At 41.2% G+C, this 72,089-nt stretch overlaps 1 protein-coding gene and 2 pseudogenes across 6 annotated transcripts; 2 read left to right on the plus strand and 1 right to left on the minus strand.

Annotated features, from left to right (window-relative positions):
- The first annotated feature begins 12,720 nt into the window (after positions 1 to 12,720).
- PABIR2 (PABIR family member 2) lies at positions 12,721 to 43,763 on the plus strand. 6 transcript variants are annotated; one of them, XM_028133216.2, is made up of 10 exons: positions 12,721 to 13,168; positions 15,319 to 15,409; positions 19,377 to 19,433; positions 19,721 to 19,764; positions 19,849 to 19,903; positions 20,445 to 20,546; positions 21,832 to 21,914; positions 23,447 to 23,511; positions 27,252 to 27,348; positions 43,622 to 43,763. In XM_028133216.2, exons 1-10 carry the CDS (start codon positions 13,071 to 13,073, stop codon positions 43,689 to 43,691), a joined length of 762 nt encoding a protein of 253 aa, XP_027989017.1. In that variant the 5' UTR covers positions 12,721 to 13,070; the 3' UTR covers positions 43,692 to 43,763. The 6 variants fall into 6 exon arrangements, with proteins under 6 accessions (XP_027989017.1, XP_008155166.2, XP_008155164.1 ...); XM_008156944.3 differs by having other exon boundaries at positions 15,319 to 15,397; XM_008156942.3 differs by having other exon boundaries at positions 15,319 to 15,397; positions 23,450 to 23,511.
- LOC114228196 (small nucleolar RNA U109) lies at positions 37,234 to 37,360 on the plus strand (annotated as a pseudogene).
- Positions 43,764 to 64,756: 20,993 nt separating the features above from the next.
- LOC103300085 (gamma-aminobutyric acid receptor-associated protein-like) lies at positions 64,757 to 65,277 on the minus strand (annotated as a pseudogene).
- Between the last annotated feature and the right edge of the window lie 6,812 nt (positions 65,278 to 72,089).

The raw sequence follows: 72,089 nt of genomic DNA on the forward strand, positions 1-72,089 counted from the left end.
GTCCCTTAGTTGTACACTTTAAAATAGTTCACTATGTTATATGAATTTCACTTCAATAAATAGATTCATATAGTGAATCATTTACTCACTTTGTTTTACTAATCTACTAGCATTTTTCCTATGTCTACAGGATAATTAGTAGATAAGAGTTATAATTTAGAGATTGCATTATAACATCATGAAAGACAAACTTTATTTTCAATTCAAGATAAATTCAACTTAAAAGTCAAACCAAAAGCCTGAAAACTACTCTTAGGAGAGCCTGCAAAATTTTCTTCTCAAAATTAGAATATTCTTTTAAAAATTGGAAGCCAGATGTTTTTATACATGAAAACAAATCTCAATGTTAAATCCATATGACATTTAAAAGTAAAAACAAACAAACAACCACCTTGCCCAGCCAGTGTGGCTCAGTGGTTGAGCATTGACCCAGGAAACAAGAGGGCACTGGTTTGATTCCGGGACAGGACACATGCTTGGGTTTCTGGCTTGATCCCTGGTGGGGGGCATGCAGGAAGCAGCTAATCAATGATTCTCTCTCATCAATGATGTTTCTATTTCTCCCTTCCTCTCTCTCTAAAAAAAAAAAAAATCAATAAAAACTTATTTTTAAAAAAACAACCCTTAATTCTGCTGCAGTTTCAGCAAAACAATTGTGACTGTAGTCAACATGCTTATTTGCCCTTCTGGTTTGTGGGAACTTGTCGGAAATGCAAATTCTCAGACCTCACTCCAGACTTTCTGAATCAGAAACTCTGGGTTTGAGGGCCAGGAGACTATTTGTTTGTTTGTTTGTTTGTTTGTTTTACATTTCTATTGGATTGAGGAATTCTTATAGAGTAATAGACTCTGAGTATCAGTTAAATTTATCTTCAGCAGTCTGTTTTAATAAGCTTTCCAGGTGCACACTCAAGTTTGAGAACCACTAGTTAAGGCCAAGAGTACAATCTTGGCCAGTGAGCATGCTATAAGCATTTTCTTACCAGACAGTGTGGTGTCATAAATGTTGTACTGTTTCTTCTAGTTCTTAATCCGTCAGCTTGGAACACCAGTGAATTATCACTAAGAAGAAAAAGAGATCATTTGTCATTTAAAATCCATTATAATTTTTTTTAAGGAAATAAGATTTCAAAAGAAAGAAAAAAAGAAATAAGATTTCAATACTCACACAGCAATGCCATTCATCTAAATGGCTTCTTTTTGGAGATGCTGTGCAGATGTAGAAATTAAAACACGCACACACACATACACAAAGCCTTAGTTGGCTGAGCCAAACAAGTGTCCATGTAAGGTAAGGAATTCTCAAGCATAGCCACTTTACCTCTAGTCATGCTACCAAGAATAAATATAATTTATTGTGGCCTTGGAAATACATCATTTTCTTTTTCAACTTGATTTAAACTTATGATTGGAGCTACAATGTGCCAGTATCAAGTCCCTCTCAATTCCCAAACTGTCCCAGGAATAGGAGGTATAACCAATAGCAGGAGTCCATAGAACTGAAATTTCTTTTCTTTCTTTTTTCTTTCTTTCTTTCTTTCTTTCTTTCTTTCTTTCTTTCTTTCTTTCTTTCTTTCTTTCTTAAACATAATCCTTATGGATTTGAAAGCAATTCCTATCTTGTATGTTGCAAGTCAATAAGCTCCACTACATTAGTGAAGATGTACACAACTCTGTTCGAGGCAGGAGGTAGAAAAACAGAGGACAGGAAAGAGCAAGATATTTTCTTTAAATTTTTTAAATTTAATTGTTTTTTATTTTTCAATTATAGTTGACATACGATATTATATTAATTTCAGGTGTACACACAGTGATTAGACATTATACAACTTACTACGTGATCATCCCAATAAACCTCATACCCATCTGACACTATACATAGTTATTAGAATATTATTGACTATCTTCCCCATGCTGTACTTTACATGCCCATCCATGACTATTCTGTAACTACCAATTTGTATGTCTAAATCCCTTCCTTTTTCATCCAGCCACCCCCCCTCCCCAACCTCCCTCCCCTCTGGCAAATGTAAAAATGTCCTCTGTATCTTTGAATCTGTTTCTTTACTTCCTCGTTTTGGCTGCTTCCCTATGTTTGTCTCTATGCTACATCTCCTGGATTGGTAGAGTGGCCTTGTGTAATAGTTGTTCTGTGGGGTCCAGTGATGCAGCCTCCCCAGTCACCCGAGCTGGGTGCTCCAGGTGTGCCACTTTGTGAGCTGTGTGCATTTCCTGTTATAGTTGAGCCTTGACTGCTGTTGGCATCACTGGGAGGGGCTGACCCCCAGGCTGATCAGCTGCAAGGACTGGCTAAGACTACAGCAGGGGAGCTGCTGTGTAGTCCATCCTACAGAGCAGGAAATGCTTCAATGGGGCTTTGGTGCTCACTGAGTCTGCTCCTTGAATGTATTGTGCGTGGGCCACATTCTCACATTGCAACAATGGACTGAAGCCCACTGAAGATGGTGCTTGTGTTCTCAGCTTTGACAGGCCCACCCTGCTGGCCTCAGCCCTATTTTGGACACTGAAAAAGTAATTTTTTTCCTTGTTCTGTCTTTTTTTTTTGTTATAACTTTTAATTTTCAAACACTTCAAAACTCACAAGAAGTTGCAAAAAGAGTACAGAAGGTTCGTGTGTACCTCTCATCCACCCTAATGATCATAAGAAATCATCTTTTTCATTTCCTTTTTGGTCCTTTAAAGCCAATCATGTGCCAGGTCTTTTAGGTTTCATGTCTATGACCTCACTTATATCCATCTTACTCTTTTCAGTATCCAGCCTCAAACCAATTCAAAGCCATTTTACTTTTCTACAGGCTCTGCAATAGTCTAATTGGTCACCTCACCTCTGCTCTTTCCCCACTGCCATATCTGTAACAGACTACCAGATCACCTTCCTAAAGAACAGCTTGCTCTCCTGCTCACAACTTTCAGTGATTCTCTGCATCACCTGCCAAATTCAGTTACCTTTTTACTATAACATTCAAAGCCTTCCATAATTTAGCTTGAGACTTTGGGATTTCATGGACTAGTAAAATTTCATAACAAAATCACACAGTAGCTATCATTTTCTTCTGTCAAGTAAGATTATTAAAAAACAAACAAAAAAACAACAAAACAACCTCACCAACTACCAGCACCATTGTTTCATTTATAAAAGGACGTCTTGGTGGTTTAAAATAAAAGCTAGCACTAACAATCTCTGAGTAAAATATAATCCTGCCCAGGAAAGGACAATTGGAAACTACATAACAACATATTTAATTATGCTGTACTTATTTAAAAACAAAAACAAAAACATGAATTGGTGAAAACATCACCTAGGATCAGCAATAATCAGCAGATGAACATTTGGGAGACAGTGATACAGGCAGAGTTGGCCAGCTATCTGGAATACACCTATGTTTTTCTGCCTCCAAGCCTGTTCCATATAGGAATGTTGACACAGTTGTCCAACCCCCTCTCTTCCAGTCTGCATCTTATCAATCCATTAGGATTCATCTAAAATGCTACTTCTCCAAGACCCTTTTTCTTTTCCCTCACCAATTCCACCAATTTCTCATTCCCTTCTTTGAATTTCTCTGGCACTTTCTTTCCCTCCCTAAGCACAGGTCTAACACTAATACATTTAAGTCATTGGTGTATTTATTTTTCCTATTAAATTAAAAGCCTATTGAGCCTTGAGATATATTTTTTCAACATGGTAATTTGCATATAACAGGCAGTAACTTAATATTTTATGAGAGGATATATATATATATATATATATATATATATATATATCTAATTTTTGCTTCTTTCCCTAATCATGTTCCCTATAAAAACAGGAATATATTCCAGCAGTCACTTATAAAGATGTTGGGGGACACTAATGGGTTACATATTTCAACTATATTTTGTGTCAGTGTGGAGGTAATTCTTATGGCTGGCACTTATATTCTCCCCTATATTTGCTAATTTTATTTAATAAAAACTATAAATGAAATAAATCAAGGTAGCATATACTCAATTGGTACAAGTCACTCAACATGAATTTATAGAATCCTAGGTGATATTTACAACTGAGTTAAGTGCTACACTACTTACAATTTGGAAAAAGTGAAGGTAATATAACTAGATAGATGTTTAATGCTCCACATCAAACAATCAGTAAGCAGCTCTGTCTAAACTACAATATATGTCAGTTATAGTCCCCAATCATTCCTCATGACCACTATTCTTCTTCTAGATTTGTAAGATTTACTAAACCAGATGTTGACAAACTTTTCCTACAAAGAGCCAGATAGTAAAAACATTGGGCTTTGTGAACTATACAATCTCTGTTGCAACTACTCAACTCTGCTATTGCAGTGGGAAAGTGGCCATGAACTAGTAAACATATGGGCATGGATATGTTCCAATAAAACTTTATTTACAAAACCAAGTGGCAGGCTAGATTTGGCCCAAGGGCAATAGTTGGACTTTCAAACAGAATTGATGCAGTGACAGTTTAAATGCAGGGGTTGGGCTAAAGGTATTTAAAGTGGGAAGGTACTGGCAGAAATCCAAGAACTTAATTTCTAATTCCAATAAAAGCTAGAGAAATAAAAGAAAAAAAAAACTACTCCCTTTAAATACAGCTATTGACAACAGTAGTGAACTACCGGGTAAGCCAACTAGAGGGCTAAAGAGTATAAAGAACCAAGAGGTTCAAAATTGTAGACATTGGTATTTCTATTAATGCAAGATATACTCAAAATAGTGAAGGGACTTCTTAAACACAGTAACACATGTATTAAAGAACTGACCTTTAAGGAACAAATTCTGCAAATGCTGGTGCAAGAGAGACTGATTCTTTATGTACAGGAAGTATCAAGCAAAAGTGGAAAATTACTTAAAAGAAGTTCAACAATATTTAGTAACCTGTAAAAGCAGCAAGGCAACAAGTATTAGAGGCCCAACTAAGAGAAGGTGAGAAAAGTGAGCAGTGCACATGTGCAACTGAAAAGAACTGAGGTAAAAATAAATTCAACTAAGGTTTAAAGTAATTCTACTCTAATTTCCCTTCCTTCAGTGTAACCTCTCTGACCACACCCTAAACTTGCCAAAACAGCACAAAACATGCCCATAGATCATTTGGACAAGTTTCCTGACCTCAGGCATGCCATATTCCATTCCTATGTTATTTCTTTTTCATAAACAAGAGGCTTTGGGCTTGGTCCACTTTGAGGTTTCTTTATCTTTAACTCCTTCTAGATAAAGATTCAATTGCCCCACAACACTTCTATACAAATTTCTCTTCATGCATCAGGATCTTAAGCTATGGAATTTGACACTGTAACTATACTGTCATGATAAAATAAAAAATTCAAATCCTTTTCAGAACAAAGCAAAGTATGAAGGGATAACTAAGATCACTTTCTTTGTTTCCAGGACTTTGGGGGTTTGGGAAGGGTCCTGACATCTCTGCCCTGCTCCAGCACTTAATATATTAAACAGGATCCACATGTTCCTTCAAGTATATATCCTCTATCATCAATATGCAACTTGTTTTTTTCATTTCATAAGGCTTCCAGGAAAACCAACATTCCCCCTAAGTGCTTTCTTCTATTAGCAGAGTGGGTCCATAACAATTTATCCACACAACAAGATTAGAGTAAAATTCTCAACACAACATGCAGAATTGCTCTGTTTAGTCTTAGTTTGCTTTTCATTTTAGAACACTATATTCTCCCTTACCTCAAATGACCAGAAAGCTGCATTTGTTTAGAATTAATCAGCTTAGATGTTGATTAGTAGCAGACAAAGCAGTAACTTAGGTGTCAGGAGACACAGGTTCCTAGTACTGGCTCTACTGCTTTGTCATTTTGGAGATTTATGGGCCTCAGTTTCCTTATAGGTTAAGCAAGGAAGGTAGATCTGCTCTTTGAGTTCACTTCTAATAGTTGCTATTTACAACTCCGGATTAGTTTAATGCCAGTAAAAGGTGAGGAGCAAAGTTAATAACATATGTAGTAAATACATTTTTGACATTTTTACAATATTGAGAAAACTTTATGATATTTGGATGTGAAATGCAAGATTTCACTTTAAAATTCTATTTTAAGAAAAAATAAGCGTGACTCATGCCAGACCTTTGGATATGTGCAGAAAATACAGTTAACTATCAGTTAGAGCAGTGTTTTTAAAGCATATTTGTTTCATTATCAGCCCTCTAAGGAGCCTTTATATAAAGTTCTCCTCCAATTGCACTCCCTTGAAAATCCCCATGAAATTTATATATATATATATATATATATATATATATATATATATATATGATCTGCTTTACACATAAAAAGAGTTGTGTTTTTCCCCCACACACCCAAGAACCAAGTTGGGGGCAATATTAGCCACTGAGAATACAAAATGCAAACTTTAGATCAACTTTCTATAGTACTTAAAATTTTTGGTGCCAATAAAAACTATATATATATGGCCCAAGCTTATTTGCTTGCCAACCATTTCCATTTGCTGGAGGTGAAGGTCAGAGGTGACAAAGCAGCTGAGAGAATGACAAAAATTCTTAATCACAGAAAATATGGAGGAAAGTATTCAGTTTCTTCAAAGGAATGGATAAGAGATGGTGTAAAGTTAGAAAAAGTCAAGCTCCACATCAATTGGTCGCTGCTCTTGGGTGCTGGTGGACTTTCAGAAGAGAAGATTCAAGTTCAAATCAACCTCTGGGTGGGTGTGCGCTTTCCCTCTGGCCAGCCCCTCCCACTCCCTTCTAGGCTGAGGGTGGGATATTTGGACGTCAAGACCAACAGAGATACCTGCAGAACCTTGATGAATAAAGGGATGGGAATATTTTTGGAAGTCACTTTCTCCAACTCTTGCCACGTCCCCCGCCCCTTGTTTCCAGTATTTCAATCCTGCTCACCCAAGCTCACTGATCAAAGGGGTGCTGTTGGATCTTCTCAGGATGTTGCCGGCTGTGATGGTTGAACTTGGCAGCAACTCCACGCCTAGTTCCATTTTCTCCTGTGCCAAGTCCGTGTTGAGGCAGAAGCTACTGCTTACCTCTATGATCTCAAGGTTTTCTGGCATACAGACAGGTCAACTTGGTGAGGAGATGATGTAGGGAGAAAGGGGGGAGAAGAGAAGAGAGGAGGAAGCTATTAGACGACGGAAGTGCTCACCTTTGCTGCCTTACCAGCCCTAACACTACCAGGCACAAAGTGGGGCAGTGCTGGCTCCAAACCGATAATACTCCCTTCCCCCGCCTTCAAGCTGGGGGTCACAAACGCTGAGATCTTCCGCCTCCAAACCTATAATGAAAATGAATTTGTCTTAGTTTACGTCCGCAAATCCTTCTCTTTAATTTTGCTGAGCCAAGGCAAAAACCAGATAAGCCTTTCGGGCTGAAGCAAAGACTACAACCAGTGATCTTGGTGTCTAAGTTGGGCGTCGCCCTTCTGCGCCTGTGCCCAGTGCCTGGCTGGTTGGAGTGTGCTTACTGCGCAAGCAATGAGCATTATTGCTGTCGCCTCTTGTCAGCCAGGCCAAGGACGCAGGCGCAGTCAGGGAGCTGCCGAGTTTTTGTTTTTGTTTGTTTGTTTGGCCAAGCTCGATCTTCCCTTCTCCTTCTAGTGCAGATTCACAGAAATCATTCCTCTGCTCCTATGTTAACCCTGGAATGATTTCCTTAACCACTATTTAGGAAATAATGGGTGGGGAGGAGTACGGTGTATGGGAGAGCCATCCTTTTCGCCCTATATCTAATACTCAATTTTCTCAGTTTTGGTTAAGCCATTAACCCTGTATGACTGAGGCCAACAAACTGGTAACCTCCCATGACAAATTTTTCCATCTTGTTACAGGAGACACACTACATCTTTGTAATTTTTAAAAAGCTGAAGGCTGGGGTGGGGGCTGGGGGACCAAAACCACTCCTATGTGTTTAGAGGCCACTTATTCCCAAAGGGTCCTGGTAAGACGCTAACACAAATGAATCAATTGTGCAGACGAATCATTGTTTTCCATGTAGTTTCATTATTTTTTAACATAATCATATAATGTATATTTTTTACACTGAATAAAATCTAGCTCTTTAAAGCTGTTCATCTAAGAAAAAGATTAGAGATAAAGCAGAGAGGCTTATTTTTCTTAAATATCGCAGAACTTAGTATCCATCCAAATCAGTATTTCCATTTAACAATGCTGTGATGGCTCAAAACATTTTAAAAACTGCTCTTTTCAAATTTTGAGTGCTGAAATTCCATGCTAATAATTTTGTAGAACCACAAATTTTAGGAATTATAGATAACTGGCAGAGAAGACAAGTGCAACTAGTGGCAAGGGAGTTCTTAAAATAGTAATAACATGGCATAGCACTTTACTGTTTTAAAAAAGATTTCACATACTTGTCTCAATTGGTTCAATTATTAACCCTGCTCATCTAATCAATCAGTGGTCGTCTTCTTCCTCGTTAGTATAGTGGTGAGTATCCCCGCCTGTCAATCAGTGGTGAACTTAAAATAATGGGATTATCTTGAAACCGTTCAAGACAAGTTATGATATGAAAGATCGTAATCATTCTTCATTCATTCTGAGAATAGAAAAAGAAAAGCTTAATTATATTAGGCAGGATTAAGTTACCTAAATCCCAGACATGAGGGTGATTTGGAGTCATCATTCCTGATGTAAGACATGTTAACAATAGTGACCATTTTTTGAGCACTTACTCTGTCCCAGGTACTATCTGTCCTAAGCACTTTAAGTATGTGATTGCATTTAAGGCTTACAATAACTCTGAGGTAGGTACCATCACAATAGCCATTTTTCAAAGGAGGAAACCGAAGTCCAGAGGGGTTACTAAAATTACAACTAATAAGGGGCAAAGTCCAGATTCTTCTGTCCTATTTAAGTCAAGGGTGGGGATTGTCCGGCCGGCCCATGGGCTGTATAAGGACCAAGAAATCATTTGGTCTGGCCCTGCCAAGGCATAAGGGGTGAGTTAATTAAATGTTTGACCAAATATAGCAGGCTAATTTTTAAGTTGATAATTTTGTATGGCTCATGAATGATGTTATAAATATCCAAATGGCCCTTGGCAGAAAAAAGTTTCCTCACCCCTTAAAGTGAAAACGAGATGCCTCTGGATATTTCTCTGGCTACTGTTTTTGTACTCATAAGCACTTGATGACTACTTATTAAATTATTTCATTAATAAATGCAGGTTTAAATAATCTCTTTCACAGTTATCTTGTAAGGTAGGTAAATCATTTCTATTTTACAGTTGATACAATTCCAGAGCGATTCATGTCACATAATTAGGTAGCAGTAGAATCTCAGCTAGTACCAAGATCTCCTGAAAGCCAATGTCAGTTCCCAAGACACTTGTAAAGTTTATGAAAAATGGCAGCTAGATGTGCGTAAAGTCGGTGTATGCAGGAGGCAGTAGTTAAATACAGAACAGAGATTCAAAAACAAACTAAATAGCAGGAAAATATGGAGTACACCAGAGAACAATACAATATCTTACCTCCACTCTACTGCTCATTATAGTTTTTAAAGAGTTTGTTAATATTCTTGGCAGGTAAGAATTTTTAGTGGATATATTTTGAATGAATAGACAAAATTTCTTCATGCCTAAGCATAATAGATATCTAATTTAAAAAATTCTAAATACCATAACATTAAGATAATAGGTGTAATAAAACAAGGAAAGAGCAACTAAGAGACTGTTTTTAAAAGGGGGGTAGTACATGAGATGGAGATAAGTTTCCACCTATTACAAACAGGAGACATTCTCTTTAACTAAAGTGCAGCTACATGTCAAGGACCCAAAACCTCTAAAGATATAGCCGGGATTCAATACATACACAAGTTGGAATGTCAAAAGGAACAAGTATTACAAAAACAAAGAATTCTGTATACTATAGTGGCAAACACAACATTTAAAGAACTTATTTTTACTACTTCCCATTTCCACCCACACTTTATTATACCAACTTAGCCATGTTTCATGATCAACTAACTCTTGCTGTTCCATAGTACTATGCCATGATCTCAGATTGCTGGTTTGTTTAGGCAAACCTTGACACTTATGCTGCTCCTGTTTCTATGACCCCATCTGCTGCCATTTGTCCCTTATAAAAGATGTCCCACAAACATGTCATAATTAGCTCTTTATTTCACCAGTTGTCATGGCAACTTGCTAACTCACAAGAGCAAGCCCACAAATTACAAACATCCCAAGCCTCCCATAAGTTTACATGAAGAGTAAAAGAAGCTAGGTAGGCAAGAGTGATGTGAATAAAATCTGGAAATGATGGCCAAGGTAGCATCCATCTCCTTACATATCCTTGAGTTTCTCCTAATTCTTAAGCTCCTGAAAATTAGGGATTCTACGAAATTGTTTGACTTCTCAGAGTTAGGGACTGTGCATGTGGTCAACAAATGATTGTATAGTTGCTATTGTGAACAATAGAATGCACTATAATTTTTTGAGCAGATGGAGTGGGAGGTTTGCTAAGACCATGAGATAAAGAGATACATACATTGGTCAAAAACAGAGTTTGCATTTCTAATCTAGCAGGAAATATATAGGCAATTTAAAGGAAACTTTTCAAAAGTTTTTAAAAACTCTCATACTACAAGTAGAAAACATAAACATTGAGGAATAAAATGATGACTGGGCTTGGCAAGTTTAATATGAATCAACTGAATTAAGGGCCAAGTAAAATTAGTTTTGCTAAATTTTGAAACCAACTTCATAATGATTAAATTTCTTGTACTTTCTAGATATGTATGATTAACACAATACAATGATCATCTTTCTCTCAGGGTCATTCAATTGGTGAGGATTAAATGTGTGGACAAAAGGGGCCACATGCTGACCTGACAAGCTCAAGGGAGGCCTGCATGGCAGTCTTGCAAACTCAGAGACCTAAAGTAACCACAAAGGATGGTCTGAAATTAAACTTTAACTAAAAGCAGTTATGGTGGGCAGTTACGTTCTAGGCCGGTATCTTCACTGACAAGGTCAACCTTTACCTTAACTGAGCCTATCTGTCTTTTTGCATCTATAATAACATATTAGTACCCTTGAAATGTCTGGATAACTTGTAACTTCCCTTTTTCTGGACCCCCTGGGGCACAACCAAATGTGCTGGGTGCCAGGACAGATGCCACAAATTCCTTCATTATCATGTTAATTGTTCCTGCACCCACCTAAGTTATGTGTCTATCATTTTACTTTTTATCCAATCCCAGGGGTTTCCCCTCTTTGCTTTATCCCACCTCCTTAATCTATCACCAATGGATTTCATGTAACCCACCTAAGTCCCTCCTTTGATGGCAATGTATAAATACAGACCCGCCATTTCTCCGGAGCATTATCTCAATTCGTGGAGGTTCTGCTTTCCTGCATATGTCGACAGTTTGGCTCAAATAAACTCACAAAAATTCTTTACAGGTTTCAATGTTTGTTTGTTTTTTACGTTAACAAATGACTTAATATTTCAAAAGTTCTTAGAATAGTGCCAAGCACAGTAATGGCTGTGTAGATGTTTGTAAAATACAATAATTTCAGGTCTCACACATGCCAAGTAATTATTTCCAGGGTCTCCATAAATCCTATAAAGTAAAAACACTTCTGCTACTTGTTCTTCAGGGCTTTTCCTGATATCTTTGAAGTTAACAGCGCTTGTAAAATGGAGATGAGTGCTTCTCACTATGAACGCTCGTAAGATTGTTTTTACACCATTGCTTTTGTTTTTTCACTTCCCTTTAGTCTAGTGCATCCAAATAGATCATCTGAAAACGAAATCGGCCACTCCTGACGAAGACCAACAAAATAGAAGGGTTTAAAAAATGAGCGGAGATCGCAGAAATCAGAGCACACAAATTGGGATGACATAACGCAGAACCCGCATGTTTCTGTTTCCCTTGAATACCGGCTCAAACTCTTCCAGAAAGATGATGCTCCGGTGTCTCTAAGTTATTGGTTCTATTCAAAATCGGGCGCTAGGTTTCCCTGGCCAATACCAACTTGGAAAGCGCCGGGGACCCCCAGGAAACGCTCCTCCCCTTTGGGGGAGGTTTGCGCGGGCGGGGCTCCCACGCATGCTCTGTGCCCGTGGGACCATGGGCGCGGTTGCCGGGCGCGTGCGCAGGACCCGATGGGTGCCCGAATGCGGAAGACCTGGCTCCGCGGAGGTTCCCGCTTCCGAAGCGTGGGAGGAGCAAAAGAAGGCAGGTTGTAGTTTTTGGTCTTGGCACCCAGGGGTTCCCCGAGCCATTAGAAACAAAGAGAGGAAGATGAGGCACCGTGGTGGCGGCTGAGGGGCTGAACCCCCCACCTGTTCTCCAGGTGGGAGGGGGGTAGGGAGAGGAGAAGTACCGAAAACAGGGCTGAGGAGCCTCTGGGACAGGGTCCCAGAGCATGGAGGGCTGGACCCGGTCCCTAAGCATGGGGAGCTGGAGCCGCCAAGGCCGCCCGACTGGGTCCTGTCCAACTATCAGCTCCTCGGTGATAGCGCCACCGGGGCAGCTGCAGAGGCTGTAGCCTGGCCCCCGCTTGAGGTCCTTGGCCAAAAGATAGCATGAGTTCCGCTGCTGCCTAGTTTCCTCTCCCTCCTACTCTTCTCCCCTGCCCTCTTTCCTTCTCTCTCCCCCATACATTGTCCTTCTTTTCCTCCCCCCCTGCTCCTCTTCCCTCCCCACGACCCTGCCCCCCCTCCTCCCCCCTATCTTTCAATTCCTTCTTTCCTCCGCCTTTTACACTGTTTTCAATCTGCCCTTTTCCCTCCCGTTTTCTCTTTTCCATCCTCCTTCCACCCCTTTCTTCTTTCTCCCTTTATACTGTCACCCTCCATTACAACCTTTCCATTCTCCTTCCCTCGCTGGATATCATCCCTCCTCATCCTCATCCTCCTTCCCTCCTGCTTTTCTCCGCCCCTTAGCCCCCGCCCCCGCCCCCAAGCCTCCGCCCCTTAGCCCCCGCCCCCAGCTGCCAGTCCCCAGCAGCTCAGTCCTGCCGTGAGTCCATAGCTAAGCACCAGGAGCTGAACACTGTTCGCTGTGCCTGGCTGCAAGTCTCCAGCATGGCCCAGGAGAAAATGGAGCTGGACTTTGAGCATGGCACATCAAATGGGGGCACCCTGAGAAGATCCAGCAGCGCTCCCCTGATTCATGGGCTCAGGTGAGCAGGGTTGGGGAGGATGGATATAGGGTTCAGGGGCTCCTGGAGCCCCTGCAAGCAGTCTTCCTTCCCTAAAGTGAGAGTTGGAGCTCCTTGGGGCACTCCAAACTGAGGGGGTGATGACTTGTGTGCTTGACAGTGGGGTCCCGTGGTGGAGTGAAAGTTTGACCCCAAACTCTGGGCTGTGTGGGAACAACGGGGCCCTCTCTACCTGAGGCTCTGTTAGCTCACTCTAAAAGTAACGACAAGAAGCTTCTGGCTCTTCTAACAGGTTGCCTGCCCTGCCTAATTTACACCACTGAATGTCAGACTGAAGCCCCTGGAACCAGACTTGCAATTTGACACCTGTCTCTAAGAGCTGCTATTTCTAAGCCTAGTTTAGGAACCCTGGTATTAACAGTAGTTTACTTTAAAAAATCACAGTTTATCTAATAACTTGAAATGAAATCATGTGTTCATGTCCTATTAAGTGATTCAGATTTGTCATAATGTTTTCAGTTTCTAAAACTGCCTGAAATGCATTCCAGTGAATAAGAAGGAAGGATAGCATGTAGCTTCGGTTAGAGAAAACACGGGTTTTAGAAAACGATGGAAAGAGTCCACCGTTGAATTTTAGTGGTAGGGTCTTTTGTTTTCATGTGAATAAGTCATCAGTGGGTCTATTTTAAGGTAGAATATTGTGATAGTGAAGGTTAGGTTGGCAGACCTCCTGAGCCTATTACATTTCACTTTTATAAGTAGACAATTCATCTTAGGAAGAGAGCCATTTTTGAGACCCTGTAGAAATGGAATTAGTCAAAAAAAGGAGATAGGAGTAGAGTTAGCCAAAAACATTAATCAAGTGCAGGGAAGGCAAAGATTAATGTTTATCAAACTGATTATAATATCCTCATTTTTTGGGGAAAATGGGTTTACTTTTTTCTTTTATTAAATTTTGAAACTACAGATGATAGAATGACCCTTCTCTAATGCTGTCCTCGGTTTTGCATTTATTTTTGCCACTATAGGAATAAAGTGGTCTTTTTTGGTTGTCTTTTAAAATCTAGTAGGCAAGCACTTGCTAGAGACCAGGGTAATCCTGTTGACCTGAATTTAGTCTACTGTAGAAATAACATACTGTTTTTTGAATCACAATTTAAGTAATTACTTGAAAGGTAGCATAATGACAGAAGAGTGAGTGAGGAGACCAGGCCTAGTCCCAATTTTCTCCCTGACTGGCTATGATTATGAATGAGTCACTTAGCCTTTTTGAATCTCTGTTTTCTCACTTAAAACGTAGGAGAGCTGGATTGGGTGATATCTATATCACCAGTCCTGGAAATCCTTCTTGGCCTCTTAACAATGGCATGACACTCTGCTGGGCACTGCAGGATAGTGTATAAGGATGACCAAAACACCTCCACCAAGGATTTAAAACACATGCATAGTTTTCATTTATAAAAGGTAAAGATGGTGTTCGAGGAAGCATCTACTTTCCCATTATGCTCTTTGAGTTCAAAGGAGGGAAAGATTGCATTAGATTTGTGGAATAAATAGGCTTCATGGAGGGCATGGCATTTGAAATGAGTGTTGAAGGAAAGGAAGGATTTTGACAGATGGTAGTGGGAAGGAGGGCATTCAACTCAGAAAGGGCAACACGAGCAAAACTCCAGGTATGATTATTTAGTTGGACAGTGTGGTTCAAAAGTAGAACATGTGTTTAGGGCAATAATGGGAGTTGCTGATTGGGCTCACATTGTAGAACACGGCTCAATTCTTGTCATGTCATAGCACACACAGAAAGCAGTACTGATTGTAGGTCCTCTAGGATAAACAGATGAGGCTGCTAGTTTGAATCTGGTGGTAACGGGTTTTGAGTGGGGGGGGGAGGGGGGAGTTCTGAGCAGAAGCAGCTGGAGGCAACCAGTTTGGAGCTCCGCCCCATACCTCTCCTAGCTGCCCCCCAACACCCCTAGGAGATCAGTATCTCCGCCAACCTGTAATCACCAGCACACCACTGAGGAAGCTCTGAAGAGGACGGTGAGGAGTTTATTCATTGTGTGATATGAGGAGCCACTGAAGATTTCATTGTTAATTACAGAATTGACATCAAATATAGTTGAAGGATATCTTAAATGAGAAGACATTAATAATTTTATTTTTATTTTTAGTCACCTTTCACAGGTTTTTCAGCCTTACACATTTAGAACTCGGTGGAATAGTACAACGATTATGAGCAGTCATAGCCTGGTGAGTATAGAAGTAAGTATCCTTAGTGGTTTTGGTTGCAGGAAACACTTTCAGATGTAGTTCTTTCTTAAAATTATGTGCTATGCACAATTATTTACAAAAGAAAAATTTTCTTACCTATCTTGTTTGCTGCTTAAGGCTGTGGCCAATTTCAGCTTTCAATGCACAAGAGAAGACCTGGTTAGAAATACTTCTTGGCTGTGGAACTTTGTACTTTTAAACATTGCTCTTTGTTTTGTACCACTACTTGTATCATGATTGTGAGGTAAGTCAGGATTAATTTCTAATTATAACTGAGAGCTGTGGTCTTAGTTTGTCCTAGGATGCAAAAATCACAAAAATGGTGGCAGAGTGTTTATTTCTGTTGGTGAATGCTATTTATCCAAAGAAAGACCCCTTTAAAATGTGTGTATTTGTATTCTCAGTAGAGTTGCTGATCGTGACTGTTCTATATTGGTAGAGCTGTTGGGGATCACCTTATTAGTTGGTTGTGTTGGGAGAAATTATGATGAGGTTTTTATATAGCAGCACTTCACATGTGGAGCCCACTTATGCTGTAGCTGCAGTGCTCTGGAAGACATCTGAGATGTAAGCAAACAGACCTCTAAATGGCTGAACTAGATTTCCATAGTCTGTGCACAAATGTTCATCAGTTTATTTATAGGAGAGCCTTTCTGACCTCTGAATCATCTAAAATTTATGCACAATTATAATAAGCTTCCAATCCAGTAGTGTGTGAGAAGCAGCAAATCAGAAGAGGTACATTTGTGTTAAAGGTATACTGACAGCTGCTAGCAAAGGAAGAGAGGAGAAAACTAAAAAGCAGACAGAGGTTTTCTTTAAAAAAAAAAAAAAGTATATGGCTGAGTATAAGAGCTAAGAACCTGGTAATGGATCCTGAAGTGTTAATGGCATAGAACCGTAAAATAATATGTTTTTAAGGATACCTGGGTCTTCACCTTTTCTTAAATTATAGTAATACCTACTCTTGTATGACATTTTACATGTTACAAAGTACTTTCACACATTTAATCTCATAGCAACCCCAGTGAAGTAGGCAGGGTAGAAAATGTTTTTCCCAATTAAAAGAGGCAGCAGCTAAGACTCAGCCGATATAAGTGACTTGCTCAGAATCACACAATTAATAAGTGGCAGAGCTGGGATTAGAATAGAGATCTTCCTGTGCCATTCTGCTTGGTATAATCTGTTTAACAAGGGGGAAAATATCACACTTTTAAGGAAGATTTCCATATGAAGTGCTAAAAATACTTAAAGGGGAAAATGTTAGCTATCTGGAGGTTTGATTCTCCTCACCACCTTCCCCAAGGATACTGGAAAATACAAGTACTTATTTTTGCTGTATATATGAAAAATGTTCCTGTATCAATAGCATAGCAAAGAAGGGAAAATGAATGTGCCTCTCTACACTTCACTTTTCTCTTTTCTAAGATATAAAGATTCTTATCAGCTCTATCTAGGCTCAGTTCTCACTGTTCCCTGACAAATACCCACCCTAGGCTCTGGCTGCACTGGTTCATGGGTCGATGCTCAACCATGGAGCCACACCAGCCTGGATAGATCTTCATGATTGACAACTGATTAGATATAAAGGCGGACTCACAAGTCACTGCAATTTTATTTCTTGATGACCAAGGGGAAAGTATTACCTTAGGAAAATTGAGTGGAATTGGTCATTTGAAGGAACAGAAGATAAATTCTTTCTGGGCATGTTGGGTTCAAGGTGCTCTTTTTCCAAAGCAATATTCTAAATCTTTTTTTTAGAACTACAAGCTTCCTATCTCACCACCTTTCACTTTCAGCAGATGATGCTTTTCACTTCACAGAGAAGGCAGACACCTATCTTGTATTCATGTCAGCTTTCTTCTCCTTAAAACGTCTTTACCTTCACATGCGGTGTTTTCTCCTAATGGTTCGTATATTTTATGACTCTCCTGTCACTGTGCTTGGTCTGTCATCTTCTCTCTGTCTTGTGTCTTCAGTCTCTTCCTCACTGGCCCTTTTCTTCCACCTTCTCCCGACTCACACCTCTAATATCTGAAAAACAAACTGTTATCTATTTTCTCCTTCCCTTTTTCTTCTTCTCCTCTGGGAGCTTTTCAAAGCTTAATCTACACTCCACTGCCTCTAATTCCTTGTCTCCTAATTTCTTGTTAACTATTGGGTCAGTTTGTAATCTCATCATTCCTACCACAACTCCATAAAATATCTGTTCTTGAAAAAGTCATCAACGCCCACTTATTGCCAAAGTCAGGGGCCTCTTATCCCACTTGAGCTCTTTGCTTGACTTAACATCATTAACCAGTACCTCCTTGAAGTTCTTGGCTTTTTTTCTCAGCTTATACTTCACTCTTATTTCTGGGACTAGACATGGCTTTGCTCCTTTGCCCCTCTTTCAAGTCTACTAAGTTCTGTGTTAAATTTACAAATTGTACATCATATAAATTCATCATCTAAATTTCTGACTTTCTTCACAATCAGGCTTGGTAACCCTCATTTTTGTCTGTCCTGATTATTTCACTGCCTTTGGGGTTTCTTTTGTTGTCTGATGGACACATTCATGCTCTCCTTTATATTATCCTGTTAGAGTCTTTCTTGTCTCATTTACTTGCCTAGTAGCTTAATGTTTTTCAAATGACCTTATTAAGAGTTCACCAGTAAACATTTATTGCTTTCATAATGGCAAAAGTACTTTTTAAAAGAATTGTACTGGTAAAGTTTTTGTTTTCTTTTCAAAGCCTAGAAGAGGAAAAAGTTAAAAGAAAGGGGTAGGTAATGAAGAGATATATTTTGAGGTAAAATCATATTTTAGTGGATAACTTTATTTATTTATTTTAATTGATTTTAGAGAGGAAGGGAGAGGGAGAGAGAGAAACATGATGAGAGAGAATTATTGATAGGCTGCCTCCGGCACGCCCCACACTGGGGATTGAGCCCACAACCCAGGCATGTGCCCTGACCAAGAATCAAACCGTGACCTCCTGGTTCATAGGTTGATGCTCAACCACTGAGCAATGCTGGCTGGGCATAAAAAATTTACCTGAATTACCTTTTGCTTAAGGCAGTTTATTACCATTTTATAATCCTCACTACGTTAGTATTAAAAAAAAGTTTTAATAGGATAGGGCCTTTTGTAACAGGATAATTGTCTTATTTACTTTTATATAGTATTATAATTTCATTTGCATTTCACTAGGGGATAAATAGTAGTTATTTATATTATGGCTATTAGAACCCTAAGGTCCACTTATATGAATTTTATCTTACATTTTGTAATCAGATTGTGATTATTTTGAAGGAACATAATTTGCCCCCCACAAAACATTCCATCTGTGTTATTAAAAAAATGGTGATCTAAGGGAAAGCAGCAGCTATTTTAAAAATTTACTTTGCCTTCCACATTGATTTTTCTTAACTACTAAGGTTTGTGGTGATAGCATTAGTGATCAAATTTTAGATTTGATTTAGGTCATGAAAACAAAATCTTGAAGTTTTAAAGTGTTTTTGATAAACTTAAATCATAGTCACAATATCATACTTGGCTTCTTAGTTTGTCTTTGTCCATTGGCAAAGTGCTAATAAAAATGAATAAAATCAGTTTTTTTCTTTCCCTTCTTATATAGTTCTTTATTTTACATTAGTAGGGTAATGGATATTTCCAAGGCCTGGAGTCTTTTTTTTTTTTTTTGTATATATAAATGTACACAGCTCTGCATTCATTTGGGAAAAGCATTAAAGTAAGTGCCTGTCTAGCGACAGATGGTGCCTTGAGGTTGGACACCTGGTGTACTTTCTAAAGACTGAATGTACTGCCTCTAGTGCATTAATGTTCAGTAATTTAAAGAGCTAGATTTCTAAGAAGAATATGAAAAATTATCTAGGAAGAGGTCGTACACTGGTACTGACAGCAGATTGCTGCTTTGTGATTCAGAAAATAGTAAATGTTTACTTTTCTTTCCAGTTGCTGTCATCATCATCTAATGGGATTTCTAGTAGCAGACTGCATCAAATCAAAAAGGTAAATTTTACTTTCTAGTGCAGATCTACAATTTTCTGAATTGATTTTATTTTCATTTTGAAGATTTAGATATCAAAAATGCAGTAAGCTGTGACTGCTTTGTTGTAGACAGATTAAAAATCTCCTTCGGGTTCAGATAAGATACAGATGTGGTGTGAGTGACAGTCTTAGAATGTTATTTCTGCTATACTGTGATTATGTCAAATAAGGTAGAAAAGTCTTTTTTCTTTGCAATAAAGAACTGGGTGGATAAATATTATGTTTTCAGCACATGTTTGTCTTTGCAGGAGGAAGGCACGGATATCATGAACAGAGAAACTGCCCATGAAAGGTTAGTGCTTCACAAGAATAGGACACAGCCTTGTGCACGTCTTGTTTCTGAGCACTGATGGCCTTTCATTTTTGTTTCTTTTAGGGAAGTGCAAGCGGCCATGCAGATAAGCCAGTCATGGGATGAGAGCTTGAGCCTGGTAAAGTTTTCACATTTGCTTGTGTGTTTTTAATTTACAGAAACCTTTGTATTGTTCATTAGCTTTATTAATTTTTTTTCATATACTCATATTAATTTTTGATCTCTGCTTTTCTTTTTTTTTCTTTTTTTTTGTTTTTTGATCTCTGCTTTTCTACCAGAATATTATATTGCAACTTTTTAGAGTATATATATTTGTACTCTAAAAATATAGGCATGTTGCCCTGGCCGGTTTGGCTCAGTGGATAGAGCGTCGGCCTGCGGACTCAAGGGTCCCGGGTTCGATTCCAGTCAAGGGCATGTACCTTGGTTGTCGGCACATCCCTAGTAGGGGGTGTGCAGGAGGCAGCTGATCGATGTTTCTCTCTCATCGATGTTTCTAATTCTCCATCCCTCTCCCTTCCTCTCTGTAAAAAATCAATAAAATATTTAAAAAATAAAATAAAATAAATAAAAAAAAATATAGGCATGTTTAAGTAGTAACGAAGAGCTGTGATGTGCTGAATTGTGTATTATGAGGAAATAACACTTTATATTTACAGAGTGATAGTGATTTTGACAAGCCAGAGAAATTATATTCTCCTAAAAGGATTGACTTCACTCCAGTTTCTCCAGCACCATCACCCACCAGAGGACTTGGAAAGGTAGGCTCATGGACAATATATTAACTCTCACACACTGAGCTGTTTACTCTCTAAAACACACACACACACACACACACACACACACACACACACCACCTCACTTTTTATTTCTTTCTGCTGCCAGGACCCAGGTGGTGGCAGCCCCTAACCTCTCCTGGCTCCCCTGAACCTCAACCTCCTCTCCCTCATCCTGGATATGGCTGTGGTCAGTGCCCATCCCTCAGGGGTCACCTCCTTAGTGCTTTCCCTGGGGAGCAGTGTGCCCAACAATCTCGGCCCAACTGGAGTCTTTGCTCTAGGAAGAAGATGAGTTACAGACCTGTACCAGGGAGGAGTTTGTTCCAATACCTGGTTCCTTAGAACCCCATAGGGATGAGTGGGAATTCCCAGCAGGCTGGGCAGATAATTGACGTCTGCTGGGCAGGCAGGCCCAGGGTCTGGGAGTGATGAGAAGTCCCAGAAGAAGCCATGATCCTGTGCTTGTAGACACTGTGGTGTAAAGTCTTTCCATCTAGGCCCTGGAGCCTGAGCAGTCTGGTAGGGAGAGGTGTGCAGGAAGACCAATGAGGAGACATGGGGGCCAAGAGATAGAGACACAGAGAGGGAGATGAAGACTTGGAGAGAGACAGAGATTGGATGAAAACACAACAGAAGAGATAATCAGAGAGAAAGGGGGAGACAGGGGCACAGAGGGCAAGATTGAGCCCTGGGGGAGAGAGGCATATATAAAGATAGGAAGACAGAGACAAGAGGAACAGAGACATAAGGGGGAGAATGACAGAAACAGATGGAGGCATAGAGACATGTGACAGAGATAGAGAGATATCATATTGCTTAACTTTTAGCCCTAGCCGGTTTGGCTCAGTGGATAGAGCATTGGCCTTCGGACTGAAGGGTCCCAGGTTCGATTCTGGTCAAGGGCACATGCCTGGGTTTCGGACTTGAGCCCCAGTAGGGAGCGTGCAGGAGGCAGCTGATCAGTGATTCTCTCTCATTATTAATGTTTCTATCTCTCTCTCCCTCTCCCTTCCTTTCTGAAATCAATAAAAATATATTTTTTTAAAAATTGCTTCACTTTTATAGAATCCAATGACTGGAAGGAAAATCAAAACCTGTGATAGTAATTTGGGAAAAATAATATATTCATATATATTCTCATTCATATATGAGAGAAGTACATAGACAACTAAACAGTTCGAAGGATATTGTTTCTGTCATTTTGAGAAGAATCTTTTGAAAACGAGCATTAGAACTAACTATTTTAATATTAAATATGTTTTTCTAGCAATGTTTTTCACCATCCTTACAAATGTTGAACAGCAGTGGGCTACCACCAAGTCCCAATCCTAGTCCAAGACACTTATCCAGGTAGGTAAACCTGCTTTTTATATGTGAGTGAAATGCTACTTATTGAAATTGTTTCTCTGAAGAACTTGCCCCCTCCTGACATTTTATTATGGAAATTTTTAAACAAAGCAAAATTGAAAGAATTGCGCAGTGAACATCCATGTACCTATTACCTATATTCTACTATTAACATTTTACCACATGCATTTTTTGAGACTTAATGCCAATTTATATTCAGAGGACATACATGTGCGTGCTTGATGATATGTCTTTATAAGGAAAAAGTTTAAGATTATAGAGCAGTCAAATCCAAATAACATTTTTTGTTTGTTTTTTTTTGTTATTCCTCACCCAGGGCTATTTTTTTCCATTGATTCTTAGAGAGAGTGGAAGGGAGAGGCAAGGTTAGGGGAGGAGATAGAAATATAGAAATTAAGATAGGGATAGGGTTAGGCAGAGAGAGAGAGAGAGAGAGAGAGAGAGAGAGAGAGAGAGAGAGATTTGAAAAAGGTACATGGGCCTGGTTGGTGTGGCTAAGTGGTTGGTTGACCTATGAAACAGGAGGTCTTGGTTCAATTCCCCAGTCAGGGCACATGCCCAGGTTGTGGGCTCAATCCCCAGTAAGGGGCATACAGGGTGCAGCCTATCAATGATTCTCTCTCATCATTGATGTTTCTATCTCTCGCCCTCTCTCTTCTTCTCTGAAATCAATAAAAATATATTTTAAAAAAGAAAGACACATTAATTGGTTGCCTCCCACATATACCCAACTGGAGCCTGGGATCTGATCTGCAACCCAGGTATGTGCCCTTGACCTGGAATTGAACCTGAAACCCTTTGGGGCATGGGCCGATGCTCTAGCCATTGAGTAACACCAACAAGGCAGCTTTTAAAAAAATCCTCACCAGAGGATATATTTTTAAAAATATTTTTATTGATTTCAGAGAGGGGAAGAGAGAAAAACATCAATGATGAGAATCATTGATCAGCTGCCTTCTGCATACCCCACACGGGATCAAGCCCACATCCCGGGCATATGCCCTGACTTGGAATCAAGCTGACCCTCCAACTAACTGAGCCACCTGGCCAGGGCCCCAATAACTTTTTTTAAATGTATATTTTGATTTATTTCAGAGAGGAAGGAAGAGGGAGAGAGAGAAACATCAATGAAGAGAATCATTGATTAACTGCTTCTTGCATGCCCCACACTGGGATCGAGCCCACATCCCGAGCATATGCCCTGACCTGAAATCAAACTGACCTCCTGAGCCACGCCGGCTGGACACAAATAACTTTTTGATAAAGTTTATTATATTTTTAAAGAAACTGCTGTGGGTATTTGGTGTTATAGAACGATTAAAATATAGCTTAAAACACCATGTTATTCCAGATTGTCATATGCCAGGTCAGATCATATATTAGCATTTCATTTACTCAACCTAGAACACAGGCATTTTATATTTCTTCCTATATGAATACTAATTTTATTGACTTATTTGGTGGGTTGAAATGGTTCTTGCATCTTAGCACATCATCGTGTTTGTTCTTTGAAGCAGGAGGAGTCAGAGCCCAGTCAAATGCATTCGACCCAGTGCTCTTGGTCCTCTTAAAAGAAAAGGTAAGCATCACATTTCTGATATTAAACCTAGTCAAACTTGAATTACAAATTATAATTTCTGTCTGAAATTAGTTTCAAGACAGGACTCCTTTATCCTAAAGAAACATGCATTACTCTTTCTCATGTATGCTTTACTAATTCTATATTTTGTAAATTAGTTATTTGATACTGCGCATCTTTTTTTATACTTCATAACTGAGTCTTATTCATATATTCATATTATCAATATATATTCCAAAATTTTGCCTCTCGGTGATCTGAATATAAAAGAGATGCAAATTGATATGTTGCAGAAATATATGCTTATGTCATAGTAAATAGGTCTATAAACAAGCTGTATTCTCAAATATAAGCCACCACCAAATTACACCTTGGCAGAGAGAATTGCCTCATATTCAAGTCTATAGGATTTTTGCTGTAATTGGGGTGCTCTCTTAATTACCTTATTTTGAATCACAAAGCACTAAACTAAAATGATCTTACTCAATGCTAGTTTTAGAAGCTTATGGGCACCTGATGGAGTCTATTAAAAAGAGGCAAAGAAATTTAACACAGTTTTAGTCATTATTCCTGGCGATATGACCACATGATTGCAAGTGTTGGATGTCATTTTAAACAAGAGTTTTAGCAATAATTTTAAAAAGCAATTCAGTAAGTGGTTTCTTTGTGCAGATCAGCTTCAGGGCCAGTAAACAAATCAACTCTCCTCATGGTAGGTAAACAGATACTTGCTGGTTTCGGTGAAAATTTTCCAGTGATAGCCTCATACACAGATTCAAAAAATGCTGCATTTCAGACAACATAAAATTAAAGATGGTATGTTCTGGAGAATAGATCCTGATACACTGACAATATTTGTATTAGTGAATAAATTTTATTTTATAAACCAATATTTTTTTCTTAATTCTTTAAGGAATTATTTATAATCCTAAGAAGCTTCCCAAGAGCTATTACATGAAATTAGCATAGGGAAAGTAAAGCTATTATTGTTGTTGTCATTAATTTTAAATTTGTTGCAGGAAATTGGTGGAATTGGTTATTTAATTTCAAAGCTATTCCAACATATACCAGCAGATGGAGGAATTCTTTGCTAAAACGTGTTTTGCTAATGAGGTGTTGAAAGCCAGGAGGCAGCTTTTAAAAACTGCATATTAAAAAAAACAAAACAGCCGAAGCCGGTTTGGCTCAGTGGATAGAGCGTCAGCCTGCGGACTGAAGGGTCCCGGGTTCGATTCCGGTCAAGGGCATGTACCTTGGTTGCGGGCACATCCCCAGTCGGGGGTGTGCAGGAGGCAGCTGATCGATGTTTCTCTCTCACTGATGTTTCTGGCTCTCTATCTCTCTCCCTTCCTCTCTGTAAAGACTCAATAAAATATATTTTAAAAAAATAAATAAAAAGATAAAAAACAAAACAAAAAAAGCACGACAACTGCATATTAAAGAATGGAAAAATAAATAAAAATACAACCTTTCTTCAATTTTAGTCATATTCAGAATAGCTCCAGAGGAAAGATAATGTAAATTAATTGATAAATGGGAAAAAATTGAATGTTGTATTTGTTTTTGCTTGATCTTTTTTCCTCATAAGAATCTTGTAAGGGTTTAAGTTCACAGTTATTAATTTTCCTACTGGAGTATAGATAGGCCAATGACTTAAAGTTTCTTTAATATTCCATTTAAAGCTCAAATGGAGCTTCCATTTCCAGATAAAGAACTTCAAAACCAAGGTATTTGCATGTTTTATTTCATAACTTATTTGGAAAAGGGCTTTTTCTGTCTAATTTAGGGTTTAGTGTTTGCACTCCTGGTGGCAAAATGTTAAGCACTGTTCCTTTGATGCAAAGTTTTTCTATTACCAGTTCTGAGAAAATCTATAGGATTAAGATAGCCAGTATAATACAAATTTTGTGAATTGGTTAATAATTGCTTTTACTTATAGATGTGCTTTCAAACTTATACAGTCCTGTATCCCTTAACAGTGGAGATATGTTCTGAGAATTTGTCATCAGTTGATTCCATCATTGTATAAATATTATAGAGTGCACTTACATACACTTCTAGGCCATATGGTACAGCCTATTGCTCCTAGTGTACAAGTCTGTACTGCATGCTACTCTACAAAACAGCATGAGATCAAATCAAGGACAAGAGAAAATTATGCAATCAAGACACAGGGCAAATGTGAGATGTTTACCAGTGTAACATGACATACTGTTTTACAGCCAACTTTTAAAAAAATATTTATTTTATTGATTTTTTTTACAGAAAGGAAGGGAGAGGGATAGGGAGTTAGAAACATTGATGAGAGAGAAACATTGATCAGCTGCCTCCTGCACACTCCCCCCTGGGAATGTGCCCGCAACCAAGGTACATGCCCTTGACCGGAATCGAACCTGGGACCCTTGAGTCCGCAGGCCGACGCTCTATCCACTGAGCCAAACCGGTTAGGGCTTACAGCAAACTTTTAAAAAATTATTGAGAGTATGTTTATTAAAGCTGGAACACTGATAGAAGGAAGGGCTTAGGATAGAAGAAATAACAGGAGAGCCTAAACATGGCTGATTTGGCTCTCTAGAAAGTCAGAAAAGGGGGTCTTGGAGATAGGTTCTGGGGGTTAGCCTGGGACAAGCTGCTGCTGTTCATTGCTCGCCTGGTTGCAAGTCTTGTAGGGTTCCTTAGAGTGTAGGAGATGCATGCCAAAGAGAAAAAGAGAGTAAAGGGAAAGTCATGGGCGTGGTTTGGGGAGGGAGAGTGTGCCAGCAAACTTTTTTTTTATAAATACAAAGAATACACTCTAAAATAATAACAAGTATTGTATAGTAAATACATAAGCCAGTAACATAATTGTTTATTATCATTGTCAAGTATTATGTATGGTACATAATTTTATGTGCTGTACTTTTATGACTAGAAGTGCAGTAGGTTTGTTTATACCAACATCACCACAAACACGTGAGGAATGTGTTGTGCTATGACCTTATGATGGCTCCATTATAATCTTATGGGACCACCATCTCACATGCAGGCCATCATTGACCAAAACATCATTATGCAGCCTGTGACTGTATTTTTACCTTCATTTTCACTAAGTAGGTTAAAGCAACCTTTGATTTATACACTCTTTATCAGATTGAATACTTTTTTTTTAAATTGATATTTCAGAGAGAGGAAGGGAGAGAGAGAAATATCGATATGAGAGAGAAACATCAATCGGCCAACTCTCATGAACCCTGACCGGGGACTGAACCCACAACCCAGGCATGTGCTCTGACCAGGAATCAAACCAAGTGAGCCACACTGGCCAGGGGAAGACTGAATACTTTTTAACCCATTTGAATTCAAATCAGGAAATGTTCTGATATTAAAACATATCAAATCCTTACTAATCATCTAGCATAAATTATTATTTGCTGTGAGTTTCACCTATTTGGAGATACTTTATTTCTGCTGTGGTTAGCCTTGATTCATTTTGCCTGACGCAATCAGTGTCCGACTCTACTATTAAATAACATGACTATATTAGTAGCATGATACATATAATAAATGAGTTTTCTTTAGGTCTGTTAACTTGTTGGTTGAGGTTATGTGGAAGTATATTTCTTCTAGTTAAACACATGGAAAATATCTTTCAAGTAACAGCTTCAAGAAGTATGCTAAGCTTTGGTTAATCAGAGATCATCCTATTTTAGCACTAAGCCTGTAAAATTGTTTTACAGTACTATTCTCTCTTTTTGTTTTAGGTGAAATGGAGTCCGAAAGCCAGCCTAAGAGGCTCTTCCAAGGCACTACCAATATGCTGCCTCCGGAAAATGCACACTTGTCTGATCTCAGTTCATGGTAAAAAAATGAAATAAAATCAAAAGGATGTTAAGATATGATCTATTTAAAGAGTCATATCAAAAATATATTGGGATCATTTAAAATATATTCCGCTTTTTAAAAAATATATTTTTATTGATTTTAGAGAAGAAGGGAGAGGGAGAGAGAGATAGAAACATATCAATGATGAGAGAAAATCATTGATCGGCTGCCTCCTGCACATCCCCTACCTACCGGAGATCAAGCCTGCAACCCAGGTATGTGCCCTTGACTAGAATTGAACTTGGGACCCTTCAGTCCAAAGGCCAACACTCTGTCCACTGAGCCAAAGCAACTAGGGCATATATTCAGCTTTTTATCCATGCTCCATAGAGGGGAAATCTCTCAGAGGTGTAGATAATGTGGAAAAGCAGATCATTTGAAAGTCATGAGTACCTTTTTGGAAGTGTGTATCTTTTGGCACCTCCACCTTTATTCCTAGCTCCTGTTAAGTCAGCCTCTCTCAGTAGATGCTAATGGTGTGGTAGTGTCAATAGCTGGACGGTGTGAGAGTTTCTGGATTGCTTGGTAATGGCACACTGATTATAGCTGGTCTGTCTGCATTTTGTATTATATCCTTTTAAAAATATATCTTTATTGATTTTAGAGAGGAAGGGAGAGAGATAGAAACATCAATGATGAGAGAGAATCATTGATTGGCTGCCTCCTGCATGCCCCCCTCACTGGGGACCAAGCCTGAAACCCCAGGCATTTGCCCTGACCGGGAATGGAACCATGACCTCTTAGTTCATAGGTCAATGCTCAACCACTGAGGAACACCGGCTGGGATAATTTGAAAGTTTTAAGTACATTTGAATCAACTCACTGAACATCCATGTTCTAGACATGATTGTGTACTGCCTTTCAGAACTTTCTCTTTCCTAAGTTTTATGTCTGAGGATCTTATTTTTCCCCTCAGTTTTTTTTATTTCAAGAAAAACAATTTTAAATATAATAATGTTACATGCAATAAACCTTAATATTTCAAGAAAAACGATCTTGAGAAACCAAGATGGCGACATAGGTTAAAGACCTGACCTACAGCCTGGCACAACAATTTCAAAAATACAACTAAAAGTAAAAACGGAGACCCTGGGTCTGGGAGAGGCCACGCGCCCCTGGGTCCGGGTGAGGCCACGCGCCCCTGGGTCTGGGTGAAGCTGGAACCCGGGTCCATCCAGGTGAGGCCGTGTGCCCCTGGATAAGGGTGAGGCTGGGTCCCAGGTCCAGGTGAGGCCGCGCGCACCTGGGTCCGGGTGAGGCCGTGTGCCCCTGGGTCTGGGAGAGGCCACGCGCCCCTGGGTCTGGGAGAGGCCACGCACCCCTGGGTCCGGGTGAGGCCATGCGCCCCTGGGTCCGGGTGAAGCTGGATCCCAGGTCCGGGTGAGGCCATGTGCCCCTGGGTCTGGGAGAGGCCACGCACCCCTGGGTCTGGGTGAGGCCACGCGCCCCTGGGTCCGGGTGAAGCTGGATCCCAGGTCCGGGTGAGGCCGTGTACCCCTGGATCCGGGTGAGGCTGGGTCCCGGGTCCGGGTGAGGCCGCGCGCCCCTGGGTCCGGGTGAGGCCACGCACCCCTGGGTCCGGGTGAAGCTGGATCCCAGGTCCAGGTGAGGCCGTGTGCCCCTGGATCCGGGTGAAGCTGGGTCCCAGGTCCGGGTGAGGCTGTGTGCCCCTGGATCCGGGTGAAGCTGGGTCCCAGGTCCGGGTGAGGCCGCGCGCACCTGGGTCCGGGTGAGGCCACGGGCCCCTGAGTCTGGGTGAAGACGTGCCTCTGGGTCCGGCCGAGACCAAACCAGAGAGAGTCGGACCTGCATTACGCCATTGTCCACCATCCAGAGCTGAAAAGTCAGTGCCGACATGTACACATAAGGAACTGGTGGACATTGAAATTGGGTCTCAAAAGAACTGTTGGTCCAGAAAGAAACTCACTACAGACTGATTCATTTGCCTGTCAGCATAACTATTATTGCTCGTCTCACATTCAGTTCTTATAAGTATATCTCTAGTGACACATGATCTCGCTCATCTAGGGGAAATGATGAACAACATAGACTGAGGAACAAGAACAGAACCAGAAACAAGGAGGCATCGATTGGACTATCAGGCCTCAGAGGGAGGGTAGGGGAGGGTGGGGAGAGGAGGGAGAGATCAACCAAAGGACTTGTGTGCATGCATACGAGCCTAACCAATGGTTAAGATCAACAGGGGGTTTGGGCATCCGTGGGGAGGGGTGTGGGATGGGAATGGGGGGATGAGGACAAATATGTGACACCGTAATCAATAAAGAAATTTAAAAAAAAAAAGTGAAAACGGACATCATCGAGAACCACAGGAAAGCTGGCTGACTGAAATGCCCACACTAGAAGGAAAGAGAAAACCACAAGGAAAATCAGAGGAGCCGTAAAAGCCTGAGGTATGGAGACACGGGCGGAGACACGAGCACACGCGCGTGCGGGGAGGATGGAGCCAGAGAGAAAGGGGCGGCTGACTGCCTGGCCGGCGTTCTCTAGCAGGAAAGAGATAAAAGCTCCAGATTGTGCTGAACCCCAGTTCCGACTGCACTGAACCCCAGTTCCGGGCGAAACCCTGGGAAGCCAGGCTCATGCTGGGGGAATCTGGGCTGTGGGGAGGAAACACAGAGGAGCGGCGAAAGGCAGAGCTCCGGAGGTGCGCACATGAATGCGCGCAGAGGACGGACTGTTGCCTGTGCCGCTGAATTGCCCTAGCGGGAAGGAGACAAAAGATCCAGACCGTGCTGAACCCCAGTTCCGACTGCACTGAACCCCAGTTCCAGGCAAGACCCTGGGAAGCCAGGCTCATACTGGGGGAATCTGGGCTGTAAAGCGGAAATGCAGAGAAGCGGCGAAAGACAGAGCACCGGAGGCGCGCATGGGAATGCTCGCAGAGGATGGTCTGTTGACTGTGCCACTGAATTGCCCTGGTGGGAAGGAGACAAAGGTGCCAGACTGCGCTGAACCCCAGTTCCGACTACACTGAAACCCAGTTCTGTGCGAGAATCTGGGAATCCAGATTCATTGGGGGAGAGACTAGACTGTTTGGCAGCGGGCGAAACTCCAGGGCGTTTTTCTCTCAGAGGTGTTTGCAGGGAGTACAGAGGGACACTGAGACACAGGAACCTCATAGGGTGGGGCTGACAGGAAGCCAAGGCTGTAGGCTCCACCCTGAAACTCTGCCCAATCCAAGCTGAGCACAGAGGCTTTTACAATTTTGCAAGTCTAGTTGAATAAGGCTGTCTCTCAGCAAAGACACAGCTGATCCTCACAGCCAATTGGACTGGAGGTCAAATCCTCCCAGTGTACCAACAGCAATCAAGGCTTAACAATACCAAGACTTTGCACTCAGCCCACAAAGGGGGGTATCAAGAGCGACCACCTAAGGAGATTGGGGAAGCTGAGCTATAGGGAGGCAGCCAAAAGGTGAAGACACCGAAGCAGGTCACGAATAGAAGGGATGAAGGAAAGTAAACTAAAGGATGACACAGTGTTCAGAACCACATTTATAAGGTTACTTAAGAATCTTCTGGAGGACCAAGATGGCGGCATAGGGCAGACGCCTGATTGTTGCCTACCACAACAATTTTGAAACTACAACTGGAAAACAGAGCAGACACCATCCAGAACAATGGCCGGAGGAATTGCTGAAAAGGAATTGACCAATGGGAGTTGGGATCAGGAAGACGAGGTCCCACTGGGTCCCAGATCCAGGTGCGCTCGCCCAGCGACTGGTCGCCGCTGCAGACCTGAGTGCCACCGCAGGGACCTTGGACCAGCCCGCCGCCACGCACTGGGTGCACCGGAGCTTCGCCGAGCCCGCCGCCCAGCGAGTTCCTCGGCAGCCGCCCCGGAGCTTTGAGAAAATGGCTGAAGGAATTGCTGAGAGGGAATTGACCAATAGGAATTGGGATCAAGAAGACGAAGCCCCACTGGGTCCCGGGTCCGGGTGAGGCCGCGCCCCTGGGTCCGGGTGAGGCCACGCGCCCCTGGGTCTGGGTGAAGCTGGGTCCCGGGTCTGGGTGAGGCCGTGCGCCCCTGGGTCCGGGAGAGGCCATGCGCCCCGGGGTCCGGGTGAGGCCACGCTCCCCTGGGTCCGGGTGAAGCTGGATCCCGGGTCCGGGTGAGGCCATGTGCCCCTGGATCTGAGTGAGGCTGGGTCCCGGGTCCGGGTGAGGCCACTACCCTGGGTCTGGGAGAGGCCACACGCCTCTGGGTCCAGGTGAGGCCACGTGCACCTGGGTCTGGGTGTAGCTGAATCTCGGGTCCAGGTGAGGCCGTGCGCCCCTGGATCCGGGTGAGGCTGGGTCCCGGGTCCGGGTGAAGCTGGATCCCGGGTCTGGGTGAGGCCATGCACCCCTGGATCCGGGTGAGGCTGGGTCCCGGGTCTGGGTGAGGCCGCGCCCCTGGGTCCAGGAGAGGCCATGCGCCCCAGGGTCCGGGTGAGGCCATGCGCCCCTGGGTCCGGGTGAGGCTGGATCCCGGGACCTGGTGAGGCCGAGCACACCTGAGTCCGGGTGAAGCCACGCCCCTGCATCCAGGCGAGACCAAACCAGAGGGAGTCGGACCTGCATTACCACCATTTGTCCACCATCCAGAGCTGAAAAGTCAGTGCCGACATTACACATAAGGAACTGGTGGACATTGAAATTGGGTCTCAAAAGAACTGTTGGTCCAGAAAGAAACTCACTACAGACTGATTCATTTGCCTGTCAGCATAACTATTATTGCTCGTCTCACATTCGGTTCTTATAAGTATATTTCTAGTAACACATAATCTCACTCATCTTGGGGAAATGAACAACATAGACTGATGAACAAGAACAGACCCAGAAACAAGGAGGCATCGATCGGACTGTCGGGCCTCAGAGGGAGGGTAGGGGAGGGTGGGGGTAGGGGGGAGAGATCAACCAAAGGACTTGTGTGCATGCATAGGAGCCTAACCAATGGTTAAGATCAACAGGGGAGTGGGGGCATCCATGGGGAGGGGTAGGGGATGGGAATGGGGGGATGAAGACAAATATGTGACACCTTAATCAATAACGAAATTAAATAAATAAATAAATAAAAATAAATAAAGAAAAACGATCTTAAATATAATAATGTTTCATGCAATAAACATTAATATCTCAAGAAAAATGATTTTTAAATATGATAATGTTACATGCAATAAACATCAATTATTTAAGAAAAATGATCTTGCATATAATATTACATGCAATAAACATTAATATTTCAAGAATAAAAGGATTTTAAGTATAATAATGTTACTGAAACTGTACTAACCTAGTATGCTATCACAACAGTTGTAGGAAATATTAAAAATCTGCAAATAACAGGATTCTATTATATTCTAGTATATTTTTCCACCTCTGGCTCTATTTTTATTCATCAGTTTATGTTGTTAATTATATCCCATAAATGAGTGAGATCATATGATATTTATCTTTCTCCAACTGCGTTATTTCGCTTAGCATGATGTTTTTAAAGTCTATTTTATCGATGTGAGTATTGCTACTCCAGCTTTTTTTTTCTTTTCCATTTGCATGGAAAATTTTTTTCCACCCATCACTTTCATCCTGTGTGTGTCTTTGTTTTGAGGTAGGTCTCTTGTAGACAGCATATAGTTGGGTCATGTTTTTATATCCATTCAGCTACCCTACACCTTTTGATTGGAGCATTTAATCCATTTACATTTAGGGTTATTATTGAGAGGTACTTATTTATAGCCATTTTAATTCTGTATGGCTAGGTTTCTCTCTCTGTTTCTTCTTCTCAGCAATCCCTTACAGCAATCCCTTTAGCATTTCTTGTAATGCTGGCTTGGTGGTGATGAACTCCTTTAGCCTTTTTTTGTCTGGGAAGCTCTTTATTTGACCATCTATTTTGAATGATAGCCTTGCTGGATATAGTAATCTTGGTCTCAGATCCTTGCTTTCTACTACCTTAAGTACTTCATGCCATTCCCTTCTGGCCTGTAGAGTTTCTGATGAGAAATCAGGTGTCAGCCTTATGGGAACTCCTTTGTAGGTAACAGTTTTCTTTTCTCTTGCTGCCTTTAAGATTCTCTCTTTGTCTTTAATTTTTGGCATTTTACTTATGATGTGTCTGGGCATGAGTCTGTTTAGGTTCCTCTTGTTTAGGGTTCTCTGTGTCTCCTGAACTTGTGTGACTTTTTCCTTTACTAATTTAGGGAATTTTTCTACCATTATTTCTTCAAACACCTTCTCTATTCCTTTCTCCCTTTCTGCCTCTTCAGGCACACCTACCATTCTAATATTGTTATGTTTCACATTGTCCCACAGCTCCCTTAAGCTATCCTCCTGTTTTTTTTCTTTTTGGTTCTCTAATTCAGTGATATTTTCCACTGTCTTCTAATTCACTGATTTGATCCTCAGCTTCCCCTAATCTGCCGTGTATTCCTTTCAATGTGTTCTTTATTTGTGTCATGTCATTCTTTACCTCAGACTGTTCTTTTTTCATAGTTACTATATCTTTTTTCATACTGTTGAGCATTTTTAACATCATTACTCTGAACTCTGTTTCAGATAAATTTCTTATCTGATTGGATCAGGCTAGGACTCAAAGCCTCCAGAGACCACCTCTGTCTACAGACTAATAGGATTCTGACTTGAATTGCCCCCAGGCAATCGTCCTCAGGTGTGGCGAGAGTTTTTTCTGCAGTGTGTGGCAGTTGCTTCTGCCTGGAGGCTAATTGTTACTTTTAATCTCTTAAGTGTCCTCAGGGCAAGGTGTTTTCCAATAGGGTGTGTTGACTGCCTTCTCCCCAGGCAAGGCAGATGTCTATGTGGGAAAGATGTCCTGTGCTGTGTGAGGGAATGACTCAGCCCAAGAAACTTAGGGTGTCTGCCTTCTGAGCTCTATCCCCCGCCCCGCCCCCCCCCCGATTCCCCAGTCCTGAGTTCTGCTCTCACAGCTCCAGTCCACTTCACCCTCCCCCTGCCAGAGCATAAGGGGGGTGGCTCCACAGGGAACTTTTGTGCATTGGCCCTTTAAGAGGGTGCCTGAACTTTCAGCTGCCACTCCCTGGCAGACAGCACCCTACTGCTTTTCACAGCTAGATGTTATGTGGGGACCCTCCTCAGTTTGGTGCTCTCTGCTGGGGAGCTCAGCTTTGGGATTAGATCCCAGAGTTCTCAGTGGCACCCCCCCCCCAACACACACACAGCTGAGATATCTCTCCAGGACTTCAGTTGCCATTTGTGGGTGCCTGGGCAACCCTTTTGTGCCTCTGCCCCTCCTACCAATCTCTATGTGGTCTCCACCTTCAGTCCTTGGGTATCAGAGTTCTCTCTTTTGAGTTTTCTATTGATTATTCAGGAAGCCTTTCCATATTTTAGTTGTAATTCCAGCTTGTTCCTGGGAGCATCCTCCTACTCTGCTGCCATTTTTAATCTTAGGAATAATTTGAATTCAATTTATGTTAGTCCATTTGGGCTGCTGTTAAAAAAAAATCCGTTTAACAGCAAACTGCCTTAAACAACAAACATTTATTTCTGATAGTTTTGGAGGCTGGAAAGTCTAACATCTAGGTAACGGTGGATTTAGTGTCTGGTGAGAGCCCAATTCCTAGTGTATGGACAACCATCCTCTGTGTTGTCACATGGTAGAAAGTGAGGATCTTTTTTTGAGTCCACAAGGGCATTCACTTTAAAAGGTTTGTATCCTTTAAATGGAAGAATTGTGTAAGCCACTTATAAGGTATAAGTGTTAACGATTCCTTTCCAGATCACTTATTCCACATTTTGTGGAAGATAACTTGTAGTTCTAGTTGACCAGGAAGTTAGATTTTTCTAGTTTATTAGACTTGTTGATAAGCACTGTTCTAACCTTGGAACAGATGCCTTTTAGATTGTTCCAGCTATTTTCAGCCCCACAGTTTTTCTTCTCTCTCATCTCTGTCTGTCCTTGGTAGTTCAGTGTGCTAATTTTGGTACAGAGTGCCTTTCCAGGTATGTAGATGATAAAAAAGAGAAAACCTCTAAAGCTTGTCAAGATAACTAGTAGATGAAACTCTATACTTAGTAGAAACTACATATCACTTTTATGGTAAAGTATGTTTTAATATAGGCGCATGGCATTATAAATAGATTTGCTTACCCAGTTACTAACCAAGTAACCAAGTTAGGTAAAAGATATAAAAGGTTTTTGCCAAGCTAGAAACATACAGACAGGGTGAGGTAATTTATAAAAAATATTGTCATAGACTGATTGTGCAAGTTGCCATAAAACAGGTTCATGTAAATAAGAAAGGAAAGAGAAGGCATGGTATTTACCAAAAGTTCTCTTCTCTTGTCCATTCGTTTATTCCTCTAAGCAGCAACCTAAGCTTTAGACGATCGTGGCTGTTGTTAGGTTTCTATTTCTGTTGCCCCTACTTCCATTCTCTGAGGACCTGTGACTGGCAATGAGAGTCCTGGGAACACTGATGATAAAGGGCACTTTTGATCCATAAACACAAAAAGTGTTCCCTCACACTGGAGAGATTTGCTTTATTCACGGCCACTCATAGAATGCTAAGAAGCCAATATATGGCTCAAATGATATGTTAAAAAGAAACTTATTACTCAAAATTCACAAAACTAAGTTTCATATATATATATTTAAGCAATTAAAAATTTAAATGACATTTTTAGTAAGTTTGTAGCATCTGGACTTCCAAGGATATTAAAACTTAAGATTTCACTAAGTTTTTTGGGACACCTTGTATAATAATATTGTTGACATTTATGTCTATAGCTAAGAGATTTTAAATATGAGTTATTCCTGATATGTAAAAATTGGATCCTGCCTTTGCAGAAACTTTTTTCTCTCTTTAATGTATTTTCATTGATCAGATATACATATTTCTAGAAATGGGGAGAAAAAGGGGAAGTAGCTGTGTTCTGGTTTTTATTGCCATAGATAGCAATCTACTTGATAATGAAACCAATGGTACAATTTTTATACCATTTAGGGAATAGAAAAATTATCAGATCATTAGTAAATGATCATTTAAATTGTTATAGTTAATTCCTTGACCTACCCTGCAAATAAAAGATAGGCTTTAACACTTTAAAGTTTATATACTAGATCAGTGGTTGGCAAACCGCGGCTTGCAAGCCACATGCGGCTCTTTGGCCCCTTGAGTGTGGCTCTTCCACAAAGTACCATGTGCGGGCACACACATACAGTGCAATTGAAACTTCATGGCCCATGCGCAGAAATTGGTTTTCGGCCTGGGCGAGTCTATTTTGAAGAAGTGGCGTTAGAACACTCAAGGGGCCAAAGAGCCGCATGTAGCTCGAGAGCCGCGGTTTGCTGACAACTGTACTAGATAATAACCTTTAAAATCTGACATCTTTGAAATAGAAATTAAATGTGAAGTTTGAGTATGGAACCATCTGGAATTAGTGTCCAGTGTGCCAACTGCCACCAAAGAAATACTAAGCCTATTCTTTATATCATATTTTTTACTAAAAGAAAATTCGGAAATCTCTGATAATAAAATCTGGGGAACATTGTCACCACAAGGCAGGAATTATGCCATTTTGCATTTAGTCTTCATGAACATCAAGAGTTTTAAGTACACATTTCTTTGCATGGTGCTTTGATTTTTTTTTTTTTTTTGCATGGTTGGAACCTTATGTTCTGCTCCTCATTTTGGGGGAATAAGTCCGTGGCATGAAAATTAAGGAATTTGCCTGGCTGGCATGGTTCAGTGGTTGAGTGTCAACCAATGAACCAGGAGGTCATGGTTTGATTCCAGGTCAGGGCACAAGCCCAGGTTGCAGGCTCAATTCACCAGTGTGGGACATGCAGGAGGCAGCTGATCAATGATTCTCTCTCATCATTGATGTTTCTATCTTTCTCTCCCTTCCTCTCTGAAATCAATAAAAATATATATTAAAAAAAGAAAATAAAGGAAATTTCAGGGCTGCTAGTCAAGACTAAGTGGTAGTCTATTTCTCCTACAGAAAAGGAAAAAGTCTTCAATGAAGTTTCAGTTTTAATGTGACTGCTAATTTAACCTTTATGATTTTAACATTTTTATTAGATTAATCTTAATGATTTTAGCATTATTTTTAATGTTATATGTGTCATGACAAGACAATTTTATAGTGAATGTGTGACATACCAAGAGTAAGGTTTATTTATTTATTTATTTAATATATTTTATTTTTATTTTTTGTTAATCCTCACCTGAGGGTATTTTTCCATTGATTTTTGTAAAATATATTTTTATTGATTTCAGAGGAATGGAGAGGAAGAGAGAGATAGATACGTCAATGATGAGAGAGAATCATTGGTTGGCCACTTCTTGCATGCCCCCTACTGGGGATCGAGCCCAAAATCTGAGCATGTGCCCTTGACCGGATTCAAACCTGAAACCATTCAGTCCACAGACAGATGCTCTATCCACTGAGCCAAACCAGCTAGGGCTCCATTGATTTTTTAAAGGTAGGGGGAGAGACAGAGAAACATCGATGTGAGAGAGGCATTGATTGGTTGCCTGCTGCATGTGCCCTGACAAGGGTCACGATGGAGCCTGCAACCAAGATACATGCCCTTGACTGGAATCAAACCCAGGACCCTTCAACCCATGGGCTAATGCTTTATCCACTGAGCCAAATCAGCTAGGGCCCAAGAATAAAGTTTAATAATGATTTATTTATTTTTTAAAAAATATATATTTTACTGATTTTTTACAGAGAGGAAGGGAGAGGGATAATTAGAAACATTGATGAGAGGGAAACATTGATGAGAGGGAAACATCAATCAGCTGCCTCCTGCAACACCCCCTACTGGGGATGTGCCCACAACCAAGGTACATGCCCTTGACCAGAATCGAGCCTGGGACCCTTCAGTCCGAACGCCTACTATGCTCTGTCCACTGAGCCAAACCGGTTAGGGCTATGATTTATTTATTAATAGAAATGTATACATATACTTTGTGTTTTTTTTTTGGGGGGGGATGGCTGAAAGAGGCTGGGGAGGAAAGAGAACAGAAGTGTTTCTGTTTTTTATTTTTTTTATATATATATTTTATTGATTTTTTACAGAGAGGAAGGGAGAGGGATAGAGAGCTAGAAACATCGATGAGAGAGAAACATTGACCAGCTGCCTCCTGCACACCCCCCACTGGGGATGTGCCCGCAACCAAGGTACATGCCCTTGACCGGAATCGAACCTGGGACCCTTCAGTCTGCAGGCCGACACTCTAGCCACTGAGCCAAACCGGTTTCGGCTATACATATACTTTGAACATGTTTATGTGAGCAACTTAGACATCTGTGCAGATACTTTTAAATTCTTGTTCCCAACGTGACTGAAAATTATCATATTTAAATGTATGATCTTAAGAATTTAGAGGTTATATTGGAAGATAATCTTGGGCCTTACTAAGGTAAAATAGTAGAGACTAGAGAAAATGCCCTATGGGCCAGTTTAACTCACATCAAGGGGTAAGGATACCCTGTTATCTTACCTTATTTCAATATCTGCTGAACTTGATAAGGCTGTGGCTAATTTTTAGTGCACTTACCTGTCTGTTCATCAATCTGATTGAACCCAATTTATTGATTGGATAAGGCAAAGTAGCTCAACCAGATGGGGTGAGAGTACGTGTCACAACAGACATCCTAGTTTTGTTGTTTGAATGTTTTAATGATTCTCTTACAATTTCACCCTTAGTTTTTTTAGACAGAGGGAGTTACTTTAATAGTCATAAGTATTTTTGGTTGTGTGGTTCAGATACATATTGCCTCAACATTATGTTTAGTGGTTGGAATTAATTAGTTCTCTCTCTCTCTCTAATCTCATTCAAGGATATTTTTCCATTGATTTTTAGAGAGAGGGAAAGACAGAGAGAAATACCGATATGAGAGAAACACATTGATTGGTTGCCTCCTGCACGAGCACCGACCAGGGCCCAGGCTGGGGGCAAGCCTGCAACCGAGGTGCATGCCCTTGACTGGAATTGAACCCAGGACTTTTCAGTCTGCAGGCCCACGCTCTGTCCACTGAGCCAAACTGGCTAGGACTGAATTAGTTCTCTTTTGATTCATTTACTCCTATGTTCAGTTTCAATTATGTAGATCCTTTGCTTTCCTGACATTGTCTGGCTCCATCAGACTTTAAGCTAGGAAAGAAAGAAGATAAAAACTCAAATTGGACCATACTTTGTTGCTTTTAGAAGCCCTGGTAGAAGTTTAATAGTAGATACTGTGAAAATCACTTTTATTTACTAATCTATGGATTAAAATATAACATAAATCTTGCTTTATGTAGATATACTGACAATGAGTAATTTGTGATTTGTAGTCTTTGCTTCCTGACCATGTGTAGTAGTGCCGGATTAATTAAAACAGAAAGTAGATTTTTAGCTTGGTGAAAATACATGGTTAATGGTTTATTAAATTCTGAATCTGAATTGCTTTGGTGACTAAATATAAGTATGCTGATTTTCTGTTAATAATAAAAATTTTACATATGTTTATATTTAATAATAGAGAAAAAATTCTTGAAAAGATATGACATGTTCAGATTTCTTTTTTTCTTGGTAAATTTTCCATTAGCTTATTTCTTTTAAGGTAATCAATAGTGTTAGATGACAGATTTCTCTGCATGTTCTGTGGTTTTTAAATTAAATTTATTGGAGTGACATTGGTTAATATAATTTTATAGGTTTCAAGTGTACAATTCTATAACTCATCATCTGTATATTGCACTGTGTGTTCATTACCCACATCTTCCGTGTTTTTGAATGAATACAAGATTCATCTAAGCAGCAGGTCTTGTTACAAATGGAATCTTTTAACCCAGGGCTCACCATAAGTCTGGTGGTTGGAATAAGAAAGTCTTTATTTATATTCAGATTATCTGCTTGGTGGCCAAATTTTAATCCAAGCCTGTTTATTCCTTCCAACTACCACAGAGCATGTTCTTCAGCTGACCAGCCAATATGTGCTTTAGGAAAATAAATTTATTTTAATATTAGTCTAGGCCAAATCCTGCAAGAGGAAAATATCACATATATTCCAAAGCAAATATAAAGGTGTTTTGATTTCCCAATGTATTAGATTATCTGTGCAACTTTCTTTCAGTAGTTTGAATAATTCATATTTTAGATCTGTTTTGCCTTTTGGTTGAAAACATATCTGAGCCAGCTAAATTATCCAAACTTCTTTCTTAAAAGTGGTATTATTAATGATGCATTTGACAGCAGTGAGCTTAGAGTAGGAGTACTGTGGAATATACCATTTCCATTTTAATTTTTACTATTCTGAAGCCTGTTTATATTCTGTCTCCACCTAAAAAAATCCAGTGGCAATAGAAAGAAATGACATTTTGAAGAAAAAATAGAAGAGTAGAGAAGCAGGGCGGGTGGGAAGTTATATTTCATTGAAGGTGGTATAGGGCCCAGAAACTTCCAAATGTACAACAGGTTACTTAATACTGGAAATATATTAACTTAGTAATTCATGAAAATGATAATATTAAAGGCTCATAATATTTAGCCTTAGAACACATTAGATCAGGATGGGCTTTTTCAAAGGAGCTAGTGACTAGATTTAAATTATAACCCATATTTTCTGATTCATAATTCCTTCTCCAATTCTATGCTTTGTTTCTTTTTCAAAAATAAAAAGTATTTCCGTATAAATCCTAAAACTGCCTGACTACCTCTCCAGCTTTGTTTCTCGTGTTCTTCTTACTGTCTATACTATAGCCACACTAGCCTGCTTTTGGCTTCTAGAACTATCCTTGCTTCCTCCCAAACCTTACCTCATTCATGCCTACTCATCTTTCAGATGATAGCTCAAATATCACTTTTAGGGAGCCTTGTTCCTCCCTGTTCCTTCAAATTAGATCAGGTTTCCCATATTATATACTCTCAGAGCCCCTTGTATATTTCCTTTATTGCTTTGATCACAGATTATAATTATATGTTTATTAGCATAATTATTTCAGTGTCTGTATTCTGCACTGTTCTGTAAATTTGATGAGGGCAGGAACCATGTTTGTCTTATACACCATTGTTTTCTAATATCTAGCATAATTCCTGCACTTGGCAGGAACTCAGTAATATTAGAATAAATGAATTAGTGAATTTGGGCCAAATATAGAGCATAGAGCTTATATTTTGGATTGATGGGAATCAAAGCTGGAAAGGCAGCCTGATGGCAAATGGTGAAAGCTCTTAATTGTGAATGCTGAAATATGAAGGCAGATTTATGAGGAAAGCCAGACTGATTGTTGGGAGCCATGAGGGTTTGGGCTGGATGGATAAGGTATCCCTGTGCTGGCCTGTAGAGGCTCTTGATGCCCCAGACCAGGAGTTTTAGTGGAAGGGTAGGAGCAGAAGCCAGTTGTCAGGATTAAAGAGGCAAATGGACTGTGAGGGTATTGGGTCTGTGAATATAGAGCATTCCTTTCATTTAAAATATATATATTTTATTGATCTCAGAGAGGAAGGGAGAGGGAGAGAGAGAGAGAAACATCAATAATGAGAGAGAATCTTTGATTGGCTTCCTCGTGCACACCCCACACTGGGGATCGAGCCCACAACTGGGGTATATGCCCCATACGCTGGCTGGAATTCAACCGTGACCTCCTGGTTCAAAGATCTGCTCAATCACTGAGCCATGCCAGCTGGGCTATAGAGAGCATTCCTTTTAGAAGCTTAACTGGATAGTAATAGAAGGGATCAAAGAAAGGAGTATTTTAGAGGTGGTAGGGAAACCTTTGGGTTTTGAAAGCAAGAAGAGAGGAAACAGTGTAGGAAATTCATAAAATGAGAAGAATATGAAAGGCAAATAATGGAGGAAATTAGAAAAAATGTGTTTGAATCAAAGTCCTTTTGGGAGTGGGGAAGTGGTAAAATGTAGTTCAGTTGAAAGACTTGGTTCTGGAGTAGAAGGACCATGAAGCACTGTTTGATAGAATACTTCACACAGCTCAGGGTAGGTACTTCAATGAGTAACCATTTCCTTCTACTGTGAGACTGATGGGAAGGTAAGAAGATAAATATAAGGTAGAAATCTCTAGCTGAAGGTAAGGGAACAACCTCACTAAAACTGTGACTTGTCAAGAGGAAGGCTTATTGACTTTCTGGTGCCTCCTGGAGAGCACTAAAATGATAGGGAACCTCGAGTGTCTTACTTTCACAGGTATCTGAATATAGCACATGATGTAGTTCATTGCTATTGCTTTTTTTGCTTTTTATTATTTACAAATGCTGTACTGATTCGTGAGTTCTTGAAACTATGTTTTTGCATGTTATATTTACTTTTACCCTGATAGATACATCTGCTTATAATTCTTTTTGCTTTGTCTTTAGTTCAGATATTTTAGATGGCAGTAGTAGGAGCAGTAGCAGCAGTGGCTTATCCTCAGATTCACTGGCTAAAGGCAGCATGACGCAGAGTCTTCAGTAGCATGTTCCAATTCATACCCTCCATTCATCTTGATGGATGATCTCTCACCCAAGTGATTTACCCATTTCTGATTCAGTGTTTTAGCTGCTGTTTCCTACATAAATCATTCAGTGAGAGGAACGCAGAGAACTTTGATCCATAATGAGGATTAAAGTATTACATATTTAAACCATTTTGACACCATTCTCTTTTTGGCATCTCTCTTCTCTAAAGTTCAATTTTACGAGGATAGTGACCTTCTGACCTTCTCTCTCTCTCTCTCTCTGCTGATCACATTTTGGATCTAGGGACTAAATCTCAAATACATTTAAGGAAAGCACTGATATGTATTTTTTTTTTACTGATATGTATTTTTATAATGGTTCATTTTCCCAGAAGTTATATGACACCTAGAGTAGATCAGAAATTCTCTTGCTTGACAAATTTTTTGTCCTCTGTTGGCTACATAGTTTCAAATATATTTCACAATAGATGAGTTGCTTTTCATTATATTAATTTTATTTTTCTGCATCAGTTTAAAGCACATTGTTCTGTTTCCTTTTCCTGTTTGAGCTGCTTACTTGTCATTTCTCACAGAGCAGAAAAAAACACATAGTTGCTTTCATTACTACCCATATCGGTTCTTTGTTGTTGGAGTGTATGACGTGCGGATTGATTTCAGTGCTGAGAGTGTAAATGAACTTATATGATGCCTGGAGTAGTCACCACACAAGTTCCTATGACTTAGCTACCACAGTTGATATTTTTCTCCCCAAATCTGTTGCCCTAAGGAATATATAAAATATTATTAATATTTCTAGGTGGTGTTATCAAGGAGAAGAAATTCCTGCCTTGACCAGATGTGTGGAGCACCTACAAATGAATGAATAATGTTATTTACCCACAAACTACTGTCTAGAAAGCATACCTGAGCTTGACAGCTTGCCTTGGGTGGCATTATGAGGCCTGAGATGCCTTGGGATACAGTGCTGTGCTGTAAAGATGTATATCATAAGGTACGTAGAAAAGGGGGCTTTATGTGACTGCCACATACTGTTTTGATTGCTGCTTTTTTTCTGATTACTTTTGTGACATTGGATTCTTTTGTTTTGTCATGTGATGAGTGGTGCTGCCGACTGTGTTTTGGTCATTGTGTTGCCACCAGAATCAGAATCCAGTTCTTGTTCATGCTGCCTTATAGCAAGGCAATTTAATATCTATGAGGAATAGGGGCTGAAAAAAATCAATGTTATTGTGAATTCTGCTTTTAAGAAGCTGTTTGAGCTGTGAACATTGTACATGATAGTCTGTGATACCAGAAGTTAACTTTTAAAAGGTAAATCCTGAATGGAGCTATTTTAAAAACCTGAGTGTAGTCTATTGTTGTGTTATTTATTATTTAAAATTGTGTAAAAATGTATGTCATGATAGATTTCTTTTAATGTTCATATATCGTGGGTGGATAGTCTGTATTTAATATGCAAATTTGCCTGCTAGGATCATAGTATTCCATTTTTGAATGTATGTAAGAAACGAAAACTACTGCACTTGTGTGTTTTGAAGGCAAAGATCCTTGAATCTTGAAGGAAGATGTTGCACTTTGCAGGTACTCACAGGCTAGTAATACTGTATGGCTTGAAGGGAAACATATTCTCTTTGAATTGTAAGAGAGCATCACTTAGCTATCAATAAGTAGTTCTGTTACAGCATCAGATGCGTTGTTTATTTTAAATAGTAATAACCACCATTAATGGCTTTATTTCTCTTATTGCTTTCACCTGTGCAAAGCCCATAATCCTTCAAACCTAACATAAATGTGTATATTATGAAGATTTTTCTCTAGTATGCCATTTTAAAGAAACATTATTTCTATGGCATTCAGTGTATTTATTCTGTTTGTGAAAGAACCATGTTAAGATGTTTCTGCCTATATCATATTGAGCAATGGTTTATCTTACAGGATACTTATCCACATTCACTCTACTGTGTTTTTGCCTTAAAGGGACACTTTTGGCCATTTTTTGGCTCTAATTTAGAACTCTTAAGAAATAACCTTTGGAATGTGATGATATTTATTTTTCAAATTCAGTGGTGGGGTAGAATTAGGGCAAGAAAATGAAATTGTTCCAATGGTATGAGGACTAGGAAGCAAGATGGTTAACTTTATTGTTTAAATGGACTAGAAAGTTAAGTTTCTGCAGGGATTGTTTTGAGATAAATAAAAGATAGACATGCTAATCTTCAGATTAGCTTGGTTAAGAGTACCCCTTTATTTTTATATAAAATTTAATATTTGAAAAGTGATCATTGTTATAAATTAAAATGATCTCTTCCTATTCTATATTATGTCATATTTTAAGCTTCTATTTGAAAATAAGTACAAGAGATGATATGGTAAGAAAATCCTATAGGTGATGCTCTTTTTGCTTGACTGACTTATGTAATCATTGTATTTCATGATAACTGCTTTTGGAATAATGGGAAATTTTGTGAAATGATGACCTTGTGTATATCTTAAAAAGCAAATTTAATAAAGTGTGTACACATGCATAAAATTCTGTAAAATTTTTTGAAGTGTATTTATTTTATTCTTATTAATAATGATTTTCTGCCTCCATAGTCCAGTATTATATTCTCTGTGGCTAATTGTAATTAAGTTTTGAATAAAAGGGTATCAGGAACACAAAGGAACTAATGACTATATTGAAGTTTGGATTGTTCCCCCCCCCAAAAAAAAAAAGAAATCTCTCCTCATAACCTGTCAAATTTTCAAGAACATTTTATAGAATTTGACAATTTAGAAAGTTCTTGCCAAGACCACATGGATTTCATACTTGTTTTCAATTATTTTATCTTGTTTATTTTTTACATATTCATAAGATTAAATTGTTTTTAGAACTAGATGGAGGAGTAGACAGGTGAAAAATAAAAGCCTTTTTGTATGACTCAGGTTACAAGCACTCAGTTTTCTTTTCAGTATTTTAAAAATATATTAACTGTTTTATTTCACACTTACAGAAAACTTGTATAAATAGCCCAAAGAACTCCAGTATATCCTTCACTCAGGTTTCTCAATTGTTGATATTTAACCATATTTGCTTTATCATTCTCTCTCTCTCTCTCTCTCTCTCTCTCTCTCTCTCTCTCTCTCAGTTCTTGTATATATGTATGTATGTATCTATCTAATGTGTGTATGTGTATGTACACACATTTTTTTTTCTGAAGCAACAGTTACAGGCATGATATGCCCTGTTATCCTTAAATGCGTCAGTGAAAATTTCCTAAAGACTTGGACATTCTACATAACCACATTACAGCTTTTAAAATTAGGAGGTTAACTTTGATACCATTTAATCTTCAGACCCTTTTCAAATTTTTCCTATGGTCTCAATAATGTTCTTTAAGTTAAAGGAAAAGAAATCTTTTATCTGACCCAGGATTCAAGCCAGTATTATATGTTACATTTAATCATTATGTGTGTGGTTTCCCTCAATCTGGAAGTTCCCCGATCTTTCCTTATCTTTGGTAACCTTCATATTTCTGAAAAGTGCTGGTCAGATATTGTGAGAAATGTCCCTTAATTTAGGTTTGACTGATGTTTCCTAGTTATTAAATTCAGGTTTTTTATTTTGGGCAGGAATGCCACATAAGCGATGCTGTGTTCTCAATATATCATTGCAGGAGGCACATGCTGTCACTGTCCTATTACTGGTGATGGTAACTTTGATCCTTTGGTTAAATTGGTGTCTACCATGTTAATCCACAGTTAGTGTTTTACCTTTGAAAATGATAAAATATTTTGTATAGAGATACTTTGAGAGTATTACTTACCTTGTTTCCTCATGAAACTTTTATTTACTACTATTAGTATCCACTGATCTTTCTTCCCTGACTGTATTATGATGGCTACCTAATGGTGACTCTAATCCTATCATTTCAACTACAGTTATTAATTAACATTCTACTGTGAAGAAAATTCCCTTCTCTACCATTTATTTAAATCAATGTAGACTCATAGACTCCTATTTTAGTCAATGGGGTTTAATCTATTACCATATTTATATTGATATTCACCTCCCAGATTTGGATGGTGAGTGCTCCTCCACGCTAACTCCCTGTCCTGTTGACAAATCCCTATGATTTTTTGAGCAGTGTTTTATTTTCTGGCATAAGATGTCCCAGATTCATACTTTCCTTGCCCCAGCCCTAGGATCAGCCATTTCTCTAAGGATCCCTGATTTCCTTTAATGGAGAATGGTATTTCAAAATCAAAGTGTAGGCTGGACACTGGTATAATCATGCCACTGGGGGTTGGGGGGCATCATGGTTTAAAGGCCTTCTCAGCATAGATCCACACATATTTATATCTGTTCATCTATTAAAAATCTTGAATTCAAATTCATACCTCCTGTTTCAGTTCAACAGCACAGGGTTCATCCTAGCATCTACCCTATAATTCCATTCTCAGGTAGTGACAGACCTGGTTCCCTTTATCCTCAAAATAATTGGCCATTTCTCCTGTATGTAACCAATTTCCAGCCCTGACATCCTGGTGGCCTTGTTAGTCCAACCATCTCTTTGGCTCTGACCCTCATGCCCCTCTAAGCCCCACCAGCCCTGGCTGCCTCTATGAAGGGAAAGGGAAAAGGATCTAAATACTCAAGTGTTAAATATCCCTGGCTTATACCACCAACAACCTCCTCTTCCTTTGTGTTCAACTGTTCACAGTTCAGGGATTTTTTTTCCTCTTTTTTGGATGATTTTTTATTACAGTTTACATTCAATATTATTTTATATTAGTTTCAGGTATACAGTGGTTAGACAATCATAAACTTCACAAAGCGTTCCTTCCAATATTGTCAGTATTCACCTGGCACCATACAGAGTTATTACAATATTATTGACTATATTCCCTATGCTATAGTTTACAAGGGATTTCTTAGACTGTTTATCAATTTAACATATTTATTGAGCCCTGTGCTGGGAACTATAAGTGCAGATTAAGTTCTTGTCTTTAAGAACACAAGTCTAGTGGAATAAACAGAAATACACAGACTGTTAGAAGCACCAATTTGAGTGTGCTGGGTGAATACAAAGGGAGAGCACCCAAAATAGGCTGGGCTGTGCTTCTGGAATGCTTCCCAGAAGAGGTAGCATTGAAGCTGAATCTTGAAAAGCAAACTTTTGGGTGGAGGTGGGAGTCAGGTAGAGGGAAATTGGATACAGGCAAGAAGAGACCAAATCACTATCACAGAAACACAGTAATTTGACAATTATGGAAAATGAGGCTGGATTAACCAATGTTACATCAATAAATGAAAAACAATGAAGCTGGAGAGAGAAATAGGCTGTGGTCTTAGAATTTGAGAGTTTTAGCTTATGTAGGTAGAAATCTTTATGTCTATGTGTGTAGACATAAGCAGGGAGGTTGTATGGAGAAGTGGGTTAAGGACAAAATCCTGACAAGCACCAACATTTAAAAGGAAGCTGAAGGAGAGATGAGGTGGCAAGATAAAACTGGGGAAAGCAGCTATCTATATCAATGAATCTAAGGAGGGAGTCATTGCCAGGGTCACTTAAGGTGAGGACTGAAAACTCCTTTTGGTTCTGATAATTAGGAGGTCCCTAGAGCCTTTCATATGTGTACTTTTGGTGAAGCAAAGGGGTAAAAGTGAGATTGTAGAGGCTTAAGTAAATGAGGGGTTACTATCTCTTCTGACTAAAGGAGTGGTTAGAGCTCCAAAGCTAAGTAAGGTCAGAATATAGACCTTATAGACAAGCTTCTAGTTTGGGTCACTGAGACCTGCCTACTTCGGACAAAAGGAATCTATGCCCAAATTTTCTAGCTTCCTCTTTTCCTTCTTTCCCAATCCTTGTTCATTACATACAATAATTTTCTAATTTTCTACTCTGTATTCTCAACAGCCAGCACTGTATCTGAAACATAATAGTAGCTCAATAAAGTTTGTTGAATAATTGTGGAGTTATTCACTCTAACCAGTAGAGGGAGCTGAAGGAATATCACCAGGGAGTGTTAACCTATAGAAGGAGTGGGAAGAAAGCCACACACACTCTGCCCTCTAGGAGGAGCATCAAGCCTCTTGTCTTCCACACATTCCTGAGGAAACTTACATGAGGAGTTTCCACTTTTAGCTAAATAAGAAAAAGTGAGTTCATTTATTTTTATTGAATTTTTACATTTTATTGAATTTATTTAGATGACATTATTAATAAAATTATTTAGGTTTCAGGTACACAATTCTACAACACATCATCTGTTATTATATTGTGTGTTTACCACCTCAAGTCAAGTCTCCTTGCATCACCATTTATCCCACCTTTACCTTGTTCTACCTCCCTCCACCCTCCCCTTCTCTCTGGCAATCATCATACAGTTGTCCATGTCCACGAGTCTTTCTTCCTTTTTTTCCTTTGAAAAGTGAGTTCATTTAAAGAAACATTGTAAGTAAACAATAGTATGAGTGATAGATATCTAGATATGGCCAAAATCATCAAAGTAAACTATAAATCAGAACTCAGATCCAGGAAAGTATTGGGTCACAGTGGTGTGTAGAACTGTGTGTTGAATCTGTGTGGAATGCTCTTTTTGGGTTTCTCTTTGTATTCTCTCTTTCTTCTGTGAAGTGTGATAAGAGAAGTCCGGTACCTCTTTAGCTTCTGAGAAGACACCCACTGCTTTGAAGATCAAGGGGAGAACCTGTCTGGGGCTTAGGGAAAAAAGATCTTAAGGAGCACTTGAGCCCTGGTTTGTGAGGTCCTGGTTGGTTTGGAACTGAGGATTTTCATGGGGACTTTTATTTATTTTATTTTTTAAAAATATATTTTATTGATTTTTTACAGAGAGGAAGGGAGAGGGACAGAGAGCTAGAAACATCAATGAGAGAGAAACATCGACCAGCTGCCTCCTGCACACCCCCTACCGGGGATGTGCCCGCAACCAATGCACATGCCCTTGACCGGAATCAAACCTGGGACCTTTCAGTCCGCAGACCGACGCTCTATCCACTGAGCCAAACCAGTTTCGGCTTCATGGGGACTTTTAATGCTAAAACAAGGAAAGTCCCAGACAAACTTGGACCAATCAGTCACCCTAAAAGGTTTCTTGCCTCCTTAGGTATGGTTTTCCTTTTGTTTGTGTTTTATTACCTATCTTTTCTGACTAAAGGAGTGGATAGAGCGCCAAAGCTAAGGTCAGAATGTATCCCTCAGAGAAAGAAGTTACTGAGGCCTGCCTACTTTGTTGTTGTTTCTTAAAGAAATTCTTTTATTTTGATACTAGAGGCCTGGTGCACGAAATTCGTGCACGGTAGGGGTGGGGGGTGTCCCTCAGGCCAGCATGCACCCTCTCCAATCTGGGACCCCTTGAGGAATGTCCGACTGCCCGTTTAGGCCCAATCCCAGGATCGGGCCTAAACGGGCAGTCGGACATCCCTCTCACAATTCAGGACTGCTGGCTCCCTGATTCTTAGAGAGAGAGGAAGGAGCGGGTGAGAGAAAGAGAAACATTGATGTGAGATGTGAGAGCTGAACATTGATTGGCTGCCTCCTGCACACCCCCTACTAGAGATTGAGTCCAAAACCCAAGCATGTTCCCTGACTGGGAATGGAACCAGCAACCTTTGGATGCCACAAGATGATGCCCCAATTGAGTCACATCAGCCAGACAAGGCCTGCCTACTTTGGACAAAGAAATTTTTAGTCTAACCCATCTGGTGACTGCACTGAAGTCTGAGGTGAAAGCCCAAGCTAATACAGTAGTTCTTTGTCTGATTCTGTCCTTCAAGCATTTGTCTCCCTCCAGGATGGGGGTGGGAGGAGGGTAACTGTGGCTGTTGTAGGTGGTGGGTCAAGAAATCTAGGATTTGTAATCCTGACCATGCATATTTCCTCCTCAAAGACAAAACTAACATCTCATAGCAGTGTTTAAAATCATTTTCTCTTTTATTGTTTTCTTCATTATTTGTTATTCATTTTATAATTATAAATTATGAAGAAAAAAGGCTCATAAAAGTTCAAACCTTATAGAAATATGCAAATATTTCTATTCAAATAAATAGTCTTTCCTGTACAGCCTTCACATTTATAATATATATGCATACTTTAAAACTTTTTATTAAAGTGCAACATACAAAAGAGTGTACAGATTACTGAATTATCACAAACTGGATGTTTTAGGAATGTTCTGGAATGTTGTATGTGACCTGGTTGATGGTTGCATGGGTTTATTCAGATTATGATCATTCATAGGGGGTGAATGGCTGGAAGTGGGCATTAGGGGGCACTTCAGGAGTTTTGGAATATTCTATGTTGATCTGGGTGATGGTTTATGGGTTTATTTTTAGCAACTGTATAATATTCCCTTGTATGAACATTTCATTATTTTACTAATCCTTAACTTTAATTGATTGTCATTTAGGCTCTTTATAATTTATTAGTATATATAAGTAATAACATACATTTATCTTTGCTTCTGTATTTCTGCAGAAGATAGTCTTAGAAGTGATAAATTGCTGTGTCAAAGAGTATGTACATTTTATTCATGAGTTCCCTTTTGAAAAGTTTAATACAAGTTCAGTGTAAAAAATTCAAACAGTAAAAAGAACATCAAGAAAAAGTCAGTCTTTCTTCTATCCTTGATCCCCAGTTCCATAAGGTCCTTCTTCAGAAGCAACCAGATTTATCAGTTTCAGGTGGGTTCTTCCAGAGATAGCCTATGCATTTACATAGTTTACTTAAAGCCATACCTCCACCCTACCAAGATTGTACCAATTTATATCACCAATAAGGTATGAGAGTTCCCATTACTCACTAGAGATGATTCAATGGTTCTGGAAAGGTTGAGTAAATGAAACATATTTCATTCATTCCATCATTTATTAAAAACACATTCACATGTTTCAAAATTCAAAAGGTACAAAAAAGCCGATAGTGAAATATCTCCCTCCTATCTTCATCCCCCAGCTTCTCTCCTCAAAAGCAATTGCATTTTTAGTTTTTTGTGCATCCTAAAAGAGAAAGTTTGCATATGAAAACAAGTGTATCTATATATAATTTTTTTTCAAAATTTTACACAAACTGTAGCATATTTGTATGAGTTATAACTGGGTAAGCTCCCTCTCCATCCTCCAAAATCTTAGTGACTTTAAACAATAATTGTTCTTTTTTTTTTCCCCTCTGATGAATCTGTGGGTAAGTTGGACAATTCTACTGTTCGGGGCCAGGCTCAGTTGATCTCAGCTGATGAGTTTGAGCCAACTGGGGATTGGTTGGTCTAGAATGGCCTCAACTGGGATTATTTGACTGTATACCACAGTGCCTTTCATCTTCCAGTTTTTTCTCATTGTGGTGTCAAGATTTCACAAAAACAGAAGCACACAGGCCTCTGGGAGCCTAGGCTTGTACCTGGCATACCATAACTTTTGTTATATTCTATTGACCAAAGCAAGTCATGAGGCTATCCCAGATTCAAGGGATGTGACCAGCTGCAAAGTCACTTTGCAAGGGGTGTGGGATTAGGGAAGGGAAGAAGTAAGGGCAATTTATTCCAATCACAATGCTATAGGAATTGTTCTGTACCTTACTCCCCCCCAATACTATATTTTGGGGATGATTTCATGTTAGTCCTCAAAGAGCTTCTTCAGTTTTTTTAAACCATTTTATTTTGCTAGTCCCCTGTTGAAGGAAATTTTGATTGCTCTCAATCTTTTGCTATTATCTAACAACTAGAGGCCCAGTGCACAGATTCGTGCACCGGTGGGGTCCCTTGGCCTGGCCTGTGGGGATCAGGCTGAAACCGGCAGTCTGACATCCCCTGAGGGGTCCCAGATTGTGAGAGGGTGCAGGCCAGGCCGAGAGATGCCACTGGTGCATGGATCTCTAGTATGCATACAAGATCTTTGGTTAATCTCTTCCCACGCTCCCCCCGCCACCCCTTCCCTCTGAGATTCATCAGTCTGTTCCTGTTTCCATGCCTGTGCATTGAGCGTCTGCCCCATGGTGATCAGTGCGCATCATAGCTACCAGTCGAATGGTCAAACACTTAGCATATTAACCTTTTATATATATAGACTAGAAGCCCAATGCTTGAAATTTGTGCAAGGGGCTCAGCTCCCACTGCTGCAGTGGCTGCCTCTACTCCCACCACCACTGTGACCACCTCTGCCTCAGCCCCTGCCTGCCATGACGGCTGCCTCTGCCTTGGCCCCCGCTGCCGCGGCTTCGTCTGGAAGGTCGTCCGGGAAGACATCTGGTCTAATTAGCATATTACATTTTTATTATTATAGATACTATAATGAATATCATTGATCATATGTCAGTTAAGTTTATAAAAGTAGAACTACTGGTTCAAAGGGTATGTGTATTTGTAATTTTGATAGATATTTCCAAATTTAATTTAAAAATTTCAGCATTTAATTTAGAAAAATCTTAAACCTATAGAAAAATTTAAAATATTAAAATAGTCCTAAGAACACTAATATACCCTTCAACAAAATTAGTTAATATTTTGCTACATTTGTTCTTTTTCTCCCTCTCTCCCTCTCTCCTTCTCTATCCTCTCCCATCTGTGTAGCAACAACAAAGAGTTAATATCCCCAATATATGAAGAACTCTTAAATTCCAGAGGGGGAAAAGGCTAAAAATCCAAAGAGGATTTACACACACATATTTTTATGAACCATTTGAAATTAATTTGCAGATATCAAGACATTTTTTCAGACACCTTTTCAGCCTCTAATTACCTTAAAAACAAGGGTGTTTGCCTACATAATTACAATTTTGTTAGCAAACTCAATAAATTTAACATTGATAAAATATTTAATTCACAGTCCATATTCAAATTTCCCAAATTGTCTCAATAATGTCCTTTAGAGCTTTTTTAAACCAAGGATTTAAAATTCGGGGTCAAAGAACATGCAAATTTATTTACTTGTCAAGTCTCTTTAGTTTCCTTTAATACAGAACAATCCCCCACTTTTTTTTAGTCACTCATGAAATATTCATTTTTGAAGAGTCTGGGCCAGTTGTCTTATATAGTGCCCTGTCATTTATAATTGGAAGATTGTTTCCTCATGATTAGATTTGGTTATACATTAGCAATTAGTTAAACATTTTTAGCAAGAATACCACAAAGCTCATTCCCATTGCATCACATCAGGAGATACATGATGTCAGTTGTCCCACTGGTGATGCCAAGTTTGATCACTTGGTCAAGATAGTGTTCTCCAGATTTCTCCACTGTAAAGGTACCTTTCCCACTTTAAATTAGTATTTTAAAAAGTAGATGACCATGTAAATGTCCTGCTCCCCAACAACTTCTACCCAATAGTTTTGGCATCCATTAGTAATGCCTACCCCAATCAGTTTTTAAGATGGTGGCTGCAAAATGATGTTTTCCTGATTATATCATTCCTTGCACATTTATCAGCTAGCATTTCTTTGTAAAGAATGCTTCCCCCCACCCCCTGTGGTACATTTACACAATGGAATACTACACAGCTGTAAAAAGAAAGAATTCTTACCATTTGCAGCAGTATGGCTGGACCTGGAGATTATTATGTTAAGCGAACTAAGCCAGTCAGAGAAAAATAAATATCACATAATCTCACTCATATGTGGAATATAATGAACAAAATAAACTGATGAACAAAATAGATCCAGAGACATAGAAGCATGAAATAGATTGATGAATTTCCGCAGGAAGGTGGGGGCAGGGGATGGGGGGCTGGAGGGTGGATGGGTGGGAAGAGATCAACCAAAGAACTTGTATACAGCCTGGCCGGCATAGCTAACTGGTTGAGCGTTGACTTATGAACCAGGAGGTCATGGTTCGATTCTGGGTCAGGGCACATGCCCAGGTTGTGGGCTTGATCCCCAGTGGGGGGCATGTGAGAAGCAGCCGATCAATGATTTTTCTCTCCCTCTCCTTTCTTTCTGAAATCAATAAAAATATATATATTTTAAAAGAACTTGTATGCATATATGCATAACCCATGGACACAGACAATAGGTTGGTGAAGACCTGTAGTAGGGGATGAAGGCGGGCTAGAAGGGGTGAGTGGGGGAAAAAGGGAAACATATGTATTAATTTCAACAATTAAGATTAAAACACACACACACCAAAAAACGGACTGATGAATTTCAGAAGGAAGGCAGGGGGTGTGGAGTGTGGGCAGGGGGTGTGGAATGTGGGTAGGGAGTGATTAGTCTGGAACCTGTATGCATATATGTATAGCCCATGGACACACATAATAGTGTGGTGAAGGCCTGGGAGGGGCAGGTGCGGGCTGGAGGGGGTCAATGGGAAAAAACAAACAAAAAAAGGGACATCTGTAGTACTTCCAACAATAAAGATAATTTTTTTAAAAAGAAAGCTACCCCTCTTCTTTTTGCATATCACCTCAAATTCTTTTAAAATTATTTTTCAATGTGTTACAATATTATATTACATAAAGAAAATGAAAGTTAAAACCTTTTCATGGCAGCCCTGACTGGTGTGGTCAGTAGTTAGAGTGTCACCCAATGCACCTAAGAGTCACGGGTTTGATTCCCAGTGGGGGCACATACCGGAGTTTTGGGTTCTATCCCCAGTGACCCTGAGGCAACCCATTGATGTTTCTCTCTCACTGTCTCCCTCTCCCTTCCTTTCTCTAGAATCAATGAAAAACGTAGCCTCAGGTGAGGATTTAAAAAACAACAACAAACTTTTTCATGGCAAAAAAATATATTAGCAAAGTCAAAAGGAAGCTGGCAAAACACATCTACAAAAAGGGTTAATATTGGGGGGTCCAGCGAAGGTGGGTGCTGGCTGGGGCCCCCCTGATTGCCTCGCTTGTATCCCTGCAGAGGGAGGCGACCTGCAGCTGCAGTGGGGGGCAGGGCCAGTGAGTGGGTGGCAACAGGGGGTGGGGCTGGTGAGTGGGCGGTGCCAGGCTGGCCAAGGTGGGTGCCAGTGGGGCCCCCACAATTGCCCTGCTGGTTGCCCCACAGTTTGGCCCTGATCGCCCTCCAGGCCTAGGGACCCTACCCTTGCATGAATTTCATGCATCCGGCCTCTAGTACTTGAAATAATGAACAAATGCATGAACTACTGGGTTCTTATACTCACCAATGGGGCCTGCTATTTCATAATTGAATGACTGAATGAAGTGGAAACAAGAAGTGTTGTCTACAATGTAGACTCTACATCCATTTTTTCTTTAGTTCCCTCTCCCCCTTCTGTGTCAATTCTTAGCCAGTTTCCATAGTAAAATCACTCTCCTAATTTTTCTCCCTAATTACCATTTCATGTCCATTTATTAAGTAAAGTAAAACCTTAAGCACGACCCATAAGCATAAAACAAAAATAAGATAAGCTGCAAGATTTAAAGAGCAATTAGTTGTTACTATCTAAAGTGCTTGAAAATGTCCCACTTTCTTATCTTTCTGTAGTTATTTTCTCATGCACCAAAACATGAAAACTGAAAAATAATTTGTTAAAAGCATTCCAACATGTGTTTGATTTTATTGCTAAAACTTCATTCTACAGTTTCATTGCAAACATAGAGTATTTTAGATTTTAGCTTTACTTTTGTGAAATAACTTGGAACCTTACTACCATACTTTGTTTCTTTGTTTTGGGCACACCCCCCCAAAAAAAATCAATAAGCGTTAGAAATGTAACACACTTGTAAGTTGGGGAGACTGAATTTTTATGAATGCCCATTGATTGAATTTCTTAAGGAGACTTTAAGCAGTTGTACTTTTTATTCTACCAGTAGAAGTCCTGGTGGATTTTTCTATTATACTTAATTTTTAACATGTAAAATAAAGCTTTCTTCAAACATTGATTTTTTTTTCCTCAGAACTTGAATGAGTCTCTTGATTTTGCAAGTCCAGAAAGACAAACTTTCCCCCATACAGTCATTGTAAAAGGAGCCTCATGGTAGTAGATCCTATTTTCTCTAATACTGTAATTATAGATTGATTCAATAAATTTTACTTAAAAATATTTCTCAATTGAAACAGCACTAGAGAAAAATCATATGTCTTAGACTAGAGTAGCTTGAGTCTGCTACAAATTGGTTTTATCCTTATTTTTGTGTGTTTAGAAGTTTTGATAATCTATATAAATAAACATGCTGCATAGCAGTGGTTTACTACAGTAAAGCAGCATTTTGCAGGGTGCTGTTAAAAGGCTTTGATGAATGTTAATACAAATTGAATTGGGACAACTAAGGGTTTGAAGTTAAAATTTAGGTAGCATGCTTTAAATTACTTATTGTAAAAGTACTATATGCTCATTTGAGAATATACAAAAAGCAACAGAAAATAGAAGAAGGAAAAATTTTAAGTGAAAATAAAACCACCACAATTACACCAGGCAGAAATAGTTATATTTTTCCTACATAATTGAGCTCATATATTATGTGCAATATTTTAATCTATGAAAGCACTTACACTTTGATAGTATTTTTAAAAATAAATAAATTGTCATTCAGGGTATTATATGTTGTGTTATATGTTTGTATACTACTGTGATGACTGGTTTGATAGTCCTGTGTCTAGAAAACAATTCCTATAAGTCCTGTTTCAACTACCTGCAGATGTCAGTGTGGATCTGAGTGTGGTTCAACAGTTTGTTCTTTGATGTGATGGGGCAGTTGAAGTCCAGTTGTGAACCAGTTTCTTATTAAACAAATACCAGTTTAGTTTGGATGATAAATATGAGCTGCAAGGGCCTTTAGTTGCTGAAACTTCTTTTTAAAATTTTTAATAAACATGGATATATTTTCTAGTTACAGAGGTTCGCAGAAGAGTATACACTCTTCTTCCCAGCCTTTATTAAATGTTACCGTGCTAGAGAGGTGGAATTGATATAGCTGGGCTTATTAAATCTGACTTCAACCCAGATGGCAAGTCTGAGGGTATATTACTAGCTGTGTTGGTTTACTTTCTGCTGCTATCGCTTATTTATTTATTTATTTATTTATTTATTTATTTATTTATTTTGCTATCGCATATTTAAAACCAATAATTCCACCTCTCAAAGAGCATCATTTTTGTCATTCATTTTGACTCTTCTTTTCTTTTCTATGTGATTCCACTCTTCTACTTCACAGTATAAAAAGCCATAGTGTTTATTAGGTTAGGAAATTGTCAGAGAGACTTGCAGTGGCTCATTGTGGCAAAACCCTGTTTTTCTTGGGCTACGACATAAATCTACCATCTGTTTCATAAACTAGCAAGCTTCCTCTCAGCTATAATTTGCTGTATATATTGGTACATAAATTGTTGGTGGCTTATGTTTACCTAGCAACAGAATCTGTTTGGCAGAAGGCAGTGGGAAAGGAGGCTCCCTTCCTTCCTTTCTTTTCTCTCTCTCTCTCTCTCTCTCTTCCTTCCTTTCTAGAAGTTTCATCTACCAATTTTCTTCAAGTGCAAGAAAGGCAGATGTACTGGGCGAAACAATCTGCCTTTTATATTATTTTAACCCAAATTGCCTAGTAAATGCCCACTTTGGAAGATATTTTTGCTACTTTTATTACCTTGTGTATAACTGAAAGCCCTCTCTTGTTTTTCTTTTATAAGCAAACTTCTTATAAATCATTGTGAAAAACTGTCTTGATCTTTTAGCTCTCAAAGACCACTGAGTTTTGGAACGGCCCACATCTGTCCAGTTAAATTTCTCCAGTGTTCTTAGTGTCACTTATAGGTTTGGGGTGTTGAATTTACATTTCAAGAATATTGATTTGGGAAACAGAAAGACAAATATTGTATTGTGGACAAATAGTTATATGTGGAATCTAAAAAAATAAAAGTAAGACTCATAGAAAGAGAGTAACTCATGATGGCCAGGGGGCTGGTAGGTAGAGAAAATGGGATATTGGATAGAGGGTTCAAACTTCCAGTTAGAATATGTATAAATTGTGAGAATCTAATATACAACTTGGTGACTACAGTTAATAAGTGTTGTGTAAAAAAAAAAGGTAGCTATGTGAGGTAATGGATGTGTTCATTAACTTGATAGTGGTAATAATTTCACATCCTATATAATAAAAGCATAATATGCTAAGTGTCCGACCTTTTGGTTGACCACTCACCCAGTCACTATGATGTGCACTGACCACCGGGGGCAGATGCTCCAACCAATAGGTTTGCTTGCTGCTGCTGGGGTCTGGCCTATTGGGACTGGACGAGAGGGCCAGACATGCCCTGGAGCCCTCCCATGGTCCCTCCCTGGCTGGCCGGCCCCCATCGGCCCCAATTGGAACTGGGCAAGAAGGTCTTGATCGGGCCCCAATCACCAGCAAGGCTGAGGGACCCCACCTATGCACAAATTTGTGCATTGGGCCTCTAGTCCTAATATATAAAAACCCTGGGTCATAATGACCAGTAACGACCGAGGCTCCACCAACTGGAAGTCAGTCCTGCAGTCAGCCCTAGGTTGTTGTGGCAACCAAGTGCTGACTGCTTCTGCTGCAGGTGCGGCTCCCCAGCACTGATTGCTGAGGGGGCTGAGAATCAGGGCCAGAGAGAGGCCTGAAGGGAGAAGCAGGACTGATCCATTGCCTCTGTGGATCAGTACTTGCCTCTTTCTTTCTCTCCCAGTCTGGTCAGCAGCTGCGCCTCCATTTCTCTCCAGTCCTCCACCAGGGCTGCTGATCAGCCCTGCCTTTCTGATAAGGCCCTGTTGATAGACCCAGAGATGCTGACTGGCATAGAAACCGACCAATCAGAACCAAATCTGGGTGAAATGCGAGGAGCCAATGGCTGCCTAGAAGGCAGAGCTTTTGACACTGACTGGCATAGAAACCGACCAATCAGAACCAAATCTGGGTCAACTGTGAGGAGCCAATGGCTGCCTAGGAGGCGGAGCTTTTGACGCTAACTGGCATAGAAACCAACCAATCAGAACCAAATCTGGGTCAACTGTGAGGAGCCAATGGCTGCCTAGGAGGTGGAGCTTTTGACACTGACTGGCATAGAAACTGACCAATCAGAACCAAATTGGTCGGCAGAGGAGGGCAGTTGGGGGCAAGATCAGGCAGGCAGAGGCAGTTGGGGGTGAGATCAGGCAGGCAGGCAGTTGGGGGTGAGATCAGGCCGACAGGGGAGAGCAGTTAGGGGTGATCAGGCAGGCAGGCAGGCAGAGGCAGTTAGGGGCAATCAGGCAGGCAGGTGAGTGGCTAAGAGCCAGCGGTCCCAGATTGCAAGAGGGTTCAGGCTGGGCTGAGGGAACCACCCCTCCATGCACAAATTTTGTGCACCTGACCAATAGTGTATATATAATCAAATTATCATGTTGTGAATTTTAAGTATATTACAATTTTATTTTTCAACTGTATCTCAATAGAGCTGGGGTGGTGCAGGGCAGAGGAATACTGGTCAGGACCTGGTAGTTTTTGTTTGTTTGTTTGAAATATATTTTTATTGTTTTCAGAGAAGAAGGGAGAGGGAGGGAGAGATAGAAACATCAATGATGAGAGAGAATCATTGATTGTCTGCCTCCTGCACACCCCCCACTGGGGATCAAGCTCACAACCTGGGCATGTGCCCTAACTGGGAATCAAACCATGACCTCCTGGTTCATAGGTCGATGTTCAACCACTGACTCACACCAGCCGGGGAAGACCTAGTAGTTTTTAAGTTAAGTGTAACAGAATCAAGCATCTTACACTGTGTTGTCTGCATTACTTTAATTTTTCTTTAGTTGAATGAGTTGCATATTTCTCCCAATTCACTTTTTTAGCTTTCTAATCAGCAGAACGATGTTTCTGCTAAAAGAAAAATAAACAAAGGGAGAAAAAAGTTCTGACTTTCCTTAACATTAGTTATAGACATCATATGCTGTTAAAGGTTAGAGTGTACTTTATGCCTTCATTTTAAGAAGGGAAGGAGGTGTTGTCCTGTCAACTTTCTTCACAAAGCACCAGGGTGTAATTTTCTGTGGTCTTATCACATTACTATTGCATTTGTGCAAGTGGCTGGCTTTTTGTTTTGATCTACAACTGTTGTGTAGTTTGCTATGAAGAGGCAGTTTGGAGGTTACTAACACACTCCTCCCTCCAAACAAAAAGAAAAAAAAAAAGAAAGAAGAAATGATTAGGAAAAAGAACTACTATTCTATTCTTCAACGTTGAAACTAGTCATAAGAGAGACTGTAGCAGAATTATTATACAGAAAAAGTTCCTTTGGCCAGAGCCTTCCCATATTTTCATTTTACAGTCTTTGTTCCTGCCCCCTTAAATCTCTGACTGTTCACATGGGAATTAACTGGCATGTTTCAGGTGTACAGCATAGTGGTTAGACAATCATATACTTTACAAAGTGTTCCTCCTGATATTTCCAGTACCCATCTAGCACCATACATAGTTATTAAAATACTAGAGGTCTGGTGCACGGCATTTGTGCACTGGGGCTGGGGGGGTGGCTCAACCTGGCTTGCACTCTCTCGCAGTCCGGGACTCCTCAGGTGATGTCCACCTGCCAGCTTAGGCCTGCTCCCTGCTCCCTGAGGGGTCCTTAGCACTGCCTTGGAGGCAGGAAGGCTCCCGCCACTGCCACAGCCATGAGCCTGCTGGCGAACCCGGCTTCTGGCTGAGTGGCGGTCCCTCTGTGGGAGCGCACTGACTACCAGAGGCCAGCTCCTGCATTGAGTGTCTGCCCCCTGGTGATCAGTGTATGTCATAGCTACCAGTTGTTCTGCCATTCGGTGGATTTGCATATTAGCCTTTTATTATATAGGATTATTGACCATATTTCCTATGCTGTACTTTATATCCCCATGACTATTTTGTAACTACCAATCTGTAGTTCTCAATCTCTTCACATTTTTCACCCAGTTCCTCCATCCCCTCCCCTCTGGCAACCATCAGTCTGTTCTTTGTATCTATGAGTCTGTTTCTGAGAAATTAGCATATTGAGCCAGGGGATCAAGACCCATTTCAAAAAAGCAGATACTAGTAGTTAAAGGTGAAGGAGAGAAGATGAGCTAGTCAGAGAAGGGCTGGCAAAGGAAAAAAAGCAGAAGATTGGGCTTTTGAGACAGGAGTGAGTCGCATGATGGGTCCTGGAGGAATAAGTGATCAAGGAGGAAAGTTCATTGTCTCAGTTAACCAACACTTATTCAGCAATGATTATGTGCCAGGGACAGAAGGTGGGAGAAGCAGGTTAGAGAGAAGTAATTTTAGGAGGATGATAAGTGGAAAAAATGGTGTAGGATGCACCAAAAGTTTTCGGTGGCTTTATTTCTGCAAAGAAGATACAGAAGTCAGACTGCAAAGGACTAAAGAAGGAATTTAGGGGTGAAAGCAAATTCTCATTCTAAAAGTTTGGCAGCATTTAGAGACTTGTAGCTAGCTACAAGGGTAGAAGGGTCACTTGTAAGGTAGTTGTTGCTATTGTTGATGATGGTGAGACTGAAGAGCCCATGAGATAAGAAAGAAATCAGAGGACACTATTGAAAATTGCTATCCAGTAGAACTTTCTGTGATCATGGAAATTTTCTCTGTCTTTGCTGTGCCATATAATAGCCACATGTGGCTTTTAAGAACTTGAAATGTGGCTAGGTCAATTAGAAAACTGAACTTTTAATTTAATTTAATTTTAATTAATTTATATTTAAATAGCTTCGTGAAGCTAGTAGCTACCATATAAAATGGTGCAGGTCTAGAGGGAGAGGATAAATGTGGGAGTAGAAAAGTGGGAAGGGATGAATTCTACAACAGAGGAGAAGATAGATAACTTTGAGAATATTCAGGGTGGAAAAACATCATCTGATGTGAGAGATATTCTAACATTTCCAATAGCTAAGTGAGTTTATACCCATAGCTTCAAGCAACATTTGTAAGAGGTTTGTAAGCAAGCTCATCTACTAAGAATGGGGAGTTGGGAGGAAGACTGGAATATTCACAGTGTAAGATGAATAAGGAACAATTGGGCCATGGTGGGAGCTAAGCTGTAATTGACAGCATGAATTTGTGTTGGGCCAAGTCTAAGGGGCTTGATATGGGCCAAAGTTGTACTGGGCCAAATGTGAACAATCCCATATAAGGTTCTTTTTGGAGTGAAAAAAATGAACTAAAAGATGTGGAAAAGATTATTATGTAGTTTAAGCTTAGAAAGTTATGTTTAAGTGTATCTCAGCAGCTCTATTACTCTACATTAAACATTTCCTGGTACATTTCATTGTTTTATTCTGATGAGTTTAAGCCTTGATACAAAATGCATTTGAAAGAATCTTACCAGACAAGTTTGGCCCTTCTGCCTGAGTGCTATTTGGTTAGGATAATCTGCTGGATTCCATTGCTTATTCTCATGAAAGAGTTTTGGGGGAGCTCACCCATCTCTGGTGTAGGGATGTCGGTGGCAGGTGGCTTCTTTATAGCTATAAAAATTATAGCACTGTACAAAATCATTGCTACTTAACACCCTTTCCAGATGTCCTTGGAGGGTAGTAGCAGGAGATGGTTATTGCATTATACTAGATCCTATTTATGGGGAAGGAGAAAAATTAAGGGATTGAGGAGATAGGAATGGAAACTGATGAGCTAAGGTTTTTCTATATGTCAACAACACAAAAGAATTATGAACTAAAGAGAGTTTTTTAAAAAAATAGTCCAGGTATAGACAACAGTTTAAAATCTTGATGTTTTTATTAGAACTATCCACCAAGTTCAAAATTTTAGCTTCAGAAAATTCTAAATGCACGCTTTGGTTAACCAGTGAATCCTGTGGGTATATCCATGTAAGTCTTTGATTCTTGTTTTCATTGCAGCCTAATGCCCTTTGAAGAGGCTAGTTTGCATCAAAAGTCCATGGCAAATAATCCTGATTAGAACTCTTCTTCTAACATTAAGATATAAAATGATCACAATATATTTCATTTAATATATTCCAATTACCAGAAAGGGGCAATATGACTTTGCCATTCTAGAGTTCCAGTCAGGGCTTTACTGAAAAATAAAATACATGTTGTATCCTCAACTTGCCAATATCAGGCCTAGGTAATAGCCTTGCTAGTTGTTTTATCCATCAAGAAAAGCAATCTGCTATGATATCAAGACATTCCCCCAATTTATAGTAAGCCCTGATACCAAAGTATTTCAACCCAGTAGCTACAACCAAATGAAATTTCCAAAGATGAGGATAAAATTGGGGAAAGTCGAATCTAGAATGTCTCTAAAGTGTAAGGACTAACTCAGAAATTTTAAAATTTCAATTTGTTTATAAAGACATCTGTTCAATATCTTCCAAGAACCCCTAACATTGGTGGTGAGCTAGGGAGAAGACAGATATTCAAAGGTAGTATGCACTATGAGATATGAATCTGGCCCTCAAAATCTTATACTCTATTTGGGGTAACAGATCTGAAGCTTCTAAAGCACTTCAAGAATGATTAGGTACTAAATTATATAGTAAGGACCACAAGGGTGATTAGAACCTATCTCCTTAAAGATAAATGAGACATGCAATAGCATGGAAAGAATCCGGGACTAGGGTGTCTAAGGCCAGTTTTATCACTAATTGACTGTATCATCTTGGCTTGAAACTCTCTAAGTCATTAGTTGTTTTTTTTTTTCTCTAAGATGGAGATGGTGTGACCTGCTAAGCTTGCTTCCACAGAGGACTTCTTTGAAAGTTAAATGAGAGGGATGTTGTAGGTGAGTCTTGCCTGGAGTGGGAGGCTATAAAGAGGAAACCACCAATCTTACCTTCCCCCCAACAATTTCATCCCCTTCCATCTACCTCACAAAAAGATAGTGAAAGGGAACTAGTATTGGGGTTCTGAGCTCCTTGGGCAGTTAGAAAAGGAACAGAAACCAAAACAATCACTGGATGTGACAGAGATTGACAATCAAGAAGTCTAAAGCAGAGTGGGAAAGGTGGTAGAAAGGAGAAGGCAGGAGGAAGGAGAGGTACCAGAAGTCATCTCTCCCATTAACCTCCCTGCTAAGAGGTTCTGGAGAAGAGCCTCAAACATTAGGAAGTACAGATCCTGAAGGAAGATGTCAAGGAAGGGGGGGCCATCTCTCTCTATGTAGAATGGGACCCCCGCACAGCAGGCGCAGCAGCTTCACAGGCCATAGACACTTTCGTCACTGTAGGCAATGTATAGAAAGAAGTCTTCTTCATGGTGTTCCTGGTATAGCTGACCCATCGTGGCACTGGTGGGTGGAATGACATTGTTGACAAAGAAAAACAAGGCATCCTCAGCTCGGAGGTGAATTCACTTCCGGATCAAGAAATGGAACTGCCCAACTGTGAGATCAGAAGGCACCAGGTACTTCTTTTTGTTCAAGTCTCCTATCAGAGCTTTGGGAGCCTTTTCTACTATCACCGGGACCAGGTCCGGGTATTTCTGATCTTCTCGCCCTCAGAGCGGCGCTTCTGGAACGGATGCTCCTCTTTATACACGAACTTCATCCTCCCGGGAACCAGGCTGGACCGGACTGGGCTGAGGGAACTTAGGGAGGGGGGGCCCCCCGGGGACGGCGGGGGTGGGGGAGGGGAGTTGGGGGCGGAGGCAGCCACACAGCATATTTCTTGACTTCCAAGCCAGGGTTCTCTTCCTGACCTCATAATGCCTCTTAAATATCAATACTCTCAGCCATGGCCTGTGTGGCTTGGTAGGTTGGAGTGTTGTCCTGTACACCAAAAAGTGGTGGGTATGATTCCCAGTCAGGGCACATACCCAGGTTGTGGGTTTGATTCCTGGTCCAGCCATGTGCGGGAGGGAATCTCTCTCTCTCTCTCTCTCTCTCTCTCTCTCTCTCTCTCTCTCTCTCTCTCCCTCCCTCCCTCTCTCTTTCTCTAAAACAATAAAGAAATTCATTAAAACAAAATTAATAAACTTAGTGACTAACAGAGAATTTTCCAAGGAGGTCTATACTCTTTCCCCACTCCCACAGACCCCACAAACATTTAATTTTTCTTCCCTGGCAGAGTGCAAACTTCACTCACTACAGACCGATGAACAAAATAATGTCTTTTAAAATCATTAAGTGGAGCCCTGGCTGGTATGGCTCAGTTGGTTGGGTGTTGTCCCATGTATTGTTTGATTCCTGGTCTGGGTACATGCCAGGATTGGGGGCTCAATAGCCAGTAGGGAGCATGTGGCAGGCAGCCAATCGATGTGTCATTCTTACATTGATGTTCCCCTCTCTCTCCTTCTCCCTTCCTCGCTTTCTAAAAAAAAAATTATATATATATATATATATATATATATATATATATATATATATATATATATATATAATAAAACCATTAAGTGGAGTGACCAGGCAACCTACAATATGGCAGGGTAATTTTTTAGGGAGGTCCTTCCACATTTATCTTTCCTTCACTATCAGAATGCAAGCTGCCATACAAAACCACTGGACAGACACTCTTTTGGCCTCCTGCATAGGCCAACTTTAGCCACAAGAAGCAAGCAACTGAATGGGGTGCTCTTGCTGCAGGTTGGCCATGGGTTAATAAGAGGTTTCGTTTAACTTTAAATGGTGTTCCACCCCACCTCTCCCAGAGTATCTTATTGTCCTGAATGAAAGGCCCAAGGGCAATGCTTAGAAATGAGTTTAAGCTGTTATACATCAACTAAGGATAAAGTCCTCTGTGCTTCTGCTGCATTTATAGCCTGCTCTATACCATTCCTTTTGACTTAGCATATACTACCTTGGATTGTTTTTAATTTTTCCAAAGCATATGGCATGTATTCCTTACTAAAACCCTTGTAGTCCCTTGAACATTGAACACAATGTTCTGTACACAATATTCACTTGATTTGAAAAACAAATTCCAAGTAATGTAGAAAATACCTGTATGATCTTTCAAAGTTATTTACAGTACAAGGGAAATTACACTGATACTACTCCAAGAAACTTGCAAGTCTATTTGCTTCTACCCTTTCACTTCAAATAATGCAGATTGGTTTAACAGCCCACTGCATCTTACCAATGTTAATGTATGGTTACTTCTGGCAGTCAGTGCTGGGAGCTGGGAGTGGAGTTTGGGCATTAGTTAAGCTTTGCCAATGACTGTGATATATCATCTATAATATATGATACGTGATATAGCCAGCAGAGCCAAACAAGTCACTTTGAGAGTGAGTTATTGGCTTTCTGAGCAGAAAAGGTATTGGGTAAAGTCCAAAAACAGCACTGAATTTTCCTACTCTGTAGAAGCAAGAAAAATGAGGGCCAAGGTGACCACAATCCTATCTAGCTTCTACATCTGCATTTACCAAGATGTTTTCAAAGTCCTTGATGTTAATTCCAGAGAGGCAGTAAAAATGGACCAAAACTGTAGAGATGTAAAGGGTGCCTTCCTGTCTCTTGGGACAATTAGGCAGCCAGCCAGCCTCGCCAGCTGAGGGAGAACAAGGCAGCCTGCCCAGGGAAACCACGGAGAAGTCAGGCAAAAAACTGAAACCGTCTGTGAGGGGGGTGGGAGGTTTGAAAAATTAAAAACAGGTCAAGGAGGAAGCCAATGGTGGGAACTGAACCCTGAGGCACAGGCCTGTGGTTGTATACATTCTAGAACAGGGTGCCACATTGAGCTCTGCAAGTAGTCAAGCCTTGCCTGTGTCAGTCCTCAGCCTGAGCTGGGGTGAATCTTGGTTTCTCAGGCTGATTCATTATATATTCAACACAAACAGTAGAGAGATGAGGAGAGGAATGGATTTTAGGACCTCCTTAACTCTCTCTCAAACTGCAGCTAGTGTTTTTTAACCCAGCACCTTCAAACAAAGGGAGAGCCATGTTAGCTTCCTTCTGGGAAAGGAAGGAACTAGGCTCTCTGTGGTTTGGGTCATGCTTGCTACTGAGGCATTAATCAAGGTCCTGACATAGCTGGAAAGGGCTGGTTTCCTCTTTATGTATAGAATCATAAAGGGGGCACGACATTCAAACAAAAGGCCAAGGAAACCTCTCCCAAAGATCCTATCAACTGTAGTTATGGACCAAGGAGTCTGGCCAGAAGGGAAAGCCCATTTTAGAAAGGGGCCTTGTTTTTCCAGGCAGTGACATTCCTGTTACTCCGGATATGACTATAGTTCCAAAGAGGTCACTAGGGTACACCTTAACTTTAACTTGCTTTTAGGGAGTGGCCAATTATTCATGGTAGGGTTATTTTTTATGATCGCCAGCATTAAGGAGCACGGATATCCTATGCTTAAGGTGGTGGCCTTTGTGGGTTGATATCCTACCATTTGTTCTACCTCTCTCACATTGTTTTAGCACAAATGTAATTTTGGGGATTGCTTCCAGTTTCAGTGGGTGAAGCCTAATTACTTTAACCCATTCTTAGTAATGCCATGCTCCTGATATTTCAGGAGTACCTGGCTACAAGGATTAGTTTGGAAGTGGGCATGTGACCCAATGCATATTTTAAAAATATGTTTTTATTGATTTTTAGAGAGAGAGGAAGGGAAGAGGGATAAAGAGATAGAAACATTGATGAGAGAGAAACATTATTGATCAGCTGCCTTCTGAACACCCCCTGCTTGGGATCGAGCCTGCAACCTGAGCATGTGTCCTGACCGGGGATTGAACCAGTGACCTCTTGATTCATGGGTCGATGCTCAACCACTGAACAATACTGGCTGGGTGACCCAGTACATTTTTTTAAATTTATTTTTTATTAGAGAGAAACTTTTTTTAAAAAATTTCTTTATTGATTACGGTGTCACATATTTGTCCTCATCCCCCCATTCCCATCCCACACCCCTCCCCAAGGATGCCCCAACCCCCTGTTGAACTTAACCATTGGTTAGGCTCATATGCATGCACACAAGTCCTTTGGTTGATCTCTCCCCCCTCCCCCAACCCTCCCCTATCCTCCTTCTGAGGCCCGATAGTCAGATCGATGCCTCCTTGTTTCTGGTTCTGTTCTTGTTCCTCAGTCTATGTTGTTCATCATTTCCCCTAGATGAGCGAGATCATGTGTCACTAGAGATATACGTATAAGAACTGAATGTGAGACGAGCAATAATAGTTATGCTGACAGGCAAATGAATCAGTCTGTAGTGAGTTTCTTTCTGGACCAACAGTTCTTTTGAGACCCAATTTCAATGTCCACCAGTTCCTTATGTGTACATGTCAGCACTGACCCCTCAGCTCTGGATGGTGGACAAATGGTGGTAACGGAGGTCCGACTCCCTCTGGCTTGGTCTCGGCCGGACCCAGGGGCATGGCTTCACCCGGACTCAGGGGCGCGTGGCCTCACCCAGACCTAGGGGGCGCGTGGCCTCACCCGGGCCCGGGACCCAGCCTCACCTGGATCCAGGGGCACACGGCCTCACCCGGACCCAGGATCCGGCTTCACCTGTACCCAGGGGCGTGAGGCCTCACCTGGACCCAGGGGTGCATGGCCTCTCCCAGACCCAGGGGCACGTAGCCTCACCCGGACCGAGGTGCGGGCGGCCTCACCCAGACCCAGGACCCAGCCTCACCTAGATCCAGGGGCACACGGCCTCACCCAGACCCAGGATCTAGCTTCACCCGGACCCAGGGTCGCGTGGCCTCACCCGGACCCAGGGTCGCATGGCCTCACCCGGATCCAGGGGTGCACGGCCTCACCTGGACCCAGGGGTGCACGGCCTCACCTGGACCCAGGGACACGTGGCCTCACCCGGATCTAGGTGCGCGAGGCTTCACCTGGACCCAGGACCCAGCCTCACCTGGATCCAGGGACACATGGCCTCATCCGGACCTGGGGGCGCATGGCCTCTCCCAGACCCAGGGGCGCGTGGCCTCACCCGGATCCAGGGGCACATGGCCTCACCCGGACCCAGGATCTGGCTTCACCCGGACCCAGAGGCGCGTGGCCTCACCCAGACCCAGGGGCGTGTGGCCTCACCCGGATCCAGGGGCACACAGCCTCAACCGGACCCAGGGACGTGTGGCCTCACCCGGGCCTGGGACCCAGCCTCACCCGGATCCAGGGGCACACGGCTTCACCCGGACCCGGGATCCAGCTTCACCCAGACCCAGGGGCACATGGCCTCCCCCGGACCCAGGGGTGCGTGGCCTCTCCCAGACCCAAGGGCGCATGGCCTCACCTGGACCTAGGTGCACGTGGCCTCACCTGGACCTGGGACCCAGCCTCACCCGGATCCAGGGGCACATGGCCTCCCCTGGACCCAGGATCCAGCTTCACCCAGACCCAGGGGCGCATGGCCTCACCCTGGCCCGGGACCCAGCCTCACCCGGATCCAGGGGCACACGGCCTCACCCGGACCTGGGATCCGGCTTCACCCGGACCCAGAGGCGCGTGGCCTCACCCGGACGTAGGGGCGTGTGGCCTCACCTGGATCCAGGGGCACACGGCCTCACCAGGACTCAAGGGCACGTGGCCTCACCCAGGCCCGGGACCCAGCCTCACCCGGATCCAGGGGCACACGGCCACACCCGGACCCGGGATCCAGTTTCACCTGGACCCAGGGACCCGCGGCCTCCCCTGGACCCAGGGGCACGTGGCCTCACCCGGACCTAGGTGCACGAGGCCTCACCTGGATCCAGGGGCACACAGTCTCACCCGGACCCGGGATCCAGCTTCACCCGGATCCAGAGGAGCATGGCCTCACCCGGATCCAGGGGCACACGGCCTCACCCAGACCCAGGGGTGCGTGGCCTCACCCGGGCCCGGAACCCAGCCTCACCCGGACCCAGGGGCGCGTGGCCTCACCCGGACCCAGGGGCGCGTGGCTTCTCCCAGAGCCAGGGGCGCGTGGCCTCACCCGGATCTAGGTGTGCGAGGCCTCACCCGGACCCGGGACCCAGCCTCACCCAGATCCAGGGACACATGGCCTCACCCGGACCTGGGGGCGTGTGACCACACCCAAGCCCAGAGGCTCGCAGCCTCGCCCGGACCCGGGTCCCAGCGGGGTTTCGTCTTCTTGATCCCAATCTCACCCGGATCCAGGGACAAAATCCTGTTGGTCAATTCCCTCTCAGCAATTTCTTCGGCCATTTTCTCAGAGCTCCAGGGCGGCTGCCGCAGAACTTCTTGGGCGGCGGGCTCGGCGAAGCTCCGGTGTGCCCGGTGCACGGAGGCGGGCTGGTCCGGTGTCGCTGCATCGGCCCTTGGGTCTGCAGCGGTGGCTGGTCGCCGAGCGTGCGCACCTGGCCGCTTCTGGGGCGTTGAGATTCTTAAAGGACTCAGAGGTCAGCAAGCGCGGAGTCTCCCACCCCATGTCTCCCAGGGGCTCGTCTATCCGTGCTCGGCAGCGAGTGGAGCCGTCACCTTAGCCGGAGACCGCCGGGGGAACTGCGCCAAGAACGTTCCAGGCCGCCATTGTGTCGCCTGAGCCGTAGTTCTTAAAGTGTGGTCTTTGGGTCACCGGCATCTGCATCATCCCGCGTACCCCTCTCTTTTATTCTAGTTGTAGAGCATCTGCTCAGCCAGCCCTCCGCTGGTTCTGGATGGTGTCTGCTCTGCTCTCCTGTCGTAGTCTCAAAATTGTTGTGGTAGGCAACTATCAGGCTTCCGCGCTATGCCTCCATCTTGGTCCTCCTTTGTATAGTTGAGTTTTGATTGTTGTTGGTGTCACTGGGAGGAATTGTCCTCCAGGCCAATTGGCCGTGAGGACCCTCTTTGTCTATAATGGAAGAGTTGCTGTGCAGGAGACACATTTATGGGCCGTGTCTTGGTGCAGCAATGCTTTGGCGCTCACTGAGTCTGCCTCTTGAATGTATCCCTTATGCAAGTGGTTGAAATCTGGTGTCATCTCACACCGACCACTAGATGCCCTCGTTTCTGGGTCTCCAATGTAGTGTAGGTCAGCTACTGCCTGAGGCACTCAGCAGGGAAAAGCCTCTGTGCTCACCTTGGATGGGGCAGAGTTACAGGGTGGAGCCTACAACCTTGGCTTCCTGTCAGCCCCGCCCTATGAGGTTCCTGTGTCTGTGTCCCTCTGTACTCCTTGCAAACACCTCTGAGAGAAATGCGCCCTGGAGTTTCGCCCGCTGCCAAACAGTCTAGACTCTCCCCTAATGAATCTGGATTCCCAGATTCTCGCCTGGAACTGGGTTTCAGTGTAGTTGGAACTGGGTCTCAGCGCAGTCTGGCACTTTTGTCTCCTTCCCACCAGGGCAATTCAGTGGCACAGGCAACCGTCCCTCCTCTGCGCACCTTCCCGTGTGCGCCTCTGGAGCTCTGCCATTCGCCGCTCCTCTGTGCCTGTGCCCCACAGCCCAGATTCATTCCCCCAGCGTGCGCCTGGCTTCCCAGGGTTTCGCCCGGAACTGGGGTTCAGCGCAATCTGGAGCTTTTATCTCCTTCCTGCTAGTT

Source organism: Eptesicus fuscus, chromosome 1 (genome assembly GCF_027574615.1).
Source record: "Eptesicus fuscus isolate TK198812 chromosome 1, DD_ASM_mEF_20220401, whole genome shotgun sequence".
Taxonomy (NCBI): domain Eukaryota; kingdom Metazoa; phylum Chordata; class Mammalia; order Chiroptera; family Vespertilionidae; genus Eptesicus; species Eptesicus fuscus.

Bases quoted from the DNA above. Each gene is read 5' to 3' on its own strand.
- PABIR2 (XM_028133216.2), top strand. From the start codon at position 13,071: ATGGCCCAGGAGAAAATGGAGCTGGACTTTGAGCATGGCACATCAAAT. The intron at 13,169-15,318 runs GTGAGCAGGGTT...TTTTATTTTTAG, and splicing joins CCCCTGATTCATGGGCTCAG to TCACCTTTCACAGGTTTTTC. The intron at 23,512-27,251 runs GTAAGCATCACA...TTTTTGTTTTAG, and splicing joins TGGTCCTCTTAAAAGAAAAG to GTGAAATGGAGTCCGAAAGC.